General features: G+C 40.7%; 1 protein-coding gene across 1 annotated transcript; it reads right to left on the bottom strand.

Moving 5' to 3' along the window:
* Positions 1-20940: 20940 nt before the first annotated feature.
* Positions 20941-70412, bottom strand: EFNB2 (ephrin B2). The gene is made up of 5 exons (XM_037067668.1): positions 69642-70412; positions 47095-47378; positions 24499-24591; positions 23649-23762; positions 20941-22237 (listed from the first exon to the last, which is right to left on the bottom strand). The coding sequence occupies exons 1-5, from the start codon at positions 69761-69763 to the stop codon at positions 21849-21851; spliced, it is 1002 nt and encodes a 333-aa protein (XP_036923563.1). The 5' UTR covers positions 69764-70412; the 3' UTR covers positions 20941-21848.
* Between the last annotated feature and the right edge of the window lie 1677 nt (positions 70413-72089).

The following is a 72089-nucleotide window of genomic DNA, read 5'->3' as shown; positions in this document are numbered from 1 at the left end:
AATATTTCTTCATTCTCTTGAATTATGGGCAAAAACAGTCCCCTCTGCTCTCTGATATTCACTGAGGCTTCTTCTTCAACAGCTCATTTTCTTCCTTCAACTTTCTCCCTGTTTCCTAAAGACCACTCATCCTTACTGGTGATCACATTATTAACACCATAGCATAGTGTTCAATTAAGTCTATTTATGTAGAACACCAACACAGAAATTTATAAGCAAATCATACACATTAGGTTCTTGCTGATTTGAGCCTGTGTAGTGTCTGAATAACAGAAAGTAAATTATAACGGGGTCCAGAGGGGTGAGGGGAGAGAATCATAGGGGAAAAGGGGATGGACTCACATGAACAAGTATAAAGGACACATGGACAATAACTAAGGTGGGGGGCGGAAATGGGAGGGAGGTGGGGAGCACTGGTGGGGCAGGGCTGGGAATATATGACAGAAAATTGTACTTGAACAAGGATTAAATTAAAAAATAATAAAAAAGAAAGTAAATTATAAGATGTATTAAGTGTGTAGCGTGTGCTCAGCTACATGCTAATTGCCTTGGAGCATGGCCTCTCCTGCTCCTTATAACAATTCTCTACAGGTGTAGTTATGGCAGGAGGGGAAACTGAGGCTAGTGAAGGCAAAGAAACTGCCTCTGGTGGCAGGATAGTTGACGAGTTAGAACTGCAGGAGCCAGTTTGACTGGAAAGCCCCAACTCTTAACCAAAACAATGTGTTCAAGCCATTTTTAATATTGTCATACAGCAGGTCTCCTCCTGTAGTTTTCAGTTTGAGAAATGGAATGTTTGACTCCACTCAGTGAATCAGCAGCATCCACGAATGTCACTTTTTAATGAAATCCTCCCTTTTTAATAAACTCCCTATAAGCCCCATGTTATTCCATGAGAAGCAGGGAAACACAGCATTCTTTCACTGACAGGAAATGCAGATGTTTTCATAGCACATTGAATTTTTGACAAATACCTTGAAATATCATTGCCACTCATCACTACTGGATTTCATGCAGGTCTTGCTAATTAATAAAGTAATAAAGAGCACTGGTACAATTATTCTAATATTTTGATAACTATATTTCAAGATATTTGGTTTCCAGTGATAGCTCCATTTCACTATAATTAGTTTCTTAGGTGTCCTATGGGTTTTATATTATTACGGTTCCTTAAATAATGTTCTTAGAAGGGGTCCATGGGTTCATCAGATTGCTAGGGGGGTCTTTGGCTCAAAAATTGGTTGAGAACTGTTTTACTGCCTCTTTGTGTACAGAAATCATTCCTCCTCAGCTGCGAAGCAATCTTCTTAGAAAAGGGCAACTAGCTTCTTCACTGAGAAAAGTGTGTGTCACCTAGATGAGGTGAACCACTGCAGATGGAGGGTGGGTCCTGGCCAGGTCTGGAATCAGGTAGGTCTCACCTGGGAGGGAAGTCCCACCAGGGCTGAGTTAGGTGGAGGCGAGTTTACCGTACACAAGGTCCTGGGAACACTAGGTAAGGAGCAGCCCCATTCTATTTACAGCCCCCAGGCTTCTCAGCATTTCCCCAGAGAAATGCTGACTTCTGTTTTTCCAGACTCTGTTGGACTTTCCCCAGTTTGTCTCTGTTTCTTTTATCTGGAGCTTCTGTCTCTGCTTTGAGTCATCTTCAGAGGCCTGACTACTGTGTGCCAAGGTTCCTCTTACCTGCCTGCTCCCTGACTAAATCGATTTCTCTAGAAATGCCTGGGCTAACCAAGGTTTCTCAAAGTCCTGATGTGACAGGGAGGGGTGGTAGAATAAAGTTCTACATGTCCAATCACAACAGTAGGAAATGCTAAATTTCTTCTCTTTTTTTGTTTTTTGGTCTCCATTCATTTTTTTCACCCCTGCCTCAAGCCCCTACATTTTGGTAAATACCAATCTGTCCTGTGTATCTAAGCTTGTTGGTATTTTTCTAGATTCCACACTTATGAGAGATGATACAGCACATATCTTTCTCTGACATTTCACAAAATGCTAAATTTTGATTAGAGATTGGTGCAAACAAAGATTCAGACACATTTGGTTGGGTTTGTTTTTCTGTCTGGGTTCACAGACCCCTGAAGAATATCCACTAAACTGCCCATGGGCCCAGGTCTCAAACCCCAGCTGTGGATGATCAGAAAGGTAGTTCGTGATTCTGGGATCAACCTAATCTAGAGTTAAATGGGCTCCTTATTGGGAACCACTCTGCCTGGTTTAGGGATTGTAACTACCTCCCATGGCCAGGGATGAGTGAGTGACCTCTGGAATGTGAGCCACAGGAGACAAACCTGTCTCTGGTAGCAAACCCTGCCTCAGTTTACTCCCCTGCCCCCAAAGCATGGTCGATGTCTGTGACAGGTAAGACTCCTCACACAGAGAGGGGCAACCTAAGCCAGACATGATCACTTGGGAGGCCATCATAGAAGTATTTGGGGGGCTGTGACAAAAAGGGAGTGATGGACCCTCACCACCCCCCCTTGGCTATTGTGACATAGCCTGAGTCCCCATTTCTGTCTGGGAGAAGTGCTTTCTGGTTCTAATCCACTTAAGCCTAAAAACATATGATGGGGAAAGCAGTGCAGCCCTGTGCTGGAAAGGGCAGATTCCCCAGGTGATTGGGCCTAAGAAAGAATATGTAAAAATCCTGTGAAACCTGCTTTGTTTAGAATGCTCTCATTTAAATGATAAGGGTCCAAGCAAGAAGTTTGTTCCTCAAAGTTATAGGGCTCTTTAGCTATCTGACCCTGACTGAGAATAAGCCCTCATAGTTCTTTGAATGCTATCTATTGTTTGATCCTTACATGTATTCTTGTGCAAATGAACCCAATAAAAGCCCCTTGAGGAAGGTTGCTCTTGGCCCTTCTCCTTTGAGGGATCGGCCACCTTTCTTCCCCAAGCAGATCGCGTCTTGGTAGTTTCACTTTCATCCGTGGTGGATGGGGGTACCTTGAGGGCAAAGTTGCTCCCACAGCTCCCTGTTCTGCTCATCACCCAGGATTTCTCTTGCATGTCCACCTCCCTTGTAAGCTTCTTTAAATTCCCCTCTGCACCCTGACCTGTGTAGCTCAGTTGAGCATCATTCTGCAAAGTGGAAGATCATCAGTTCAATTCCCCATCAGGGTACATGCCTAGGTTGTGGGTTTGGTCCCTAGTTGGGCAACAGGCAAGAAATGGATGCTTCTCTCTCTAAAAGCAATGGAAAAAAAAATGACCTCTGGTGAGGGTTAAAAAAAAAAGAAAATAAATTTCCCTTAGTGAGTGTAGGAGTTCTCAGGGAGCAGTTGATAATTCCTCTAGACTTCCAGGAGTTACAGTCATTGTTTTTCTCCCTCTGCTCCAGCTGACTGTGAAATGGCTGCCTGCTGTTGCTGAGTCCCAGTGGTGTCCAGTGAAGTCTCACCACATGACACTCTTTCTCAAGGCATTGCTGCTGTGCTTCCTGCACAAGATGGCCCTAGTGGTACTGTCACCAAGGAAAGCCAAGCTGTGCCTTCAGAAGAGAGCCTAACACAGTGCCTAGCTGGAGGTCAGCATGCTTAGGTGTTTTCTGCATTGAAGTGTGGTCTTGTGTTTTCACCAGGCAACAAAGATTTTGGCAAAATTGCTTTTCTAATCTGTACATTGCTTTCCTCTCAGTCTCTGGCCTAGGAATGAAATGTGAGCACGTGAGGGCAAGACTAGGGGCTATGGAGGCTGAATCAGGCTTTCCCTCAGACCTTGGCACATCGTGTTGAATCAAATTGATGAGGCCTGTCTCTTTCTGGTTTCCCAGTGATGCTTTCCTAGGAAACACTTCAGCTCCTACTTACTATGTGTAAATCTTGGGCAGGCACCACCCCCCACCCCCACCCCAGCCTTCTAGCAGCTCTAGATAAGAATGCATCCTGGGGTGACAGAGTTTAAGCACAGACCTAGATTGGGGATCACAGCTGAGTGACAAAGCCCAATCCTGGAACTGAACCTCTAGCTCTCCTAAAGCAACAAAGTTAGCTGAGCCTTTGGAGGAGGTCATCATAACAGAAAGAAAACTTGTGGTTTCTATAAAATAAAGGCTGGCCAATATTATTTTTATTGGCCTATTGTGGTAATAATAGATTAGTGGAAACAGTGTCAGTTGTAACTGAGTAAATAAAGATTATTAAGGCAAACCTCATGGGAAATAATAATTTGCAACTGTATGTTAATTACAATTTTTAATGGTCATCCTAAAATGAGAAGTGAAAGGAAGCAAAAGTTCCCATCCTCAGTTATGATTTTTTAAAAAATAAAAAATCATTTAAAAATTGTTTGTATCTTTACCCATTTACATACATATGCTGTATGTGACTAAAACAACAATAATAATAGCAATAAAAGTAATAACTTTACTATAGACAGTACTGTTTCAAGCCTTCTACGTTCATTCACTAACCCATCTAACCATTCACCCATCTAGCTACTGCATCAACACTATGATTTGGGTAGTGTTAGTTTCCCCACGTTACAAATGAGAAACTGAATGAGTACAATGAGTACACACTCAGAAAACTATACTCATGCCCTGGCTGGTGTAGCTCAGTGGATTGAGTGTGGGCCTGCGAACCACACGATCACGGTTCGATTCCCAATCAGGGCACATGCCTGGGTTGTAGGCCAGTTCCCAGCAGGGAACTCATGAGAGGCAACCATGTGTTGATGTTTCTCTCCTTCTCTCCTTCTCTTTCTCTCTAAAGATAAATAAATAAAATCTTTTTTAAAAAGAAAACTATACTCATTATGGGGCAAGATTTTAAAAACTAAGACCATGTGGATGTAAGAATATTTCTCACTTTGTCAACTGTTTTAATGACCTTAATGCAATGTCTATATTACCCTGAATTTCTTTTGAGAATCATGAAATTCCTCCAGCAGTGATTTTCAAAGTGTGGACTTTGACCTATAGGACATTGGGAAAAGTTGTGAAATAAATAGAGTTACATTGCTTTTATTAAAGAAAACCCGAAAATAGAACAAAATAGTATACAAAATATCAGATTATATCACATATGACAATGGCAAATGTTTGATGAAACTATTTTAGCTGTATGTTGTATGCATGTGTATATGATGTGTGTGTGTGTCTATGCTAGGTGACCATCACATATAACTGGGTTATAGTCAAAAGAACTTCACAAGCAATTTCTGCAGCCTGTGCTTGGCCAAGGGCAAGACTGAGGGTTTGAGCTCATGCTGAGTTAACTGGACCTGCCCGAAAATGCTTAGCTGGTTCCTTGTCCTAGTGAGAGCTAAGGTATTATATCCCCTGGCCTTGGGAACAAAATGACAGCTATCTGTCTGTTTCTTTCATGGTGAGAGCAAAAGTAGCATATTATCTTCATGGCATGAGTTAAACACAGAGCCCCAAGAAATAGAGCTGCACACACAGTATGAGTCACTTATGATGAAAGTCACAAGAGAGCTATGGCAATAAGGCTTCTTGCCCTTGTACATCGCATAGCCAGTCCTGAACAGATCTGCACAGTCGCTCCATCTCTGGTAACTTGAACTAACCTGGAAACAAGAGAGCCACTGTGTAGGAGCCTCTGTATGAATAATGTCCTGCTGGATGTTACTCGAGAGCAACAGCCCTAATAGAAGACTTACCTCACGCTCCCTTGGATTGAAATAAGAAGCATCCTTGCCTACCTTCTCCAAAGTTTGAAAGCTTCTTGATGATTGGCTAAGCCACCTCCATCCTGCAACCTTTGTGCATAGCTGCAGCTCAGTGCATATTTGGTAAATTCGAGGAAGTTTGTTTTGGATGTATGCACTCATTTTAAAATATAATTTGAACAGAACCATTACAAAATAAGGATTACTTCAAATAAATGCACAGAAAGTAAGTAACTGACAGACAACTTGTTTTGAGATTTGTCGCATTCATAGTCAGCATAGAGGTAAACCAGGAAATGAAAAGCAACCCTGAAGAAGACAAAAGTTCTGGCCTCTGAGGCTGTATGGCTTTAGCCCAATACTGCAATCTGGCCTCAGAAACTGAGGTCTCAGGTCAGAAACTGAGGTCAAACTTTTCTGGCTGTGCAGGCAAGGTCCAGTAACAGCAAAGCCTGTCCTTACCTCCAACCCTTTGTGGGAATAACTTTGGGACTGTGTATTTTTGTTGCCTACTTATCATAAAATTAGCAAGTACGAGTCATTGGCAGAAAATTTCTGACTATTGTCAGGTTGAGAGCCATGAAAAAGTTATACTCTCAGCACGGCTCCATTTTCAGCTTTGAGTCCTCTCAAAAAATGTGATACTGCCACCCAGGTAAAATTAAAGGTAGGGCAAAAATTTTCCCTTGCTTCGTTGCCTATCCCATCAAACTCTCTATGTGTCCTCATTCTTGCCTTCCTGATAATAATTGCCAGCATTTAATTATGTAATGTTATTTATAATACTTTTAGCATGTGCTGCACATCACGACAAATGTTTTCTATTCACTGTCTCATTTGATCCACACACCTCATGTGGTAGGTAGAACCCCTATGCCCATTTTATGGTGAGAAAACTTGACTGCAGAGCTTATCGAAGATTCTCAAGTTCATAAACAATAAATGAAGGCCAAGATCTGTTGAACTCCACACCCCTGCTCCAAGCGCTGTGCCACTCTGTTTGGCTGCCCAGGTTCTTGGTTGGCACTCTTCAGCTCAGGACCAAAGAATGTCCTGCTACATTAGAACTTTATTATTCACTACCTTATGCACTTGCACTTTCCAGTATTTTTGTAGGGCAGTACGGCCATCATTTTAATCTGCTTGAATGATGTAATCCCTTTACCCCAGGTTAAAGAATAATTTTCCAAAAATAGATAGAAGAGAAGAGAATCATGGTTCTCATTCTGATCTCAAAATAAGCACACATTAAAGATTTTACTGAATGCATTAATGAAGCGATTGGTTAGACGCAATAACCAGTTTAAAAAGAACAGAACCATTTTAGATCAGGAATATTAAAATGTATGTGATGATGAAGGCGAAACCAGTTTCTTCCACTGTGGGGCAAGCAAATGCATTGAACACCTACCTCTGGATAGAATTTATTTCTGTGTCTTTAGGAAACATTGCATTGCTATCAGTTATCTATAACCCATGGACTTATGCACCAGTTCGAAGGCACAGACAAGCATGCCCTGGATAGCCTGGTAGTGCACTCTGCTCCAGGGAACTGCAGATCCAACCCACCACCTCTTCCTGTAAAGTCTTACTGGGACATGGCATCTACCTTTGTTAACTTATGGTCTACAGCTGCCTCACACCACCACCACAAGATCGAATATTCACACAGACATCTCACGGCCCACAAAACCTACAGTGTTTATCATCTGGCCCCTCACCAAAAAACATTCACCAACTTCTGCTCCACATAATGTCTAGACTTCCAGTGAAACACCTTTTCCCCTCAAACTGGCTAAAGCAAAGTCTTTATAGGCAATGGAAGGCAGGGGACAAGGCACTAGGGATTTCTTTCAGACCAAAAACTAACTGAAGGAGCTATTTGATGTATTAGTTGGCTAGAGCTGATGTAACGAGTACCAGAGACTGGGAGACTTAAACAATATATATGTGTTTTCACACAATTCTGGAGCCTGAAAGTCTGAGGACAAGGTGTTGGCGTGATTGGTTCATTGTGAGGGTTCTAGGGAGATTCTTGTCCAGGTCACTCTTCTTGATGTCTACATGGCTGTCTTCCCCTTGTGTTTTCACAACTTCTTTCCTCTGTGACTGTGTCCTAACCACCCCCCTTTTAATACAAATTTGGGGGAGATAATTCTTTTTTAAAGGTTTTTTACTTATTTATTTTTAGAGAAAGGGGGAGGGAGGAATAAAGAGAGGCAGAAAATATTAATGTGTGGTTGCCCTCACATGGCCCCCATTGGGGACCTAGTCTGCAATCCAGACATGTGCTCTGACTGGGAATCGAACCAGAGACCCTTTGGTTCACAACCTGCACTCAATCCACTGAGCTACACCAGCCAGTGCCTAATCCCCATTTTTTTTATAAGGATGACAGTCATATTGGTTTGGGGCCCATCCAATTGGCCTTACTCTAAGTTGATTACTCCATAAAGACCCCGTCTTCAAATGTGGTCACAAACTGAGCAACTACAGATTCAACCTGTGGATCTGAGCTGAAGACACAAATTCAGCCCATTTGTACACCCATTAGACAGATGTACTATGAAGATGGTCAGATTCTGTACCAATTTGTGAGAACCACACTACTGTGGTCTGTCCAGATACAGAGCCTTCACCATTCCACTGATTCTGGAACTCAATATTAATGCTTTGCATATCCTTTAAAAGAAGTACTGCTTTTTAAAAAATCAGCAACATGGGGTTACTGGTGGTCAAGAGTAAAATCCATCACAAAGCCATGTCTTGAGATCAGCTATTTGAAATACAGAAACTCTGTCCAAAGATCATTATTGAGTGCCTATTATATTCTAGGCTCACTTATGTGTATTACTTACATTAATCCTCACAACAGCTCTTCAAAGTGGGGGTTAGTAGACCTCTTTTCATTGATGAAGGAACTGAGGTTTCAGGAGGTTAAGTAGCTTCCCCAAGGACTAACAGCAAATAAGCAGTAGGAACTAGATTCCCACCACCACTCATTGCCAGTGGACATGCACTTTCAGCTATGTTTCATGAAAGCAGTGACTATGATAACAATGTGTTTTTGAAAGAGCCCCTTTACATACCAAACACTGAATAACTTGGATTGAACAGGAAGGCCACCCCCTGCAGATTTTGCACAGGAAAGACATGGTGATGAGCAACACTGCCCTGGGTTGCAGACCACTAGATTCCAAACACAGAGGGAGGTATCACTGGCCGGTCCAGCTTGCTCTTCTTGGCAATATGATCTCTTTCTAATGTGTTTTTATAATGTTCTGATTAAACCTCCTGTCGCTCAGATCCACAGAGTGCAAGTCCCATGAGTTATTTCCCTGTGTGTCGAAACTGGCAAAAAGAAAAGGAGAGAGCCTGGAAGAAAACAAATGGATTCCATTTTCTCTCTCCTTGGTTATCACCATTAGGTATTGATTGCGTTTGCTGAAATAATTAAAAGCCTTGCCCAGGTTTTCAATACCTCTAAGAAAAAACTGAGAGTGTTCATGTTCAAAACCTTACTGTTTTGGGGAACTACAGCCAAAACCAATTCTACATCTGGACAGAGAATCTTTTGTTGCCAAAAAAACATTTCTATATCAACTTGCTATGAGCTGACGTTTTATTAGGAAAAACAAGAAAAACAGGCATTGTCTTCAGAAGGCCCACGTTAAATAAACCATGTGTTTCCTGAGCAGACCTTCTAACCTTTCAAAACCGTTCATCAGATTAGACAGTTGAAATTTGGGGGTGGAGGGATTGAGATACTAAACAGGGAGACTGCAGTGGGTGTGGTTCATACCAAAGCACACTTTGCAGTTTAGTGATGAGATGAAGAGGGCTGGCAGGAGGAGTGCAAGCCCGAGAGGGCACATGCAGGAGGCCCCGCAACATGTGGAGTGGATGGCTGGGAGGAAGAATGAACCAGAAGTGCAATAAACTCATGCAAAACCAACCTGGCCATTTTTCCTAAGGCCTGATCTTTTGCCAGCCCCTCTGTTTAAAGTCTCTGATCTGTTGGCTGAAACTCTATTTGAAACATCTGCAATACATGCAGAATAGTGAGGCCCAAATGTGCATTGAAGAGGCTTAAAGAGTAGGTGTCTCCCCATGAAGGGTGGCTTTTACAGATTAGGACAGCCTTACCCAAGACCAAGTGAACAACCGCTCATGTGGTGTGATCCAGGGAGGCAGAGGGCTGAGTTTCTGTTAGAGCTCTAAGGAGCTCCAAATCACTGTCCAGTGGTAAATACATGAACACACACACCTCCTCAACCCCATTCCTTCTACTTATCTGATCATTTGGATGATGTTAGAGAGTTTACACCCTTTAATTGAAGACACTGAGCACTGTTTAAAAAGGACCTACCTCCATAACAGAGAAAGCATCAAGCTGTCATCAGCCATTTACCTGTCAGCAATCTTCGGTTCTTGTTGGGGGGGGAAGGATTCTTAGGTCACACTCCACTCTTTATTGAATCTGAACATCTGGCTATGGATATAGGGAGCTCTATTTATTTCATTTTTCTGTTTTTCCCCAGCCTCATCAAGGTATAAATGTGAAAAACTGTAATATATTTAAAATGTAACCATAATGATTTGATATATATGCATTATGAAAAAATTCCCTCTGTTGAGTTAATTAACAAATTTGTCATTTCACATGTTTATCTTTTTTTCTTGGTAGCAATGGTTAAGTTCTGCTCTCTCAGTAAATTTCAGTTATACAATACAGTGTTATCCCCTGTGGTCATCACATTATACATTAGATCCTCAAGACTTACTCAACTTCCAGTTGAAAGTTTGAACCCTTTACCAACCTGTCCCTATTTTCCTACCCCCAGCCCCTGACAACTAATTTTTTACTCTCTGATTCTATGAGTTTGACTTTTTAAAAAAAGATTCCACATGTAAGTCATACCATGCAGAATTTGTTTTTCTCTGGCAGAAGCTCTGTTTTAAAATGGGCATCGAAGTTTACAGAACTAGCTTAGAAGAAATCCATAATTCTTAGAGCAATTCATTATTTTCCTAAAATTTTGTTTTTCTTAATAGACAAAATGTATTTACCTAAAAGAATATGTTCCTTCTGAAAACTAAGATTGAAGTGCCAGGCTGTGATTGCTACTTCAGCAGCAGCTTTATCTTAGCACTTTCTAGTTCTCCTGCAAAGCTTCCAGCTCAATTTTTGGCAAATTGAGGAGTCATTTTGGGAGACACTCAGTAAACATGAGGTGAACTAAAAAAAGCTCATGTCTCCTGATGTTTATAAAGAACAATTAACACAACCTGTTACTGTTTCCTGATCCCAGTCCCTACACATGTAACAGCAGAAGAAGTAACAAAGTATATGAAATTCATGAATTAGTGCCTAAATCTTACCAGATGAAACTTCTACTAGACCCTGGATACACACTGTGATCTGCATTAGCAAGGTAACTGACTGTAACTAAGTGGCTCATGCTTGAGTATCTTCTCTACTAGCAGCAAAAATATATGTCTCTACATTATGACGTCAGGTCCACAGGTAAAGAGAACAAGTTGTGGACACACTGGGTCCGGTATTGGAAGGGAATACTCTGATGAACATTGATCCATGTTTATGCCTGTGACTTACTCCTTCCCAGAACTTGGCACCAAAGTCGTACATAATGTCTTAATAATTGCTGCCTAAAAGTTACTACTTTAAATACAACACAGACAAAAAACAAAAGCTCCTGCTAGTATAATATTTTTTCATCCATTTGCTTCTTGTAGGTTTTATGGCCTATCACAGAGTGAAAATGTAAACAAACAGGAGAAAGAGGGCAATAGAACGGAGCAGAAGTTATAAATTTTTAAAATATATTTTATTGTTTATGCTATTACAGTTGTCCTATTTCCCCCCCTTAATTCCCCTAGAAGTTATCAATTTAAGCCATAAACAAAAGGAAATTGGAAGGCAATCTAGCAGTATCTACAAAAATTTCCAGTCTGCATTACCATTAGTACAGTAATTCTACCACTAGGAATTGCTCTTAAGGACATACTTGGAAAAGTAGCTCAAGAGGTTAATCATGCATGAGATAGGAGAGGCAGTACATGCTCTGGTAATAAACAATGCCCCAAATTTCTGCCTCAATATATCAATTTGATTTCTCATAATAACACAGTCTGCTGGCAGGAGGCTCTGCTCCACACAGTCACTCGAGGACCTAGGCTGACCAGACTTTGGAACCTGTGACGACACTCTCTGTCACAATAGCAGGAAAGGAGGCGAGCATGGGAAGCTTATATCTTTTCTTTTTCACTAAACACATCATTCCCATTCTAGCCCTTTGCACTTAATTGTGAGTGAGGCTAGGAGAACTAGAGGAGCATATAAATCATCTGAGGAGCCCTTCTCTCTCTGCCACTCACCATGACATGTCCATGATGTATTGTGTAGAGAAGCTTAAGAATAAAATTTTGCTAGTGGGTGATGATTTAAATAAACTGTATTATGTTATGTGTGTGTAGGGCTTTTTTTAAGTAGATCTGAATGTACCAATAAAGAAAGATTTCTAAGGCACATTATTTACTGAACTTCTGGCTTTGGATATAAAAAGCATGACATTGAACGATGCATATAATCTCTATAAAGATCATTTTAAAAGAAACATGCATTTATATGCATGTATGTGCATACAATATTTTCCTGAGCCAATAAATAAGATTCTATTTATGATGGTTATTTTGAGGGATCAAGTAGGGGCCGGGAAAAGAAATTTACAACTGTCTACTAGTGTAGCTATAGTACTATTTTATCCAAAATTTTAAAAGCTAAAAAGACACATTTAACAGACAAATTGATTACATTATAACATTATCATTAATTTTCTCTATTGATAATGGTATGATGCTTATTTAAGGGGGATTCTTTCTTCTTAGATGCTAAAATGGGGGCAGAAAGTTTCATAAGGTAAGCAACTACTTTCAAATGCTTCAGCCAAAGAAGTGCGTGTGTGCATGTGTGTACAAGCTCAGAGCATGCATGGATGTGCAAAATGTTAGTTGTTGAATCCACATTGTGTGTGCTTGGGAGTTCATTGTCCTGATCTTTAAACTCTTCTGTATAAGGGTTTAAAGGGTTTAAAGGGTTTAAACCCTTCTGAAATTTTTCAAAGTAAAAAGCTAAGGAAAATAAAATGAAACTAAATGATAAAAAGCATCCCACCATAAAACAGGAAGCTTCCCAGATCTCCTGTCTCTTTACTTCAGGGTTGATACAGATGGAGCTCAGCAGTAGCATTAAAATCTCAAAAACAGACATCAAAATCTGAATTCAAGACACATCAGAGAAAGGACTGGCGATGATGGTCTGTAGTAGAACGAGTTCTCTAAAAGCATTTCTATCCAGGCCTATAAAAGGTTAGGGCAACCTTATTAAGCGTAACCAGACTATTTAAACTGCTTAATCACTGTCCTAATCACAGTACCTGCTTGGCCGGTAATGCCGTTTAAAACATTCTGTAGTATATTTTAAACACGCTTCTGGAATCTGTTCTTCAAGTTAGCATAAACGAGACTCTTAAAAACAATGCACAGGGGGATGAAAAGCCAGATGACTTTAATTTATTCTTTCCACGTCCTTGAGGTGGTGGTGACTCAAGAAGAAAGTATGTCCCTCCAGGTCTTTCTTTAGGGGGCAAGATATGCTGCCATTCCACTTGACAGCTGCCTCTCCCTGTGTCCTTAATGATCTCTACACACACAAGTTAATGAGTCCTGCTGGTTGCATTACACACAAACCCTGATGGTTCCCGCATTTGGCAATTCTCTGTAGCCGAAACCCTGTCCCTGTGGCATGCGGCAAGGGAGCATGAGAGAAGGAACCACCAAGGTGTATTTTCATTGTTCGACAAAATAAGCCATGACTTCCTCTCTGGGAATGGGGAATAGTGCTTCTGCCACGTCCAGGAAACATTTTTTATAAACTCGTATGCTACACTCAAGCTCAGACTGCTACATCCAGTCTGAACTTCTGACACTCATGCTCCTGGAAAATGGTGTGTTCCAGGCTTTTCCTGACAGCCAGCAAATGGAGAAGTAAATTCATGTAAGTTAAAGTGAGATTAACACAGTCATTATTTTTATCTGAAATATTTAAGGGAGTTGGTAGCAGCCCCTTATCATTCCTCTCCCCTTTTACCCGGAGGGAAGTTAGAAGGCAGAAACCTGGGTTTCTGCAGGAGGAGCTCTGTGTCTGCTCTTCTGAAATGCTTGTGCTGCCTGTAATTTGCAGGTCACTCTGGCAAACATCCAGGCTCTCAGACTTTATTTTTTTTCCTGCTGTTTTTGAGCTCAGTGCTAACTACTGTTAGCAGACATAAAGCTCTCTGCAATTCTTTCCTCAGAACTAACTACAAGAAATCTACCAATTACAGCCAAGAAACAGTCTTTCAAATACACATACACGTTGTAATGTGGGCTGGAAACCAAATGGAAACATTTTGATTTGCCCTTTAAGGCCAGAGGCAGGCACTTAAGGCAAACTCCTAGGATGTTCTGAAGAATAGTCATACTAAATTTAGCATCTAACCAGCAGTTGGCATATATGTAATGAAAGATTTAAAAGGGAAAAAATTCAACCCACAGTAACAGAAGATACAGGTGGATGTAAACAGGACTCCTAGTAAATACCTTAAAAAAAGATACTACAGAAATATGAGTGGTTATGATCATTATTACTTCTTATAAATGTGTTTGAGTTGCCTAATTGTTCTTCGTGAAAGTTTTTAAATTGCTGACTGAACTGGGAAGTCCCTAATATGAGGAATTCTCTTTTTTATGTCGCTCCAATGCTTAGTACACTACACTGCCCTGCATGTGTGAAGTCCTAAATAGATGCCCGTTGGTTAAGTGAACAAATTAGTGTGTGTGTGTGTGTGTGTGTTCAGCATACAGAAGGTTCTAGACTTGTAGATAAGCAAGAGTCTGTCTGGGTGGGCTGGTTGTTAGCATTGTGGACCAGTCCAGTGGAAAAGCTTTAGCTGAGAATAGCTGAAACCATTATTTTTGCCTCTACATCATGGTTCTCTACTCATCTGTATGTGTTCGTGGCTGATAAACTACAGAGATAATATTTTTGGATATGTCGTGTTCCATAAGCTACACATCAAAATGAGATGCACGTAATCAAGTTAAGCCTTGGGAAATTTCCGTGAATGTCTCACAGAACCCATGCTGGGAAGGCTGGCCTCGGTGGAGGAACAGCTATGCAGTTTGCCTGAGGTCTAAGAAGGAGCCAGCCGTTCCAGACAGAGGTGTCCCGATGCCATGGGCTGTAAGCTTTTTCTCTGAGTCAAATGACACTTCACCCAAAGGGTGGACCGGAGTCCCAACTACGCTAACTTACACATGTAAAAAAAAGAAATTTGGACTTATGTTGACAGAAACCTCTCCCATCTGAGTAATATGCAGATTACCCAGTTAGTTAATAAAGGACAGAGAGGCCAAATACTTACAGGCTGGAATGAAAGATGAGCCTGCACAATTCCCACAGCTCTTTCTGCCCCCGTTTCTTCACTCGATGGATCCTAGAGTTAATCATTTCTACCACATTTTTTGTTTTTTGTTTCAAATGCTGTGTAAAGGAAGCCACTGTACAAAAATGACATATCTTTTTGTACAAAAAATGAGGGATCTTGTAGCTCTTGGTTTTGATTGATTATACACAATTTTCTTTGATGACATTTATCTCCCCTACTGTTTTTGGGCTTTCAGAGATAGTCACCATAGCTTTAAAAACAAAACACATATACAATCACTCATCTCATTATTAAGCATGCATGGCACTTGGGAAATAATAGCACTATTATCAACTAAAAGATGTTTTTCAGTTATATAGTTCTTTGCCACCAAATACATAACCAGAGATACAAATAACAAAGGAGGTATAAATAATAAGGATGCGTTCCACATACCAGCATAAGAATGAACTATTAAGTAAGCAAATTAAACTTAAGACTACAAGTAAGACAAAGTGAAGCTGAACTAAGTTAACTGGTGGAAGAGACCACCACCAATATCTAACATGGTTCCTGGCTCATGGTGAGCCCTTATGAAATATTTAAATAGAAGATGGCAGCACGCTTGCAGGGAACTGAGAATGTTTTTTAAGAAAAGAGAGCCACTTACTTGTGTACAAAAGGCTGGAAACACAAAAACACAAGTTTAGTCAGGCTCAGTAAGTTGTTGGTTATTGGATTTCCTGAACTTTGATGCTAGGAATGGCGGAGAACCAACAGCACAGCTCTGAGCCCTGACGTGGGTGTGTGATGGAGAAGCAGCAGGCAAATGGCCAAATGCAGCCAAAGGGGAGGAGGTCCACGGCAAACAACTCTAGTGGTCTTCAGAGGCTTGCCTGTGGGATGCCAGGATAAATAGAAGCTTGCATTAAGATACTTTTGTACAGCTGAAAATGCTGAGGGCTTTGCTTCAGATCCTGGAAAAAGCTAAAAGTGACCTTTATTAGAGTCCCACCCTCTCACTTTACAGGTGCATCTGAGGAGGCACAAAACATGAAAGGCTTTGCTAAAAGGCCGTGGAGCAATAGGCAGCAGAAATAGAGGTGAGAGCCGGGTCTCAGCTTCCATTCATTTAACACATTTTATCAACTAATGCTTTGTAGTTATGTATGCGGAGGTTTTTTTTTTATGAGAGGGTGGTTGTTTTTTAAAAATATAATTAACTTCAACAAAAAATTGTTTTTAGGAGATTCTATTAATCAATTTGTCACAGTATAAAAATCTTGCAGTGAATGAATGTATCTTTAGCTTTTGGCATACAATTTAGTCACTGAGAATGTTTCATGTACCTGATGTGCTATACTTTATCACAAATAAATAGAGCATTTTACTATCCCCAAATCAATGCTTCTATACTTAAATGAAGGGTAGAAAATAATCTTTTCCATTACAACACTGAAAATTTGCCTTCAAGTATGTCTAGAGTATAAACATCACAGACATAATGGCAAATCCTCTGAAAACAAAAACAAACGCAGAGCACGCAGGTTAGTGTCCTTGTACTCCATAGCACTTCTCCCTCCTTTGGAGCCATCAACAGGCCTATCTGCTTCCCAACGAAAAAAGTAGAGGTGTTCTTTTTCTATAGTCATGAACAAATTGAATGTTCTTCCTTTGCATTTCACTTTTTAGCTTTTCCTGATTTGGGGTTTGGTGCAAAAGACTGCCAGTAAGCTGCACAGTGCAGTGATTGATATTTTACTGATTTTTCCCCTCATGTCCATCGTGAATCTTTACCACTGTGTTTGAATGGACAACTGTTTTACCAAAAAGGGCACTGAAAACAGTGAGAGCTGTTCTGAAGAGCAGCCAGCTGGCTGGGATGGCACTCAGTGATGCAGTGCAGTGCTGTTGCAAGGGCAGGTTCACCTCTCAGACAGCACCGAGTGTCTGATTATACAACCTCTGCGAGAAGTGTCTCTATGTGAGACTCCTCACCAGATGAAAAGAAAAACACTGGGCCCATTTCGTCCTCTTTGTTGAGTTTGGCTTACTCAGTTTGGAAAATGTGGTTTCAAAAACAAAGTGGAAACAATGACATGGTGTATTTGGTCATTTAAATGATAGGAGAGGCTACGAAGTAAATGTTGAAAATGCAGTACTTCTTTTTCTTTCATTTTTTCCCAAACCAATCATCAGTGACCTAGTATATAGAGTGGAACATTCAACTTGGTGACTTGGCTATAAACTGTGCCTCTAAACTTGGATTTGCAATGGAGGCTAGTTAGATGCAGAATAAAATGCTGAAGATGAAACTACTATTCCAGCATCAACTAAAATTGTGGGCCTCTGGAGTTATTGTTTAAGGAAGGAGAGCATTTGACACGCATCTCTCTGATCCAAGTACTGTGCTAGGTAAATGCAGCAAGATCCCTGCTTCTAAAACCGGCCTTTCAGGAGAAGCCCCTGGGGAGGGCTTTCAAAACATAAATTCTACACTTACCAGCACTACGAGCTGGGGCAAGCCAGTTGGGCCTGGAGAATCTTCTGGACAGCTTCCTCACTTCAGCGGCCTTGCTCATCCTCCCTACCTGAAATACCTCCCTGCCAGTGGTAAGGATTAACCTGAAATAATGTCGATAAGAGATCTGAGTACTTGTCCCTCCCTACCGAGTATCCGCCTCTGCCAAAGCTCCAGTACCACTCTCAGATCCTGCAGGTGATGATCTCCCCTGAGGGAGGGGAGTCTGGTGACCAGTCTATATACCACAAGAGCAAGGGAAAACCCTCCCTACTATCGGAGTGCCGGGTCACCTTCCCCAAAAAGGCCAGCACTGAAAATGTGGTTGAATTCATTGCTGGCCTCTCATTTACCTCAATCCAGTATCACAAAGCAAAGCATGCTTTTATCAATGTTAACATTTTACCAAGAACATTTGAGTTTTTCCTTCCTCTGGGATTACTGAGAAAAAAAATGAAGCTGTCGATAGCAAATTGCTTTGTTTGAATGGAAACTAGAGCAATCTGGATTAAGCACTGAGATAACACAAAAGTGTGTTTCCCTCCCTTTCTTCTCACAACTCACTTTGTAGGTTTACTATTCAGACTGTGCAATCCAGGTGAAACGAGAGCCATTTTCTGTTCAGGATGATTAGGATTTTATAAAACTTTATGATAAAATGGCACTTGTGTGAGTGCAGTTGTGTTCTGGGGAAACCAGAGGGCTATCTGCAGGGTTAGCAATCCCACTGCGTGCACATCCTGCTTTGTTTGCAAAACGGGCACAGAAATGTCCACAGGCAGAAGGCCCCAGAGAACTATCATAATGAATGGGGTAGAAGGTAAATTAAACAAACAAACAAACAACAACAACAAAAAAAACCAAAAAAATGAAAAAAAGAAGAAAAAAAATACTTTGAAGGCACTTTTTCCATAGGAAAAAAATATTTTATTTTTTTAAGAACAAATTCAATTTGAAACAGACGTGGAATATGACTTCACGGATTTCATTTTCAGGGGGCTAACTGCAATGTGGAACTAAAGCAGATTGAAACCTATGACAGGCTATTAAAATAAAACAAAGAAAGAAAAAATATTTATAACTCAAGCATAATACTGTGTTACTTACAAATTGGACAACGAAATTTTAAATAAATATTCATGGTACATAATTACGGCACAAATATGCAGCAATTTGGCAACCTTTTATACCATTTTTTTCCTCATTACAGTGCAAAGGGGAATGACACTGCCGTTTAACAAGCTGTAGCTAAATACATTGCAAAATTCAGATTTTATACAAAACATCTTGCTTAGACTTTATAAAAAACCAACATTGCTCTATGTACACAATCTGGGTAAGAAAAGCCATTTCTGTCTTGTTTGCATGTGTATTTTTATTAAAAAGGTGAATAAGGCTACTGTAACACCCCAAATCCATATACAGTAAAATCTGAACCTATTTACAGCATCTTCACTTAAACATTACGGTGCAAATTCCAAAGTCAGGTGACTACGGATGATAATACAAGCAAGGCATTTACAGTAACTTTCCAAAGCTGAACCAACTTCAAATAAAGGGACAGTTGGTAGATTGTCATATTCTGCACCAGACACAAAACAGACGCACAGAACATTTTTCAATTGGTCGCAGGTAACGCTTCATCATCTGATTTTTCACAGTTTAGCATATAACCAAAATGTAGCCAACCAATGATACACACACTTGATTTCATTAAAATCAGACTATTTCCCATTTTTCCCCTTCTTGCCCCTCTCCCCCATCCTAAAGGTAATTTTAGATGGCTTACAAGAAATTCTTGTATGAATGCACATAAAGGAGAAGGTTGGGGTTATGGAAAGAATTACATATGTACTGTGGCTGGTCACCATGGCAACCTTCCACAGAAATATGATATAGATATATATAATATATATTGCAGATATATATTATACATATATGTACACATGTATAGCACATACCCATTCATACATACACACACACACACACTTTGGACCAACATCATTTTCAGGTTCAGGAAACAGAGAAGAATAATTTCTGTTGCAACTCATTTTTGCAGGTCTTCACTGGAGGTTCGAGAACCTTAAAATGCTGTTGCTACATTTTTTCCTCCCAATTCAGAAAGCAAAGTGTTACCATAGTAACAGGACTATGTTAAAGATGTCTATTTTGCATAGCACATAAAAAGTAGGTTTCCTGTTTACTCATTTTATTTCCCAAAAGAGAGGGGCTCCTGGAGGGAGGGGGTGGGAGGAGGGAGCTAAAGCCATACTTTAAGCTGAACCCCTCTCGATGTGACCCGGTGGATTCTAGTGAACACTTCAGCCATAAGGCAAGGGAAAACACAACGCAGAAAATAAATGCCGGAACATCTTGTCATTGTTAAATATACGATGCAGTAACATCGATTTCCTGGTATTTGGAGCTTGCATTTCCTAGTCTACACTTACGTGAGATGCCTTCAGAGGACTTGGTTATTTTTGTATTTGCTCTCATTATTGTTATTTTTGGAGCGATGTTGTTTTTCCCAGAAGAAGTTATCCAATTTTTTTTTAAAGCACTGAGCATTGGGACCACTTAATTGCCACAAATGAATTTTACATCTTCTGGTGTATACTGTGTGCAATCTTAAAATATATATTAGTAAAAATCTTTCACTTTATATCCCTTGTGTTCTATACACCTATTATAAATACGTCCTACCCTCCTTTTCCCCCTTGACATCATAATTTATTTCCGTCTTAAGGACTCTAAGAGGTTTGCCATATGTGCTTCACCTTGACACAGAGCACCTGTGTGCAGCCTTGCTAAGTACCTGCACTGCGGTCCCCGCAGCCTGGACAGCACCTCCATAAACCAAAGTGTCGTAAGGCTCAATTGAGGAGGAGGGGCGGGGAAGGGACATTAGGGGACAAGGGAATCTGACCTACCTTTAATATATGAGAACTATTTAATGATGTAGATGATGATGAAATTACAGCCTGTTTGACCTTTGGCTTTTAAACTTCTAGGTCAGATTTGGCTCTCTGCTATTCTCCTAAATGCTTTCCCTGTGTTTAATAAAATGTGATAAGTATAGCAGCTGAGTCTGCTTTAAACATCATCCAAAGCAGACTGACTTCCCTACAGCTTCGGAGCTGTACGTCTTATTGCCAGTACCACAACAGTCCTGCGGGACCTCCCATCAGCGGCCTGCTTTCTCCCTTCCCTCTCCAAGCCTGCTTCTCTACCATCAATGCCCCTTTGTTCCACCCAGTGAAGAGGGACTATTTTTTTCCTGCATGTTGCTATTTGATAAGAGTGAATCCTTTAAATGCACCCAAGCCGCTGTGTGTGTTGTTGTTGTGTCTCCTATTTGCCTCTTAAAATCTTAGTGAAACCAAAGTGCTGTGCTACCTAATTGTTGTTTTCCCCCCCGTTTCCCAGCTTTCTGTTTCAGAGGCAGCAGCGTTGACCTGTGTTTGCACGACAGCCCTTTTTCCTAGCCTACTCCCTTCCACCAACTCCTAGTCTTCCTCACTGACAGCCTAGCGTCTGATAGGAAGGCTCCTTCTTAGCAAACACAATTTCTATAAATGTATAATATTATTACCCAATCAATTGTAGCTGTTGTTGCAAGTGGTTGGAGCAGGAGACTCCAAACATTAATGTTCGATTAGTGATACAGAACGTGGTGTGAGAGGAAATCTCTTGTGAAGTATGGCAGAGCCCTGGATAACAGGAGTGTGCAACAGTGAGGACTAAAAGCGAGAGCTCTTTACAAGCCCCACTTAGCCAGAGGTCTGTGCGACAACTGAGGAGCACACCTGAGGCATTTCCAGGCGTGGCGTCCCCGGGCACCTACCCAGGATGCTCAAGGCTCTCTTGTCCACCAACCACTCTGTCTCTTCCCTTGGCTTCACATAGGCCTGAGTGACTGCGGCACATGGCTTCGAGGATCAGAGGTGTGAGGCAAGCACCACAGTCCTAATGGGTGTCTTCTACATAAGTCTTCCAGCTGTCGGTGAGCATCTGTATTCACCACGGCCGAAATGCTACTGACTAGGTAAGCTGTCCAACTCAACGGGGCTCTTCAGAGAAGGAGTGTTCCCTCCCCCCGCTGTGCTTCAGTCCACTGGAGACACAAGGGCATCCAACCCTCCATGGGCTGGTGGCAGCGGGACAGTAAGTTTCCTCCGGGAAAGCGAAGGCACCGCCAAGTCTCAGACCTTGTAGTAAATGTTTGCTGGACTCTGGGGAGGCATCTCCTGGACTATGTACACGGGGTGCCCATAATCCCCGCTGACCTTCTCATAGTGGGGGCAGAAGACACTGTCTGCAGTCCTCAATGGGATGATAATGTCACTGGGCTCCGACCCATTGTTGTTGCCACTGCGCTTGGGTGTGGCCAACGTGCTAAGGGACAGTGTGGCCGTGTGCTGCGGCGAGTGCTTCCTGTGTCTTCTCCGGTACTTCAGCAAGAGGACCACCAGTGTGATGATGATGATGATGAAGATGATGCATCCTGAAGCAATCCCTGCAAATAAGGCCACTTCGGAACCGAGGATATTGTTCCCAGAATGTCCAGCGCTGCTGCCGTCTGTGCTAGAACCTGCATGGGTTGAGAAAGACGCAGACCAGTTATCGCTGCCGCAAGTGCTAACAGGCTGCTTTTAGGACCCTTGAAAAATGTGAAATTTAAGCAGATTTAACTGGCAGGTAGACTTTCAAAACCAATTACCTTGTTTAATAGCTAAATGTAAAAGGTAGAAGTCAGCAATCAATGTGAAAGCAGATGTGACTCTAGATGTGATTTTCATGCTGGTCCCAAATCACACTGTTTCCTTTCCATAGCACGTGGATGGGCTGTGACAGTCAGCTCTCGATCTTACTTCATGCCTTAATCCACGTCAGCCAGCCCGTGGCCACGGCAGGGGTAAAAAAGGAAGTCGCCTGCACTGTCCTCTGCTTTCCTCTAGAAATGGGGGCTTCCTGGGAATCCAAACCCCTGCCTTCTCCAGAGAAGCCCTGCCTACCCGCAAAGCAGCACAGGAACACCAGGGAGTGATGGAGCCTGGGAGAGTGTTCAACTCGTAACTCGTTTGTATTGTTTGATTTACACTTAAAATATATTTGGAAGGCAGCAGAAACTCTTATGCTGAACAGACTGCCAACCCAAATGTTAAGCATTAAAAAATTGCCTGGCACCATTATATTATCCATTTATCAGTTTGTCATAAGAATTTGACACATCTTATCACTGAAAGTTAGAAATAACAGCTCCCTTCCTTGACACTTGGAAAGAGACAGAATATTGCTACAAATGCTAAATTCGCATGACTGCCAACCAGGCATACAGATTCCTAATACTAAACTGCTGATGTCTGCTCAACAACTACCATATAAAAAATCCATTAGCATGGTAACAAATGCATAGATATTTGTTCGAAAACTGTGAAGAAAATGAAGTTAAATGACAGCCAATTTTGTCTGGTATCTTCAACTTTTGCCAGGAATCTGCTTAATATTTTATATTACACTGAAAATGTAAAAAAAAAGTTTTCCTATAATAACTGCCTAAAAAACATGACATTGTGTAATATTTTAAGATGTTACCATCTAAAATGTAGAAGAGGATCAGTCAGGCACTTTGTGGATTAGATATAATTAGATGAGGGATTAGAACATTAATTATATATACATTAACATCGGCTTTAAGCTAGTGTTGCAAGCAGCATGAAAAAGTGTCAGCCAATGGAAATAACTTTGTTCTGAGAAAGCAGTGCTAATAATTGGCACTTACATCTGATGAATTCCACTCTTTTGAATGTAGGACTTTTGTGGGAATGAATTACTTGTTCTTACTTAATAATTAATAACAGCTAACTGAGAGCAAAGATTACTGATTTCAGTAACTACAATCTAACCCTACTGGTGTGCATGCACTTCGACTTTGTTCCACCTCTTGAGATACTAAGGGTATGGTATACACAGACCTACACACACAGGTCACACTGCTATACCTGGATTTGGCTTGACAAAGGGACTTGTTGTTGAACTTCTTCCATTTGTACCAGCTTCTAGTTCTGGACGTCTTGTTGGATCATTATGCCTGGTTGACCCAGCAGAACTCGCATCTATATGGAAAACAAATGATTACTTACAGCACAAACGTCTGATAAAATCTAGCTTTAGGATCTGGATATATATATCTCAAGAGGCATGGACAGCAGTGACCATAAGATTCTCTACGCAAACTACTATGAGATATGAGAATATCATGTTCCTTTTAAAACAAAACAGTTATACTAGTTATTTCGGAGTTTTAGATTGTGAGGCCATCTGTGGAAACTATAGGGATTCTTGCATTTGGCAGGCAGAGCATTGCAGATGACATTTCAATTTAACTGAGCAAGTTGATTGACTACTATCCCAATTTCTAATTAGAAGGTTAATTTTTTTCTGCACAATAGGTTATCTATAAATGAAAAGGCTCAACAAACAAAAGTCTCTGTAGTCAAAACGCAGAAATGGGAAAAATGCAAAAACTGTGTTTTTATTCTGGATATTTTAATTTTGAACCACAGAGGTGTCTTGCTTTTAAGAAGAAAAAAAAATATATATATATACACACATATATACACATATGTGGTAATAGACATTCTACCTGGCTGACCTCAACTTTAATCTCCAAAAAAAGAAGTCTGTTACAATGACTTGAGGAAATCTCAGTGGCTCAAGGTGCAGAGAAAGGTTTGCTTTCAAAACTAAACTGAAGAACAACTGAAGGTGAGTGTTAGCAATACTGGTGCCACACTAGCTGGGGGCTCAACCAGATTACAGTGGCTTCATGAAGCAGCAGATGGTCTTTACCTTGTCCAACTTTCATGAGGATCTTCATGGCTCTTGTCTGGCACACCCCTCCCTCCTGGTTATCCAGGCCCTCCAAAGACCCATTTGATGTAGCTGATTAAAAATAAAATGGACAAAACAAAAAATAAAGAAAAATCAGGAAATCAATAAGCCAACTTTACATGAACATGAAATGTCTGAAAACAATTTGAAAAATAAGAATCACTCTTAGTTACAGGTTTTCTGAAAGTATGGGATGCTGAAAGTCAAAAATAAAATAAAAAAAAAGAAAGAAAAATGGATATTGTCAATACTGCCACATGTATGCCATCTAGTTTCAAATTTACTGAAGCACTTTCTTCTTCCATCACAATCGACTGATTTAGCAAGAGTATATATAGAGAGAGATAAAAGGGACAGCATCTTCCAGAAAGCTTACTGACTATTTTGGGGTCAAACTCAGAAGAGCAAAGAGTTAATACGGTAATTTCAAATGTGGTAATCATCACACAACACCTGCTTCCTCTACTACAGATTTCCTGCTTCAAGAACAATTAGCTTGATGTGCCCTGTTTGTCAAGCATCCAAGTTCTGTAAACACTAAAAAAGACTCCCACACCCCCTTTCTTCTTTCCCAGCCTTACTCGCGCTTAAGAAGTATATTGAAATTTAGTTTTTCAAATTCCAAAGTGTGTCCCCTCATTTTGTAGTCAACCAGAAAGAAGGTGTGTTCTTATTACCAACATCCACCAAGCTCTTCAAACTCTTCTACCAAGTCCCTGCTTTAGGATAACTCCGGATAGGTAGAGGGGGCCACACACACCCCACTGCTCCGTTAGGGTCCTGTGGCAAACCAGGATACACGGCAAAGATTCTAGCAGCCACTTGCCTCATTCCCTTTTCACTTCAAGAGGGAACAGAAAAAAGAAGGACAGAACGTTTGACCACTTTCAGCATTTCTTTTTTAAACAGTCTATGCTCTAACTCCATTTAAACACATTATTGTTCTGTCTTTTTAGGACAGTGAGTTCTGAGTTGCTTTGTAACTAAAGCTGTAAAAAGATAGGCTGGCAGGTACTTCTCTGAGGAACAGTATCTAAATTACAGGTCAAGTTCCAGAAGAGAAAAGAAGGTGCTAGACATTTTTATTCCTCCTAAGTTCAAGGGGCAAGGGACAGAAGTGTTTCATAATACCTTTCTGCAATGTAAATTGTTCTCTACTTTGATTATCAAATTCTTGTCTACTAATATTGCACTTTTAAAAGCATTGAAAAAGGGACCGACTTTCTGGTAAAAATAAACCCCGAAGACATTATTTAATGGGCTGTTTGTTTTTGTGGGCCAGCAAACAAATCCTGGATATGTGCATAGAAATATGCATATCATGGATAAGTAAATTAGCTGGAAAATAAGACAGTTACTTACTTGTCTTTGTATTCTTGAGTTATTGACTTTTACTTTCACTATTTTCCTTGAAAACAATGGCTACTTCTTCTGTGTATAAATATCTTTTCGCTTATCTGAGTGTTTCCTTAACGTTCTTAGCCTCACAATCATATCTCACTCTCCTGCTATTGCTGACACTGAGTTTCTCCTGGGAAACTGGGCAAAAGTTGCCATAATAATTTTGGGCGGTAGAAAGTAGACAGTAGTCTCTTGCAGATTGTTGACAAAATGTTTGGCAGATAAGCTAAAACAAATACTTAAAAAGTAAAAAACGTGAATCTAAATAAATCATCCCCCCTCCATTTTTTTTTATTCTACTCTTTCCCTTTTCCCTTCTTCCTCTATATATGTGCCTAAATTTCAAAGTGCCCTTTTCTCTTAAAGAGTTAGAACAGTATGGATATCTATGAGTAGACACTATTTCTAGATAATTACAGGGCAGCACTATAATCTTTACTTAATTATTTAGTGTTCTCTCATTTGATCTTTCTCAAAAATTAAAATATGTTTTCATACAGAAGAAAACTACAAGATTTATATCTTTTTTGGCTGCTGGTTTCAAAGCTTTAGTTTACTTAGATCAAGCGAAATCTTAATGTTTTCAATTTATATGCACATAAATTCACCCATATGGAAAAGCACCCAAACTCAAAGTTAAAAGTACCCAAACTCAAAGTTAACCCAAAGTTAAAAGACTACTGGGGATGGCTGGGGTGGGGAGAGTGGTGTCGGAGGAGGGAAATGGAGACAACTGTACTTGAACAACAATAAAAAAAATAAAATAAAAGTTAAATGACTGTCTTTTTCCTGCTTAACACTAAGCTGGCAAATGATAGTAATAGTAGCTGAAGGGTAATGCACAGAAAAAAGAATAAGGGAAAATATAGATTTATTTTAATCTTGAGAAGAAATGGTCAAAGATTTAGGTCTTGAAAAGTAAGTGAAGAGCAGAGAGTCTGACAAGGCAAGGAAGAGAAGAATCACTGACAAATGTAATTAAAAATGGCATCTGCAGAGACAGAAACTACTAACTACTACTACTTTGTCAATCTGGAAGGACAAGACATGCCCAGAATTTGAATGACTTTTTCTTTTGATTTTATTTGTAAGTCAATGCTTTTTCTCAAAGCTCTCCTTGGTTTACCCAAAATGATGTGTGACTAACCCCCCAATACACAGAACTCTATAAGTATTCAAATGAAGTTGAAATCTGTAATTTCTCATCCACTGACTGTAAGATAGAAGGAGGAAAGCTGTGAGAATGAAAATGCATTCATCTTTAAAAGGTTAAATTTTATTTATTCCTTGGGGGGAATAAAAGCCTTTCAGCCCTTATAATGCAGCAGGTTGAGTCCAGGGACCTTAACTGTTCATTCAGATAAACCAAAAAAAGCCCAAGGAGGACTGGATGGAACAGACATAGATAGCCTTTACTACTCACATTATGGGAGCACCGGTGGCAGCAGATCGGCGAAGCTGACCACATCTGCCTAAGTCGCAGACTTGTTTTAAGGGGTCCCAAAGGGGGCACATGTCTTGCATGTGACTTTAAACTACATTATCTCAGTTTGTACAAGCAGAGGGAAAAGGTCAAGAAGCAATCACATAGGACAAGAAGCTGCTCCCAAAAGGAGATAAGGCGGCAATTACAATCCATTTCCAAAGCAATATACACACGTGATCTGGCCAGGGGCCTTCCGGCCAGCCTTCCATTATTGGGGTGGGAGGAGCCATGCCCAGCACGGCACCACACTCCACCCCAACACTGCTCTTCCACCTCACATTCTTTGTGTTACATTCTTCTGATAGGGGACCTGTGAAGTGAGCATATTGGCACACTGTATCCATATACCACAAATACAGTAAATATTACACACCAAGACCGACAATGCAAGACAAAACCCAAAGAGATCTAGGAGAAAGGGATGTCCCCAGGAACCTAGAAAATCCCACCAAGTTGTAAAGAGGTCAGAGGCTATGGCCAATATATGATTAATCTCAGCTCCTAGGGCAGTTAAGGCCTGGGATATGCTGCGAGAATTATCAGGTATATATACGCAACACTCGGTGTGCAGAATGGCACAGGTGCCCTCTTGGGTAGCAGTGAGTAAGTCTAATGCCATTTTATTCTTCAATACAACTTCCCTCATTTGAGTTACCTCATCAGAATCCAGGGCTGTATTATACCTGGTGTGGTTAAGGGCTATGCCAGAGTGATTTGCTAGGGCCTTAGTGGCTTCATGGGTTAGAATAATACCAGCAGGGGGCACAAAAATGGCTAGGGTGTAGAACCACCAGTCAGAGCACTTGACTCAGTAGCATGCCCAAAATGAGTCCCAATTTCAAGGGACACTTGGAAAAGTGTTTAACACTCACCTTGAGATATATGGTTCTCTCCAGGTGCAACACCCAGTCCCAATTAAATGGGAGGTAAGGCCTACCATATTGGCCACAGGCCCACAGGGCTCCCCAAGGGAGAGGATGGGCCTATGCCCCACTAGTAGACTGCCCCCAGAGGTCTATAGCAGTCATTACTGTTATCTTCTTGCATAGAGCTCCCAGCATCCTCCCCATGAGCTGAAGTTTCGTTTATAGTACCAGTTCTGCATTCAATACACATGGGCACAGGTTGTTGCACCTCTACCTGTGATACTGACAGCCACTCCACACCGCCCCAAACTGCATACGAAAGCCATGGCTTGGTGCAGTTGGCCTGTTTCCTCATGATGGAAAACACTTTTTCATGCATGTGCTCAAAGAACAGGTGAGGAGCTTTCCAGTCTTGCAGCCAGTCCCCAACATGTCTGGTTCGCAGGGTGGATCCACCATGCCAAGTAGGCTGGCAGAGGCAGCAATGGGAAATTTAGTGCAGACCCAATAATCAGAATGGTTGCTGATGGCTGGTAGCATATGGCCCCACCCTAGAAAGGAGTTTCCAGAGAAGAGTCTAAGGGTGACATTTTGTCCCAGTCCAGGGCTCCTGTGTACTTAACTGTAGGTGTATGGGTACCACCCAAGGTCTAGTGAGGAGGTTGTTAGGAGATACTTGTCCTACCCTAGGCCATTAGTTCAAGGCTTGTGGGCAGTCAGAAAGGTGGGTTGTCCATCCCAGAAACGAGCTAGAGTCAGTCTTCAGGGCATCTTTCAAAAGGCCATTGTACGTTTCTACGAGGCCAGTTCCAGTGGGCTTGTATGGTAGACACAATCTCCAATTTATATCGAGGGTGTCTGCCTATTCTTGTACTTGATGTCCCATGAAATGGGTACCTTGGTCGCTTCCAATGACATCTAGTTTTCCATAGGCAGCACAAGCTACTTTAGGCCTCAGATGGTGGCTCACTGTGTGGCCTGTTTGCCTGGGTCAGCAAGTCAGTAGTTGTGTCCACGTACATCAAGGCATAGCATGAGACTCTGGATAGGGGAAGGGGACCAATGTAGTCAACCTGTCAGTGAGGTGTCCCCTGTCACAGGCCACCCATATCCTGGGGCAGCTGGCAAGGTGCTTCTCTGCACAGATGGTGCATTGCTGACAGGCTGTGACTATATCAGAATAACAGAGCGGTAGGCTCTAAGCTTTTACCACTTCATAAAAGGCTTCTGTCTTGCATGGTGCATCTTTCAGTGGAGGAACTCAGTCATATCTTCTGTTGGAGCCTCGTCCAACCAGTGGATGTGTGCCAGGTCGTTGGTCTTGGTATTGGCAGGCTTGTAGAGAGGTCAGTGTCTACTGACATGGTAAAGCATTATTGCCTTTTCCAGACTATATTCATAAATATAGGACATTCATAAATGTCCTTCCATAAATCCTGACCCCACAGGGGTTTTCGAGCCACCTGGCAATCATCTTGCTGCCAATGGGGCAGCTACAGGGTCAGTCCTCTGTATACTCTTCAGCTATCTGACACTGGTCCAGGTTCTCAGGCTATGACTATCCACATTGCTCTCAACTCGGCCCATCAACTTCTTTGTCCTATGCCATCTTTCATCCATATGCTGTCCATGCTAGGGTGGTAGGCCACTGGCCTCCGGGCGGGGGGGGGGGGGTGGCTGGCCCTGGCAGGAGCCATCACTGTACCAGGCATTCTCAGGTGCAGGGGCTCGTCCCCCTTTAATAGCAGGCCCAGGCTTGGGAAGAGGAGCAGGGACCTCCGTGTCCAGGTCTTGGTAAGTAACTGGGCCTGGGAGTTGCTGCAACTCTTGGTCCAGAGGGCCAGTCACTAGTTTGCTTCTCTGTTGGAGTTACACACACTATTGAGTCAGAGTGGCTGTCTGTGCTGCTGAGCCCTTGGGTTGATTTACAATGTCCTGTACCCATCCACCAATGGAATAGGTAGTATGTATTCAAACCTCAGTCCAGCAATGTTTACCAGGAAAGCTTGGTAAACAGCACTCACTTGTTGCTCTACTGGATTGTATTAAGCCTGCACCCTCTTCCAGAGCTGGGACCAGAAGCAAGTTGGCACCTTGATGCACCCTTGCTATTGCCAGAGGCCCCAGCCATAGTCCTCAGGGGTGACAGGGACATCTATATCACCCACGTGAGATTGATCTATGACACCCAGGGCTGTCTTCATTGTTTGGTTAGCAGCCTTAAAGCTTTTGTCATGCTCTTCCTCCCAATCCCAGGTGGCACACCTTTGTGTGTGAGGCGATAAAGATAAAGAGGGTGCACTAGCTAAGCTAAGCATGGCATAAAAACCAGCCAGTACTCTAACAATCCTAAAAATTCTTGCAATTGCTTTGGCTTTTGCGGGATGAAAAAAGCCTGAATCTAATCTATCATGGTGGCAGGCATCACTTTGTCTCACCCAACCAAACAACACCCAAGAATTTGGCAGACAATCTAGGTCCCTGGATTTTGTTGGAATTGACTGCCCATCCTTGACCCTGAAGGTGAGCCAAGAACTGAGGAGCAGTGCACTCTTAACTGGATCAGAGAATCAGAGTTCAGCATAATATCAGAGTTCAGCATAATATCATCAATATAGTGGTACAATTTCGCAGAAAATAGTACAGTCCATGCAGCTAAGTCATCAGCCACAAGGCCATAGCAAACAGTAGGGCTGTGTAGGAAACCCTGAGGCAAAACAGTAAATATGTCCACCGGCAGCCTTCTCCGGTGATAGCAAACTGGTTTGGGCTTTTGGGATTAGTATCAATAGAGAAAAAGGCATTAGCTAAACCTAATACATAATGGTATGTGCCCAGCGCATGGCTAAGCTGGTCTAGGAGGCTAGTTATGGCAGGCACGGCTGCAAAGAAAGGCAGAATTGCCTTATTTACTTCTCTATAATCTACATCATGCTACACGTTCCATCCTGCTTTTGGACTGGCCGCACTGGTGAGGTATAGGGGCTGTGATGTTCACTGCCCTAGGATGATGTTCACCCTAGCAAGTTCTTCTATGGTCTCTCCAGTCTCCTTATAGCCACCTGGAAGGTGGCCTGGTTTGGTGGGCACTATTCTACAAGGAGTGGAAAGTGACATGGGGATGTCTGGCATGCCCCCTCAAAACAACCTTCATAACCCACATTCGGGGGCAAAACTCCCCCATGGTGGTCTGCAGGTATGCATGCCAGCTAGAATATCAATTCCTAAGATACACTCAGGGGTAGGGGAAACATACACCTTATAGGGGTGTGGTGGTAAACACCCTATTCCAAGAGTCACTGTTACAGCCCGTACTCAAATGGACTCTCCTCCTTAGCCATCAATGGCAGTTGGACCACCGTAAATCTCTCTGGGTTACCATAAATAAGAGAACATTCTATACCAATATCAACTAAAGCCAACACTCTTTGTACATTCTTTGGGGACCAGTAAATAGCTGCTTCTACATGTGGCCTCTGGTCCCCACTGGGTCCACATAAGCAGGTCCCCTGGTCATCTCTCCCTATGCAAAAACCTCTCCCCAGGGATTGTCCTCTGGATGGGCCAGAGGCAACTCCACAAGTGGGGCAGCCATGAAGCCAGCCAAGCAGGGTGTCAGCTTTGGGGGCACTGATGGGACCGTATCAGTTGACAGTGTCCATTCTGATGTTCAGGCAGTGGATGTTGTTACGGGCTGAACTGTTGCTGAGGTTTCGTTTCCTGCCACAGACTTACAAGAATGCAGTTAGGCTTCTTGTCTATCTTATCTTTATCTACCCTAGTCTCTACCAGATCATTCCATAGTTGTTTGCAGGTTACTTTCACTGAACCTTTCTGCTTGTTTCACAGATTCTCTCCATTTTTCCCTTCTTTGTCCGTCTTTCCTACCTGTCTTATCCTTTCTTTTGTCTCAGTAGCTCTACTTCCCCTAGGTTGGCAGCTGCCTCTGCCACTTCTTACACAAAATTGCCCACGTTTGCGGACAAAACAGGTACCAGGGTGCCGATGTAAGCCAGGGGTGCTGTTTGCACAACCTGGTCACTCATACCTACAGTAACTTTCCCTACCTGGCCCCTTGAACTGTGAGTTATAGACGGTGTGGTGCATGTCCAGCTCTAGGGTGAACTGTTGGAGTTCTAGTGAACTGGTTTGGCACGGGTTAGAGGAGGGCAGATCCTCCTCATCAGGCCACGCTGCCCTAGAGCCAGCCATTAGCCATATAAGGAGGGTAGTTCTGTGACAGGCTTGGGCTCTGGCACCATGAATTCTCTGTCTCAAAGAGGGCTGGATGGTGACAGAAGACATGTTTTAATTCATCCCCCAGGAGCAAAATGCCATCAGCATTTTGGCACAGCCAAAATGGCACAGCCAAAGCAGCCACCCGATGATGGCTCTGGGTCCTTTCTGTCTGAACCCAGCAGCCAGCTCTACTAGCCTGGCAAGGGTATAGGGGCGCACCGCAGCATGAAGAGTCTGCTGGCAGAGGCAGCACTGTAGTGCCCTGCGGTGCCTGTGGCTGTTGGGTCTTGATATTAAGTCACAATCCATTGATGGGCCGTAAGTTTCCCTTCTGACTCTGTGGCCTCCCCACTGTCATCTATTATGATATCTTCACCTGAGACACTTTCATTTTCAGTTGTGGGACCCCACCTGCAAGGATTCTAGTCACGTTGTGTCACGATCATTACTATACTGGTGGGTGCCATCCCTGTAACCTGGCAAAGTGGCATGCTAGGTCCTGTGACTGCACACGGGTCTGTTCTAATTGTCACCCCAGGGCACCCTTATTGTCCATTGGCCATTACAGGAGACAGGTTTCTGTCTAGTTTCAGCTCCTCTTCTAAATGCAAAGCACACACCTCTGCCTTTATCTGTCTCTCAGTCACCCTCTGTAGCACTGCAAACATTAACCAGCCCAGAGTGGTGGCAACATGCAGAGGTCTTTCTTTTTTTCTAGGGTGTACCGCTCTCCCACACACTGCAAGGTTTGTAGGAGGCCACAGGTAGTTTCAGGGGCACCACCCCAACCCCGTGGCAGTCCCCATGTATCAAGAAAGCTTGCCACCTTCTATGACATAGAATTTGCTGGCCAGCCTGGGATTCCTCCTGGCATCCCCCAACTCAGCATAACATCACCACAGTCAGCTCAGCTTAGGGGGTTTTGCAGGTAACCAAATCCTGCCAACGACTGAGTCAATTGTAACACAGAAGGTCCAGCCTGGGGAGGCCTTGACTGCTCATCCAGATAAGCTGAAAAAACCCTAAGGAGGAATGGATGGAGCAGACATAGACAGCTTTTATTACTCACATTACAGGGAGCACCTGTGGCAGCAGATCAGCCAAGCAGGCCGGTATCTCCCTGAGTCACAGACTTGTTTTAAGGGGTCCCAGACAAAGGGGGCACATGTCTTGCATGTGACTTTAAACTACATTATCTCAGTTTGTACAAGCAGAGGGAAAAGGTCAAGAAGCAATCACACAGGACAAGTAGCCGCTCCCAAAAGGAGATAAGAAGGGAATTAAAATCCATTTCCAAAGCAATATACACATGCGTTCTGGCCAGGGGCTTTCCGGCCAGCCTTCCATTGTGGGGGTTGGAAGAGCCATGCCCAGCAGGACTCACAGCCCTGGTGTTGCAGAGAGAGAAATCCATAGAAGCTACCTATGCGGAGGTTTTAGACAATTGAAGCTATTGCTGATTTGGCAGAGGGTGTGAAGAAAGGGGAAGGTAGGAGTGAATGGGGAGATCTGGCTAAGAGGCAGAACATTTTGAGTGAGGACGTTTTTTTCTCCTACATTCCTGGACTCTGCTTCTTTCCTCTTTAAGTCAACCTGGAGTTGCAAAGGTTACTGGAAGATATTAAAAATGTATTATTAGTGTTAAAACAGTACCCAAATACTTGGCTATTTAAAAGGTGGTTAAAATTTTAAAATACCATTCAGTATTATGTCATAAAGGGATTTTTATCCTAAGCTAGAAATGATCTAAATTGTCATGGAAAACGCTGTCTTAAGATATTACTATCAACTGAAACTTCATCAGGTAAACTTTATAGCAAGCATAAAATAATTCAGAGTAACTTCAGCTTATTTTATATTGGATCCCACAGTAAAAATTAACCTCTCTCTTCCTTACTACCACCTTATCTGGGAGTGTAGGGTGTGTGAGGTTTTGATTCTAGAGGGCTCCCAGCCGGGAAACTGCAAAGCTAAGTGTCCTGTCCTGACTGTGCCTTTTTACTGGCAGAAAATGGTGAAATAAAGCCACAAGACTAAGATTCTGATTTCTGCTGCAATAGTCAGTCACCAGGAAGCTTTAAAAGGTTTAGTGGGTGATTTTGAAAAACAACAAGAAATTGCTAATGCTTGGGAATACTATCTATTTCCATTCAGAGGACAATTTTGCAATTATTTTTATTGTTGATTGGAATGTCCTGGGAATTTTTAATGTAAAAAAAGAGTGAATATAAATGTTACCTCATTATGTTATTTATACATCGTTTTTCTTTGTATCTCTCTATCAGCATTATCTAATCTTAATATAGTCAGCATTACTAAATAGATGAAATTGCATTTAATCATTTAGGGACAGAAAAATAACATTGTTATACCTAAGTACTTTTAGTGCCCAGACTTTTTTTCTTGGCCTAGGGAAAAAGACTATATAAAATTAAAAATTACTAGAAAACTTTCTCCATCTAGTTAGAAAATAGGTTTAATAAAAACACATGGGCATTTTATAGCCTGCTTTTAAAAGCTTTTGCTTTGGGGATCTAATTGCATGTAGTGAGTATAGTGAAATCACTATATTGTTCCCCCAGGGTCTGATTTTCAGTGAGTGGAGATCATTGCTCAGCAAAAAGATACCCTGAGTTCACACTGCTTAAAAGTCCTCTTCACATTTTAAAACTACACAGCCAGCATCTGTGGTTTCCCGTTAATTTGCACATGAATTTATCTTCAGTTCTTACTCTCTGGGAATAGTATCCTAGTTATCTGAGCAGAAAATAGAGAACGAGTGAGTAAAACACTAAAAGGGAAAGAATGTTTCTGGTTGTGCTTTTTAGACTGTGCCCAAGGAGAGGAAGTAATATGCCTTCATTTAATTGTTATTTTTTATTTTTATTTTTATTTTAGTTTTTGTTCAAGTACAGTTTTCTGCCTTTTACCCCCATCACATTCAACTGTTACTGCTCTGCACCCCAGAGGCCCAAGCTGCTGCACTGGCTCTTGGCTGTTCTCAGGCTATTGTATCAGTAACGTTGCCCTAATCAGATGGAGAAGTCAACTGCTGGGTTGGTAATGATATATGGGCCACATTCACAAAAAGGGCAGGGATGGGGGCAGCCCCCCAAAATTCTGAAGAATAATAGTTTCACTGTGGAGGAACATTCTTAGGTTATAATGGAAAGAATGAATCATCAACATATACTAATAATTTGGAGGATATTTCAAATGATTTAAAAATGTAGCTTACTGGGATGGGGCTGGTGTGTGTGTCGGGGGGGGGTGGTGGTGGTTAACGGACACTCAAAAGCAAATATTTTTATCAAATTCAACCAAATAAGTCCACCAAAGAAAGACACAATCATACAAGGTCAGGAAAGTCAGAGTTTAGTTTCTAGCAAGAGTGACAACCTTGTATTTATATAAAGCTGTGATTGACATATTCCCTGTTATCTGATTATGAAAGAAACAGCATTTTATGAATATTTTCATGCCATTTGTACTATCCTTTTCTACCACGTCTTGTCATGCTGTGCTGGTCCTGCTAAACTTCTTCGGCCACTTTCCCACACATCATTCTCCTTAAGCTCGACAACAGTCTTCTGAGGAACCAGAAGTCTATTATTACCTGGCAAACTTAGGAACTAAAAAACCAGAATCAAGTGAGAAATATGGAAAGCAAAGCAAGGACATTAAAATAAACATGATGCACAAACTAGGCTACTGTTTTCCTTTACCTGGGGCTAAAAACCCTTTGAGTGTCTAAAGGAAAAAAAGTGGAAATGAGATATATAAATTGAAAATAAGGAGGCTGATAAAAATATAATTACTTGATGCAAACACACAACCCAAGACAATAAGCTCCATCCACTTAACACCCGACATCAGTTCGAATTCAAATGTGTAATGCAAATTCAAATTATGTACTATAGAAACAGAGATTCAATGTCAGTAATTCAAATTAATGCAGTGTAATGCCTTGGGTGTCTTGGTTCTCCTTTCAAATACCTACTTAAAGGGAAAAAATCAACATGGAAATAATGTTCATTGAATGTCAAAAAACAAATACCTTTTTTTAAATTAATAAAATCCTCTGAAACAGAATCATCTGTACGATGTGCCAAAGGGGAGAAGAAAAAATTCACTAACTTCTTCCTCTTTATGTGTTTTCTTTGTGGATTTACAGTGAAAGAAGGGAGGGCTACACCATCATGACCTTCTGAGGGCCCTGTTATTTTTGCTTGGCATAATATAAAAAAAAAGTTCAGCATTCCTTCAAATAACATGACATTTCATCCTACAATGCCTGATCTTAAAGTAAAAGTTTGATAAATACTTCTTAAATGGTCTCACAGAAGAAAAATACAAGGAAAGATATTTTCAAAAAGAAATACATATCCACAAAAAGCTTTTTAAAAAATTCTCTACTTCATGAGATAGCTCTTACTGGCATTTGGTGAACTGATTTTAGCATGTGGGAAATCATTCACAGTTCAAACACTGGAGAAGCTACTAGTGACGTAGGAGTGTGTGTGTTTCTCACTCAAGGGATCAATGTTACAGTAGGAAAGAATGATTTTAATTAAAACCATATCACTATGGTTGTGTTTTGAAATTTTAAAGCAGTAAATCAGGCATTAGGAAGTAAGATCTGGCTTAGCCCCAGTGACCTCCATACAACACAATTAATTATGCTTTCCTGCTAGACAGACTGGAAAAATGAATTTAAAAATGAAGTCACAACTTAGACCTTGCCTCTTATAACATTTAAGTATGAATAAATGTACCAGGTCTCTAGTATAAATGGATGTTCTTAATAAAAAGATACAATTTTATTTCCACAATTTCAAATGTTCGTCATTCAAAAAAAAGGAGTTCTAAAAAATATAAAAACCTTAAAAGAGTTTAGTAAACTGTCTTTGTGTATTAACTGAATGATTTAATGACACTACTACTTCACCATTTTACACTTTACTTTTTTGGGAAGACAAGAGGTAAAATACAATGCACATAAAAGATAAAATACTATGTAGAACTGACTATTATACTTCATATTTCATACATCATATGAGACTTGGACATTGAGGATCAACTACTGAGAGAATAGTAATAATAAGAAGTAATACATACCACATCTAGAAGAAATTCTGCCATAGCTTACTCATAAAATCTTTTAACCATTAAAAACTATATACAAAAATTCAAGTAATCACTGCAGATGCTAAGAGCCATAGTTATTTTTGATAAACTAGTCCCAAAAAGTCACTGATTACATACAATCCAAATGAAAAAGATGAGAAGTAGTGAAGAAGTAGTAGACAAAAGATGAGTAGTAGTGAATGAATGTAAGTGTGTGCACATCTAAGTGGTATGTATCACCGAAAAAAAAATACACACTAAGCTCAACTCAGGGCACTAACGCTGTTCTGACAAAGATCAAACAGTCCTGACAATAATCACCTGCCCTCCATACCCCACCCCCTTCTTTTACTAGAGGCATGATTAAACACACACTGAGTGGTTTATGGTTTACTTAGTTTCTCCTCAAAATATTGCTTGCAATACCTTGTTGTCTTTATTTCAAATAAATTCTGTTAAAAAAAATCCCTTGTTAAGCCTAAGATTTTATTGCTAAAAATTATAATGATTTTATACAGGTGGAATCTCTCATTAAGTTAAAAAAAAACAACTCAACATGAATCCATAAAAACAGTTTTTATGGATTAGTTAGTTAGTTTTCTTCTAACTGCTTTAAGGGAGTTTATCTTACCATTACAGTGATTTAGACAAAACTAACATCATGAGCATGTGATAATCAATAGTAAAAGATTAATTACCTTTATATATGAGGGTTAACCTTATCATAGGCCAAAACCTACTAATAAAAAGGAATTGTGTTTTAAAAATAGGTGCCCAGGTGATCATTTTAATATAAGAACCACACTCACATTAAAAAAAACAAACCAACAAAAAAAGAATAATGTGAGAATTCTAAAAATAAAGCATAATTCCCTATTGTCTATATTAGCTTAATTTAAGTATTCAGATTTTTAAAAATGAGACATACTGGTCAAAAGATAGTGATAATATCTAATGAAAATATTCTGAAAAAATGAAGACAGGAAGAAGCATGTGTTTGAGTGAATGATTATTTCTAGCCCACAATCCACTGCTCACTCCTGAGTTTCTAACAGTCTTAATCATTAAAATATCTTTGTGGAGATACAGAAATATCTAGATAGCAAAGGGTCAGAGTAAAATGTTCATGGTGGAGAGGGGGTGCACATCCCACAAACCTCTTGTTCATTCTACTGTCACTAATCACATGCAATGATATTAATGACCCAGTAATTGTGAGACCGCAGCACTGAAGTGGAAAACATCCATCTGAGGCAGAGTTCAGCTCTGGGTGGCAGAACTTCACCAGTGACTGAATTAATGTTTGCTGACAGTTTAGAATACAACACTGCAAATGAGAAAATACGCCACTCGCATGGCATAATAATTTAGATGGACATGGTGATATTTGTTTTGACCATCCAGACACCAGTGGTAACCTTAATAAAAGGCCCTGTCTGCATTTGCCCTACACATGAACCTGATTTCATTCAGGGGACATGTCCTCTCCTCTAAGAATCCAGAGCAATTTTCCACATGTTTGCTTCAATAAAAGAATACCTTCATCTCCTGGTTTAATATCAGGAACAATGAAACCAGGCTACCTCACTAGCGCAAAAGCCATTTGCTAAGCACATCTGTCTTTTAGCAACACACAGCTGGGCTCCTCTGTGAAGTGATCAATTATGTGACTTCCAGGTTTTGCCAATCAACCGACCCACCCATCCATCTATTCAACCATCCATCCTTCCAGTCATCCATCCATTCATCCAAACTGCAGCACCTGTATTTTGCTAACAAAATTTTTAGTTTCTTAATCCCTCTACTTGAGAGATGTTTATTCTTATAATTTTTCTATTTAGCAACTTTTTATTGAAAGTGCTTGGTAAGATTTTTTTTAAAAAGGAGCATAGTGTTATGGAAGACATGGAAATAGACCGATCTAAAAAATTCAGAATATCTGACAAATTGCTACTAGAATCATCTTATCCTGGTGGCCTGCTGCTCTGTTGGAGGTTCTTCATTCAACTTCGGGGCATATGATTGAAGTTCGTTATCACTGAATTTACTCACACAATATAGGGCAAGGCATCAGACAGAACACGTTTGATACACGCATAGAGTTCATTAGGTATCCCTCCCTATCACATGGGGGTCTTTGCTATTGATATATATGGATGAGTTACAAATGTATATACATATACTCTTCCTTGTAACTGTGGGTGTGATGTGATATATACAAACACTATCTTTCCTTTCACTGTGTATGCATTTATATGCTTAGTCACTCAAGATATACTGTAATAAACTAATGGCATTAGTCTAAGGGTCTGACAGCCCTGGTTTGAGTTTGACTCTGACATTTCATGGCCGTGTGAACTGTTCTAAAACCACTTACACTTTCAAAGTTCAGTTTTCTCTCAGTGATAAAAGTGTCTCTATCACCTGTGTTTCAAGACTCCAAGGTGAAACAGAATATGTGAGGCCACAACGCTTCCCCCAGAAGATCTAACACCCAGCCCAGCCTGAGACTTCACAAGGTTAGGAACAAATGTGTGACTCTTAAGAACAACATAAATAAGTTTTTCCAAAGTAACCTTTTGTGTCTGCCTATGCTTCTTGGCTATTTCCTAAAGTGTAATATTTTGCTTTAAATTTTGATCTTCATGATGAATATTTAAAAGCTATTAAGAAAGAAACTTGTTCTCTCTCAAGCTTCTATCAAGTCTCCAGTATTCAATTATTTAGAAGTTTCAGTGAACTTTTAAAAAGCTATCAATATAGGTGTTAGAGATATTAAGGTGTATTTTATGAAATAGTAAAGGTGGTTTTATTCTGAGCAATTCCCAAATAGTTTCTTTTTTCTTAAGTAACTTATTTAATTTCTCACCTATTCTTGCTTTGCTCTTATTTTGCGTATGAAATATTGGTTTCTTCCATCATTTTGAGAATCAGAGTCATCTTATTCTTTCATTGGTTATTTTGGGAATTAGGAATAGTGCTCATAGGACTCTGTCTACCTCTAAATGAAATAAGCTATCACTACTGCCCATGTGACGCCATGGTATATGAACAATCTCACTATACAATAGCCTTCTCCTCTTAAACGCTGAGTGGTCTGAAATAAGTATTGCAGCAGCCATGACTCCATCAGACAAGTGAGCCAGAAGCTTCTCAGCACAATCTCCAGTGAAGCAGAAGCCAAGGCTTTACTCCTTAAATGCAAAGAACTGAAGCTCTATTCATCTTAAATTTAACAACGAGTCTTACTGATAATACCCTGGGAGAGCCTTCAATACAGTCAAAAAAGGATTTCACATTATGTTAAAAAAATTAGGAATGACACATCTAATTATCAGATTAATGACACGGCACACTTTCCCAGCTAGTCTTGGTGACAAGGCAACTCTGATACATTTTTCTCCTCTAGAAGAATATTTATATTACATTAGGATGCTGCTAAAATTATCAGTAGAAACACAGCACTTTATTTGTATATTAGGGGACTGAGAAAAAAGCCTGGCAAAATTGGTTAAATGGCAAGTGGGTTAAATGCATTTGGAAGGTTCCTACGGGTCCATGTCCTTTGGGTCTTTCAGAGGACATGCTAGCGTGCTTGGGCAATTCCACCAACCAAAAGGTACATAAATGCATGTTTCCTGGTAAGGGAAGCCCAAGGACAAAAGAACTTTTATAACATTCCAAGAAGACAAAGAAAGAAGATCTTATATTTAAGTTATGCAGTATTACTGAAACTTGTAAATTTCTGGAGTCTCTTTTTATAGATAGTTTTCAAATAAATGATACTTTCCTCTAAAGATTTTATTTATTTGTTTTTAAAGACAGGGAAAGGGAGGGAGAAAGAGAGGGAGAAAAACATCTATGTGCGAGAGAAACACCGACCAGTTGCCTCCTGTACACACCCCTTATCCAGTGCCTTAGCGGGAACTGACTGGTGACTCTGCGTTGCACATGATGCCCAACCCACTGAGCCACAGGGGTCAGGGCTAAATGATACCTTCTGAGCCCATCTTCCCCACCCCTAGCTTAGAGGAAAGCACAGGTTTGTCTTACATTCTATCTTATCCTCCCCTACTCCAAAGAGATCCAAGGTTGTATTCATTTGGTACCACAGAGGTAAGCACGTTACACATATTTCTGCATTTAAGCACACATCACCCCAAGAATGCAGGCACTGTCATCATCCTCAGTTTACAAACAAAGAGTCAAGGCAGAGGCTGGTTAGGTTACTTGTTCAGGGGCATTCAAGACCCACGTCTGTCTGCCTCCAGACTCTCAACTACTATGTTAATCTGTAGTTTTAAGTGGTGTGTGGTGTGTTCCCCAAACACCATGTTTCTGATGAACATTCTATCACAAAGGTGACAGTTGTAGGTTGAAAATAAAAAAATGTGTACAAATGCTTGAATTCAGTAATTACATGCAAGGTATCAAACATAAATCCTTACCCCAAAGTCAGAGGACATAAGTGACAGGTTGATACAGCCATACCACTAAACTTGATGGAAATGTAGCTTTTGCTACATTTATCATATAAATAATTCATAAAGTAAAGCATATAATCACTTCACAGAGGCCATACATTGTCATGTATTTTAAAAGATATCCAAATGTAAAAGGGTATTTGAAAGCTCCCCTATTTTGCTAGGAAAAATACAGTACATTCGAAAATTTTAGTGCCACTTTCCATACTGCTCCCCAGATATGAGTAAAGCAAAAACAAAAAAAGAAAAACAAACAAATATATAGCCACATTCAACAAAAATACAGGAGTGAAATCTCTTCTGTTTTGATTTTTTAAAAATAGTGTTTCATTATATTTGTGTCAAGTGTCTTAATTTATTTTGCAATTTTGTTCAGCAGTGGAGTCTATACCTAAAAATAGCAAAGCTGACTGTGGAGCCTTCCAATTTTATATGCTCTGATTTAAAAAAAAAAATTGCTTTGGAGAACTAAACCAGTGAAGGGCCAGAAGAACGATGAGTCTTCTAACTCATTCAGTGTTTCTCAAGGACGAGTTTCCCAAGGCATGGAAAGTGAGGAGTGGCTTTGGAAGGATGGCTGTGAACATGGCAGGGTGTACCTTATAGAACAACTTTTAATAAAAACAATAATTAGAACTGCCACCCTCTAGGTTGTTTTCCACAGCCTACAGGGCTGGCTACAGATTTGAAGTAAAATAACATAAAAGCCACGTAGGTTAAACTGGGAGGTGCTCTGAGCATGTGGTGTTCTTTGTCTAACAACTGGGTCACGACCACTGTTCCCCGAAAAAGTATTAACACAATGACATTCATTCTCATCTATCTGACTCAATTTTTACAGTGTGATGAAAATCTCCGTGTAGCTATTTTGCAAGAACTTATGTTAAGGTTGGTCAATCAACCCACAGAACCTTCATAAAGTTGGATGTTGCAAAGGACCCACACACCAAAATTGTTGACTCATTCAACTGTATTAACTCTAAAAAGAAGTTGTAAACCAAAACACAGAAGTGTCTACAGAAAACTTTATGGCACAAATATGGATGAAGGCTGAGAACATAGTTAAGAATGCTTTCCTAATAGTAACTGAAGTGTTTACTAAGACAGAACTTCCCTTGCCAACAGGCAACTTTAGAACAGTTATTCCATTAACTCTTTTTAAATGTTAAGGACCTAATAAAAATAGCTATAGATTATGTAAAATGCTTACTATATTTTTAAGGAAATTAAGAACCTGAATGTAACATAAAACAGGACTTTTTTACACCAAATGATCTCAACATTCCCACCTTTGGATCATCTAAGATTAGGAGATTTCATTCTGCAAGCTTGGCCTGTGGCTAATCACTGAAATAGGTCACTTGAAAATGTCAATTCTTTTTTTTTTTAATTTCATTTATTTATTTATTTATTTATTTTTAGAGGGGAAAGGAAGGAGAGAAGGAGAGAAATATCAATGTATGGTTGCCTCTCATGAGTCCCCTGCTGGGAACTGGCCTGCAACCCAGGCATGTGCCCTGACTGGGAATCAAACCGTGATTGTGTGGTTCGCAGGCTTGCACTCAGTCCACTGAGCTACACCAGCCAGGGCTCAATTCTGAACATTAAGAAAAAAATTATGTATGTATATAAAATTTTGCCACATGTCAAAGCAAATAACCAGCTATAAGAATTAATGAGGATTCATAGCATTTTGTCATATCATGAGTGGATATACTTCCAATTAAAAATTTTATATTTACTTCTGAAATTCAAAAGTACGATGCCTGTTTTAAATCTGTTAACACTACAAATCAAATTAAATTTCTTTAAAGAATTTATAGCAGCTCCTGACCATTTCAATTGGAATAAAGCCACACTATAACAAGAGACCCTATATTAGATGTACATATCCAATCATAAAATGGTTAGGACCTGGACACCTCCGTCATTAGCTAGAACAACTGTAGTTTCTAGAGAAGAAATTAAAATTCAAAGGAATAAAGTGAATTTCTTATTAAGCTCAGAGAGCAGGACTGGAATCTAGTGCTCTTGGAATCAGCACATCTAGGGAATTACCCTACACCAATCCAGTCCATTAGCAGTTTGAACTGTTCCCCTCGGAGGAAATGGAGCACTACCTTAAAGTATCAATTTTCTTCTTTCTCCCCATGGGAAGAAACCAGCACACAATAATATGATTTTCATACTAATACTCTTAATTATGAAGGTACTTACTTACTAGACATTAAGATTTATAATAAGCCCATGTGAGACATATGTATGTATATATGCAACTCAAAACACCAGTAGTATTAACTGTCTCAGAATGAATTGATGATTTGAAGTATTAAAAATATACTTATAAATTTTAGTACTTTTCATCATGCTACCCAGTCTAGTACTATTTTAAGTAGAATGTGATTGTGGGGGGCGGAGGTAGGGGAGGGGAGGGAAGACAAGGAATAGAAAGATTGTTCGATGTGGAAAGTAGTCACTTCTTAAAATCTCTTAATTGTTTTGGTGCCTTGGGATTCTTGAAGAAGCAAAGAAAGTCAACATTAACTTTTTAAACTATTTTAAACCATTCATTTCCCTTTCAGGGAAAGCTGTATATCAATGAGCTTTCCTATAGGCTGGGTGAGAAATTGGCTTCTGCATTTTCCCAACTTCTGAGACATCTTCCTATGTCTGTGACCTGGTAGCAGTCTTTAACTCATTGTGGAAAGTCTGCATGGACTTCCCTGCACACTTCTGTGCATTAGGCCCTTTACCCAGCCGTGTGACAGTCACCCAACCAGCAGTATTCAAGTAGCCTCTCATTGATTCAAACTTGATACCCTCAACACTATTTTAACGACAATTCTTTTACACTGGGCTACCACATGCCTTTGTACTGTAAACTATAACTCTGAGGAGAGTTCTGTAGGGCCAGCAGAGCTCAGCTACCTGCTAATGAACCTAATATGAGTTTTCAGGGGAAGAAAAATAAGAGACGTCATTATTGTGTACATTACTATCATAATGAATTACAAATTAAGCTGTGCTTCTAAACACAAACCTATCATGTGTTGATAATAAGTCATTCACTATTAAATTCTCACTATATTAAACAAAAAGATGGTACCAAAGAATGTGTTTAGTTGTATTTCCTGCATATTACTTCAGACTAAAGGCGAACCCCATAATGTTTGCTGAAACCCCACTTGTACTCAGTGGGAACTTACAGAATTTACAAAGTCGTCCTTATGAAGTCATAAACTGAAGTATGTAGAGGAGAATCTGGGTCTGTTGGCTGATCAGCACGGAAGAGCCAATCGGTGGACTCGGGGCGCAGGTACAGTCCTAGTGACTTATGTTTAACACCAAAAGGACATCTGATACCCTGGGGCGTCTGCTTTTCAGGTGCCCCAAGTTCTTTACGTCTTCCATCCTAGGGGGGAATTAAGCTTCTTACTAAGGTCACTTTGAGTTCCCAATAAATGGTAAGCTAAATAGGAATGTCCCTTGGTAAACAGTCGTACTTAAAATGTCTTTTGAAAAACACTGCCAGGCTTCCAAAAGTTTAAGGTTTCCATTTATTTTGCCTAACAACTATAATGTATTTTTAAAGATTTTTCTATTATTGTGTACACTTTACTACTCCATCTACTTGTTTCATCCCTCAGAATGCTTTTATTTTCATTTTATAGTAATTATTTCTTTAACTATATAATTTAAAATTCTCCCTTTTTCTTTGTTACTTATTCTTGCTCAGCCACTCTCTATGTATCAATCTGATTTAAAAATAGATTCTCAGTCTCTGTGGCATTTCAGGTTTGCAGCAAAGAACAAGATAATTAGACGGCTATGACCACTTTTGTTTCAATTACTAATGCAGTAAAAAGTAGTATGTTATTGAGCACCAAATCACTATTCAGTGAATTACTGATTCTGAGCTTAAAAAAAGAGCAGCTAGTAGGTTGAGAAAGCAGAGTTCTAACCTCGTCACCAAGAGATGGGTGGGTGCAGCCCATGTACAGCAGTTCACTGTTCCCTAAGGAACTGAAGTGTATGGTAACAGATAAGAAAAGACTAACCCAGAAATGTGCAAAATTTTAAACCGAAGAAATGAAGAAAAAATTACTTCTTTGTCTCAGTGATGCAAACAGCAATCTCCGTCACTGAGACTGCAGTGATAAAACCCTGGCCCTGGACCACCCGTGGTTCTGTGCTACCATGTGATTTGCACTTAGCATGTGTTCCAGGGGGTGCATCATATGACTACACAACCTCATAAGTGGACAGCAGTTCAGATATAACTCAAAGAATACATAGTATCTGTTCTTGAAGCAATGTATCAAATTACTGATAGATTTTTAAAAAGTAATTGGTTGAGCAACACCAAGTTGTGTCATGTTCTTCAAATTTGACTGCGGCCTGTGTATAATTGTGGTTTGCATGTAATGTCCATCCTCCAAACCTATGAGCTCCACCTCTCCAGTGCCTTCATGAGGAAAGGGTACATTATACCATCTTGTTACTGTCAAACCCCTAATGCGTAGGCACAGTTTCTGGCACAGAGTAAATACTAAATGAATGAGTGAATGACAGATGGACGAATGAATGGAAAGAGAAGTCACAGTACAAGATTTACCCATTAAATTTCACCAATCGTTCTTAAATATAGTCTTGTCAGTAGAGATGCTGAGTGTGTATGTGTATGTGTGTATATATATATATATATATATATACACACATTTATTTCAATACTCTAAAAACTGTAGATTATTTTCTCTTTAGGTATTTATACTTAATGAGTAGTATTAGTACAGGGTCCCACATTCAATTAAGGTTTCTTAAAAAAAGTAGACAATTTTCAAAGATACATCAAATGTTTGCTACAATAATAATTTTAAGGAAACAAAAAATGATACAAACCTATTTAGCTTATCCTAATTTCTATAAAATAAATAAATAGAATTATACTTACATATAATGTAATAATCTTTGTTCTTCTGAAATTCTAGACCCCAGAGGTTAGGGCTGAACTCTTGAAACTTGATAGTGAATTTTACATCTTGGTCTGGTCTGGCACAGTTGAGGAGAGGCGTGTTTTCCTTCTTAATAGTGCATCTGTCTGCTTGGTCTTTATCAACCATATAAACTTTATAATATTCATACTGGCCAACAGTTTTAGAGTCCACTTTGGGGCAAATAATATCCAATTTGTCTCCTATCTGTGGGTATAGTACCAGTCCTTGTCCAGGTAGAAATCTAAAAGCATTAAAAAACAAAACAAAACAAAACACTGAGTTGATAAAAGTTGACAGTATTAATAATCTCAATATAGCCAGATGACATCAATAATCCCAAACTACAATTTGATAAATCCACACTTTTATTTACCAGAGTATCTTAGTTCAGATCAGCATGGGATGAGTGCTTTTAGGAATTAAACTTTAAAGAAAAGAAAGAAGAAAGAACCGCTCTCCTTACCCTATGCAATAAGACCAGTCAACCTGCTGGCATTTCTTCACTATTCTCTCACTTATAACAGTTCAGTGCTCCTTTGTGTAACTTCATAATGACTTTGCTCCTGGTGAGTCAGACCTCCTCACCTGTTTGTTATTTTTTAACCATTGGCAGCTTTTGTTTATTGGGCATGCCACAGAAAGATGGCATTAGTGCCAGGGAACAGTGGGTGCACTAACACTCTGTTGTCTTGTTAGTTTCCATTGGCTGTTGATGTTAATTAACAGACAAGTTCCATCAAGAATGTTTCAAATTACTTATCATAATTAGTCAGTCACTGATCAAACAATGGGTTTTTTTATTACACTGAACAAAAGAAATGTCTTACAAACCCATAAAAGATATCTAGAAATAATTAGTTGTAGTATTGATTCAGCTGCAAGGTGGAGAGTCCCTGACTGGCAAGGGCAGCAACTACTGTCCTTGCTCCACCAACCCTTTCCCCCTTCCCTTGAGATGTATTTGCTCCAATTAATTCTTAGGAGCAAATCTTTAGAACTATGACAACTGATACAATATCCCCTTAATGCTTACAGCTAAAAGCTTTCCCCCTCCCCTTCCTCCTTGCTAGCCATGCTGCTGAAAGATCTTTCTTAATGGGGAGTTTCTCTGAGAAACTGAAACAAGAGCTTTCTAATGAACATCCTTCCACAAATGCTAACACTTAGAAATCCCAGCTCTTTCCTCTGTAAGCAGCCAAGCCTTCAAGCTCATTAAAATATTAAAGCCTGAGAACAAAGCATCATGCCTGAATCCTTCCAATCCAACCCTTTATTTAATCGGGAAGCCCACCAGCCATGACAATTAATGGATTGTAATTCACCAAGAGAAAGCCAGGACGATGAGGCACTCCCCATTTTTAAATATGCACAGTGGAAACAGGTTATGATTTATGCTAATGAATGGTATTAATTTTCTGGAAATGGCATGAGGTTGGTTATGAGGCATCACAGAGCATAACAGAAATTACATTACAGAATACTCTTCACAGCAGAAAAAATTCATGTTGCAGACAGCGGTTTGTCAACTTCCTTGGGACACTGTTTTACAATCCCAAAGAGTGAGTAGTATCCCTCCCTCCTTTTCACTGAGCTTTTTAAGCCAGGACATATGACATCTATTCATTAACAAAAAGAAAGAGAAAGAATGAAAGGAAGGACCGGAGGGAGAGAGGGGAGGAGAGAGGGAAGGATGAAGAAAGGAAAAAAATCACCTAACAAAATTTCAAAATGACTTTTTTATAACAATGATGAATTTCATACAAACGTGTGCATACTTGAATTTCTCTACAACTTTTAACAAATGAAGACCACCACTTAGTAAGAGCCATAAGAATCTCTCTTTGACCTTCTTGACCATTTCTATAGTTTTCTGGGGAGAAAACTTTGAAAATTCAACTCCTGGAAGCGGCAAGACTCCCTGGGTATTCCCTCCGCCTCCTGAGTGTCAGGTGGTCTAAGTAATTCCATCTTCTTTGTGAATAAAACAAAAACTCTGGGTTCCGGTGGAGGTACTGGAGAACTGAATCAGGATGTCTGTGGATGAGGCTTTTTAGCCTTTACCCTGGCCCCCCACAGTGATTCTGATGTGTCTCTGTGGTTAAGCAGTGGGGGCAGGTTGCCCAGCAGTCAGTACATACAAATGACATACGGGGAGCATGACCTCACTCACCTGCCTGACACATCTTTTTTTTCCAGTTTCATTCCCTAACCTTCTTAAGAAAATCTTCAGTGCATCCAAGAACCAGAAGCCAGTTCCTGCTTGGTCCAAATATTCCAGTCCAAATATTTTCTACCCTAAATCTCCTCTTTTAGTAGCTGGCACAGAGCGGTCTCCACATGTAAGTTGTTGTTAGAAGTATTCCTAAATCACAACCAAGGTCTGCAGCCTGGATGCCTGTACCTGCTTCCTCTCAGTTCTGATCTTTACACTCATTAACTTTTACATGGACCACAGGGGACTTGCCCTTGCTTTGATATCAGGATACTTAGCAGCCAGAGGGACATATTCTCTTGTCCCTCCAGTCAATTATTTTTTAAATGCATCAGATCTACCCCCACCCCACCACACACACAAATTGTCTATCATCTCTGCATATCTTAGAACTCTCCGACATCACACTCTATGTCTGAAGTTTGGCTCACTAAGCTCTTTTTCCATTCAAAATGCTCCCAAGATCCTGTTCTTTCATGAGATAAAGTTTATTCCTGTTTAACCAAAGACTCATCAGGTTTCCTCCCACTCATGGAAGTAATTCCTCATGACTCTCTCTTCACTCACCAACTCTGAGTTACAGCGTTTACCAGCGCTGATGGGTGGGGTCAAGAATTTATAACAACATGGGCTGGTATGCTACACAAATCTCCACATTCTTGACCATATTTTCAAAAGGCGCAAATCACACGAGAAGTGGTAACAGTAGTGATGGGGGGTGATATATGGGGAGGGTAACCCATGGGATAGCTTATCAAAATGGAAGGGAATGGGAGGAGCCTCAAATTTCAGTAAGGTTATTTAATATTGCTCATGGAAAGTAAATCTCAATAAAACTTACTGTTTCCAATGCTTTGAAAAGAGTCAGTTCACATTTCAGAAAATACTGTGGCAAAAAGTAAAGCAAGAATTTTATCCTTTTCCCTGAAAAAGTAATTGCTTCAAGAGTTCCGTGAAAAAAATTATTGCTTCTGCCCTGGCTGAATTGAGTGCCAGTGGATTGAGTGCCAGCCTGTGACCTGAAAGGTTGCAGGTTCGATTCCCAGTCAGGCACATGCCTGGATTGTGGGCCAATTCACCAGGTGGGTAGTATAAGAGGCAACCAATCCATGTAACTCTCATACATCGATATTTCTCACCCTCTCTTCCCCTCTCTCTAAAAATAAAAAAAAAATGTTTTAAAAAAAGTGAGAAACTGAAAAAACAATTCCATTTACTATATAAAAATTATTGCTTCTTAAATCCATACAAAAAGACCCAATACTTGACTGCTTTACAGGCTTACTTTTTAAGCATGTACAGATATACACATAAACTGGTTAGCATACCAGAGACTTTAATTGATGAAATTACAGTTTCTCAGCAGAAAAAGGGTGTGGCTGAGCACTGAGCCTGAATGAATCACAGGTCTCTGGCACACGTCATCACTATGTGCAGTGGGGCCCCGGAATCTACCTTCTTCCCTCCCAGGAACCTCACAGTTTCTAAGGCAACATGGGAACAAACAAGAGTAATGTGAGTATAACAACTAAAGCAATTTATTTCATGCCAGAGCCTGAGAAGATCTCTATTTTCAGAGATTCACAATCTAGCTCCCTAAGGACAAGCAGGTCCCCATGCATGTCTGAGTCAATACTGAATGCCCAAGGGACTGATGTATGGTAAATGCTGTGTTAGTTGAAAAAATGTGCAAGAACAAATGGAAACCAAAATATACACAAATAAAATTAAGTCAAATTAGGTGCCACAAACTATTTGCAATTATAGGCATAGGAGGAATTCTCAAGATAGGACCACCTAGAACTGGGACAGGGCTGTGCTGACAGCAGAGATGAGATTTCCAGAAGGCACCATCCCAGGCATGATGGTGTTTCTGGATAACAAGGAGCCGTGCAGATAGAATTTCAGACCTGTTCTCTCTGAAAGGATTTATGAGTATCAGAGGTCTTCTACAATCCCTTTGTATTAAAAATACAAGGCAATTAACCACCTCCAGAACCACTAATAACAAAAACACAGCTGTTTTGGAGCACTTACTCTTTGCTACACACTCATCAAAGCACCTTACATCTCATTATCTTCATTTAGTCATTGTACACATACCTAATACACAAAACAGATGAGGACACATGTGTGCCAAACATGAGGCAAAATAGGAAAAGCCCCCTTTTTTCTGCACACTTTTCAGTTCTCACTGCATTACATTAAAGTATAAATATGGTTTGTGAAATGCATTTTTCCTAAGCTGAACTTTTTATAGCTAAACCATAAAGACATGGAAAATCAAGAAAAAATCAATATACACAAGCTTACAAGCATCACATAAAGTCTAGCTCTATGCCAATCACCTAGGTTGTGCCCAAAGCTGAGGACGTTTCTGAGGTAAGAGAACCTGATACTGTGGCTCACAAAGGCAGCAATCTGGTATCCCTGCCTTTCTTCCAAGGAGGCCAACCAGAAGGTGAACCCCAGGAGGCCAAGAACCAAAAGGAACTCCCCAACTATGTGGAATTGGTGTTTGAAATGTAGTATTACAGATGGACTCTAGAAAATTATGAGAATCACTGGATGTAACTTAAAAAATGGGGTGAATTTCCTAATAATACCATTTTTGAATGGAAAACAACGTATTCCATAATGTCAAAAATCAAGTCAGTAAACATAGAGTTCTATTTCTGAAGCTAGGTTATTATATTTAGGTTTTGTTATCTGAAGACTGTTTAGAGATTTAATACTTCTGACAATATAGTACATCTATGCCCCAAATATTTTGTAATATACAATAACATACTTATCCTATGTTGACCTAGAGAGTGTCGAAAACAAAAGGGTAACTATGGTGATGACAACTGACTAATTTTAAATTACTAAACAGACTATCCATAGCGGATATACAGATTTCTTTCTTTGTGATGAAAAAATGTCCATCCTGTAACCAAAAGAAGCATAGAGGGAAAGCCCCGTAGTTTCAACTCATACCACACAGGTAAGGTTGCTTTTACTGAACTACATCACAAACAGAAAGTGGTTAGAGGTGTCATTTAATAAAATGTGGTGGTTTTAATTCAAAACAAAAAACAAAGAAGACCAACAGTGCTATACATCCTACACAGGAAAGAAAACATTGCCAGGCCAGTTTCTTTTCTGTGCCAGGCTACCCAAGGTCAGAGCAGACACCTTGCTGTTTTTCTGAGAAGGGGAAGCTGAATTTTCCTCCCCATTGGGAGAACCTGGGGCTCAGGACTGCCCACAATTGATGCTGTGGCTTCATGTTTCTTCCTGGATTGGACGGCTTCCTTGGACCGCTACAGGAGTGGGGCAGACTGAGCAGACATAGGCGGCTCCTATGGTTTTTCCCAATGAATCATTCCCAAGCAAGACAATATATGTGATGACTTTGAATCAAATATAGAGCCAGCATAATGTAGAGTAAAACAGAAACCTGAAGAAGGGTTCCAAAGTTAACCTGCCTGAAATGAACTGATTTGATGTAAGATACGTTTTTATCTTCTGATTACTTATTGAACCTAATCCAAGTTTTTAAAAGTCTGAAAACTCGACTGTAATACTTCCATGGGGAATACTTTGAATCAATCTAATAACCTAAATTAGACATTAATATTTAATAATCTAAATCAGATCTCTAATTATCTAAATCACACATTTCAACTTCATATTAATCATTGTAGAAACTATTTTGATAATATAGGAATCGTGTGATACAGTATTCTTTAATGTTTTAATCCACACTAGGAACCCATGCTTGTTTAAAAAGCTTAGCGTAATGCTTTTAAACGCATAAACCAGAGGCTAAGAGTTGAGGGATCATGACACCAAATTTTCTTTGATAGAACAGAACATCACATGTTGTGATCTCAAGTCTGGATTCTTCTATTGCCCAGTATTGCACTATCAAGTCGCCCCAGACAAATCAGATGGAGGCCATGATTACCAGACTGACTCAGAAGTAGTCTGAAACTCGCCCAACGGAACGAGGATTCCTGGGAAGCCAGAGCTGAGATGCTTATGAATAGCTGTGTAGTGGAATGACAACTATACTTCCCAACCCTCTATAGACCCCCATTCCCCTGGCTTCTCTTTTCTCTTTTACCCACTCCTGAATTGCCTGAGACCATGACACACACATGTCAGGGCAAACGTGCAATGACTTCTTTTACTTTTCTTAAGATTGCCTAAAGTATGGGGGTAACCTAGGACAGCCAAATCACTGGTAATAGTCTGTGAAAATACACACAAAATACAAAAGACCAGTATCTTCTAAAAAAAGCAATACAAGGAGGTAAATGATTGAAGAGTATCTTGAACATATAAACAAGGGCAAGTCAGTATGTTGTTAACTCAATAAATAAATATGAAGCTGACACAAAATGAAAGAGACCAGGATAAAAACATTGACGAGAATGACCAGTTTCTATGTCTAAACAAATTCTGGGTCAGGCAAAGCCCCTTCAGCCAGATATGACAATGGTGTTTCTAATTCAGAAAGTGTCAACTCAAACCCTGAACAATTTCTATTTACTGCTATGAACATAAAAATCTATTTAAGTATCTGAAATTTCTGCATACTTATGAATGGCATTATCCACCTGAAAACAGAATCTTGGTACTCACATAAACAGGACCAATGCAAACCCTGTCAATACGCAAACTGGGGGGACAGGAGATCCACACAGGATGGTCTATCTTTGGAGCAAATTGCCAGGCAAAATGAGATTCCTAAGTAAACCAAGATTACCTTTTGCAGGAAAAATTATTTTTATTTTTCCTTTCATTTCAAAATTAAATCTTTAGAGTATATAATGTATATTCTGATTTTTAGCTTTCAGTGTTTTTCAGAATTTTCTGCAATAAACACTACATAATTTGTGATCAGATTGGTACATTATTTTTGTACAGTTGCAATAATAAGTTATGTCATATTCTTAACCAATCTTTCATAACTCTAGTTTTTAAAATAAGCATTTAATATATTTAAAGCCTACAGACTTTTTAACTTTTTGGACACAATTCCTTAGAAAGCTTAACTAAAAAAAGTTAATACTCTGAATTGTGATCTATTTACCTAGTCAATCTTTGGACACACAAAAGCTGTAGTAACAGCTAGTATGCAATGTACAACTAGTTCATCCAAATACATAAAAAGTATGGGATAGATACAATCTATGCTTAGTCACCGAACTGCACAAATCTGGGCACTGGCTAACATTTTAAGGACTAAATGGCAGCTTTAGGAACAGGTTTACCTAAGCAGTGGGGACACCAAAAACTGTATCACATCACAACATAGGTTTTTTCACAAATCAAAGTTCTGTAGTAAGTACACTTTGAGTTTATCACATTTTAGAGAACAGGCAGGTTCCCATAAAATACTTCAATTTTTATTTTAATTAAATGTCAAAGACTGCAGAGAAGAAGGGCAGTCAGTTTATAAAATGAGTGAGTCTGCTATTCTGAATGAGGAAAGCATTCTGCTGCTTTGTTGTAACTGACTGCTCTTCCCAGTTACCTCCTGACAAAAGATGCTGGTTGCTCTAGATAAGCCCAAGCACTTGACCCATAACTTCACCATGTACTTGGACCTTGCATGTCTATATGGAATTAGAATGACATTAACACGAAAGCCCAAGATTCCATTCAGAAATACTCTATGCACTTGGGAATATAAATACTCCGGAAGAACAACAAATTCACGAGTGTGAATTGAGTAGCACATTTCATATGCATGGAAGAATATTTAGTCTTGCATTACTTTCATTCAATGATAGAATGCTGCTAACACTCAGTGAGACATTTTCTATATGGCCCCAAAAGGAGAGATTTTTATAAAATTAATAAATAAAAGCAGGGCCCTAAAAAGACACAGGCAATATCAGCCATGAGAAATAGTCAGAGAAAAAAATTTCCTTTTTTTTTTTTGTGGATAGCACTTTACTGCCCCCTTTTGCACTTTAACATCAGAACAACTTTCTGTTCCAACTTACTCTGAAACCAGAGAGATAATGGAGTGTCGCTATAGGATGTCAGGTTTATACAGAATTAGGTTACCAGATCCCACTGCTTGGACTAACAAGTAATTACTTTAAAACTTCCAGCAAGTGCACCAGCACCACTATCTTTCTGAGAGTGGCTTTAAACTTCCAAGAAATAAAGTAGTAATTGGAGGCTGTAATGGGCATTTTCAGCTTTAATTTGAATGTGTATGTGTCCTGGAACAACTGCCTGTTTTCACAGGTGCCCCTTCTTTCACATTTTTCTGAAATAAATATTATCTGCAACATGAACCTGATTTATTCAAGGAAAAGAAAAGGGGCATAAAAGCAGGCTCTACAATTTGGGACTATTAAAGTGTTATAAGTCTGAAAACTAATAGGAGGGGTGTGTATTTCAAACTTCACACCAATGACAAGCAAAATCTTTTCAAGAAAAGGAAAGATGAGAAGCATAGGAATTCAAACGCACTGTGAGCCTACAGGCACACAAACCAGTTTAGCAACTCTTCCAAGTGAGATGCTACAGTATTTGTGCCTCTCCATCTATGCATATACTTGAAAAAAGTACTAAAGTAGTCTAAAGAAAAGTCTTATTTATAACATTCTAATCTACAATACAGAGCTTGAGGACCTCATTCTTGGCCCAGTGACGACAGACAATTTGCACTTAACAGTATGTGTGTGCTGTTGTGTATAATTTTATTTAAACTTAATCCATTTCCCTCTGTCATTCCACAATCACCATACAAATCTAAGTAATATTAAATTTCGCAGCCTGCAATGCTGCACAACTGAATGAAAATGGAGTTCTTTTGATGTTAATCTTGTCTTTTATTTGTGATACAGTGCTCAAAGCACTGGTGGCTAACGCAGATTTTATTTTTAAATGCTCAAAGGTAATATTTTCAACTCAAATTTTCTTTCATGAATATAACACAAGAATTTAATTAACGTTTATCTATACAATGATTTTCACTGGAATAAAAATATGCATTTCACAGAAGGATAGCCTACAATGAACTGAGGTTGAAAAGATGTCTTCATAAGTCAAACTTCAAGTGTGTGATACACAAATATCATTGTTTTCTTTTCACAGATTCACAGAGACCAGTTAACGTAAAACAACCCTTACCCTAAAACTTTCACACACAAGAAGAAAGCCGTGCCATGAATTTTGTAGTTAGGTAAGACAAAACTGAGGGACTTGAGCAGTAAGTCTGGGATGCTATGCTGTACAGTGGGAAAGTGAACAAGAGAGTGAATCACTAAGGCCAACCTTTGTCGTGCTGGCTTGACCACGCTGGCTCCATTATCGAAACAAGTATTTCACAACCTTCAGTGCTCAGCTTCTTTCCCAACTGTAATTTATTTGCACCTGTATAGTCTTGTTCCAAACCATGCTTTTAGCAAGAGTCTATAAAGGAAGGTGGAACTCTCATTATTTACAGGTGAGGCTACAGAAAGAAAAATGGCTTTCATATAGAAAGAAATTTAAAGTGCATTTCCAGAGTGTTCTCCATTGTTTTAGATATAAGTATGGAGATCTATTTGATCATCTACCCGAGTGGGAAAAATCACAGAGATGAAAGGCACGTGTAAATCACACAGGCAATGGGCTGGAATTTTAACAACGCAAAGAAATGGAATTGAGCTCTCGGCACACAGCAGTGTCAGAACCTGGAATTTGATTGTATCTTTTCTATGACCCCTCTCACCCCTTTCATTCCCGTCACCACATTTAAAACATTGTTTTTTCAATTTGGCCCTTTCAGAAAAACAATTCACCCATGTTTAACGGGTGCATAAAACTTTGGTGGAGCAAACAGCTCTGAAGGAAAGGGTGTACACATATAGCAAGGGGGTCCAGTGCTTGCTGTTCGAGCTGAACTGTGACTCTGAGACTGAGCCTGTCACGTTTACCCTGGGCCACGGTCCCCTATCCTCCCAATATGTTGCATAGAATGAGTGGTCAATAGGTGTCTATGTAAAGAAAGAATAAATACTTTAATAAGTAAGGTTTAAGAAGAGACAAATTCTTCCAGAGATTTTTCTTGCCAGCCAAGCATAACAAGTGTAGCCACACAATTTATAGGGCTGTTGTAATCACTTTACAACCAACTAAATGGCTGCCTCCTGGATGTTTCCTCCTTCCCAGGCTCCAGAGCAGGGTCAGGGCTAGGTCTGTGCTGGGCATAAGACAGGGAACATTTTCTTGTACCTTTCACAGCTGGGGACACCCCAGAGAGTAGAGGGAAGAGAAACAAAGCAGGCTGCACAACAGCCAGGGCGGCACTGATAATGTGTGAAAAGAATAAAGCCAATTGGGTTACTGACTTCTATACAGATCACCCCAAAACTGTGAAGGGCGTGACAATGTAACTTTGTGGACAATATATTTCCTGTTCAGTCATCATAAGCAGCCTGGAATTACCTTGACCAAAAAAACAAAAACACCCCATAAATTAAATACTCTTAAGTTATTCAAACAAGCTGCACTGAACTAAAATGAAGGAAACTGGACAGGAGGAGGTAAGAGGATACCCTGGAGCCCTCTAAAAAGAATAAAGATCTGGTTGTTTGAGACCTCCAGCTGGTTGCTTGGTCTACAGGTAGAAGCAGATGATGAGTCTCGGGGAAATGCCATCCAGGGAAATGCCATCCAGGGAGGCTCACTCCGGAGTCAAGAGAACCCCAGGCCCACCAATATTTGTCGCCTGGTTTCCCAAAATAAACTGCTCCAAACTTGCAGAACATCAAAAGCCAGATGGGCTATACTGAATGAATCCACAGGCAAGCAGCCAGAATCCCAGTTTGCTGTAGAAATAGGCCTGGACTTGATTTGAGTCTTCTCAGCTCTGACAAGCTGGAAGCTGGCACAGCTCCCAAATCCAAAATAAAATGGCATTTAATTGTGACTAGACTCTAAAAAAGATGTCATACTATCTCCTTAGCTTGACACACGCTCTGCAACTAACCAAATGCAACTCCCCTCAAAAATCTGACTTTTTCTCCCAGCAAAGAAACAATCAAATATTTAAATTTAAAAAATGAAGATGTTAGTAACCAGAGGAATAATACTCAGTAAGTATCTTAATATTATACACTTATTTTTAAAGATTTTATTTATTTTTAGAGCTAGAGGAAGGGAGAGAGGGAGAGAAAAGTCAACATGTAGTTGCCTCTCACACGCCCCCTCTTGGGGACCTGGTCTGAAACACAGGTATGTGCCCTGACTGGAAATCGAACCAGAGATCCTTTGGTTTATAGACTAGCACAGGGAGTGCTAGTTAGCAGCATTCTATCACTGAATGAAAGTAATGCAAGACTAAATATTCTTCCATGTATATGAAGTGTGCTACTCAATTCACACTCGTGAATTTGTTGTTCTTCCGGAGTATTTATATTCCCAAGTGCATAGAGTATTTCTGAATGGAATCTTGGGCTTCTGTGTTAATGCCATTCTAATTCCATATAGACATGCAAGGTCCAAGTACATGGTGAAGTTATGGGTCAAGTGCTTGGGCTTATCTAGAGCAACCAGCATCTTTTGTCAGGAGGTAACTGGGAAGAGCAGTCAGTTACAACAAAGCAGCAGAATGCTTTCCTCATTCAGAATAGCAGACTCACTCATTTTATAAACTGACTGCCCTTCTTCCCCACAGATCCACTGAGCCACAACAGCGAGGGCAATATTATATACTTTTATAACTATCTAGTCTCCACTGGGTACAACCTTGTTACAGCAAAGATTTAGAGGATCCATTTAGAATGGCATGCCCATCAGAGGAAAGACTGTTAAGACAAGGGAAGAATTATACTCCAAACTTTCTTGTTATCCACCTTGTATGTGCTGCTTTGAGCAAACACATGCTTAATTTAGTACACAAATTCTGCTTATTCCATGCAACAGCATGACAGAGGCAGGAAATCACGAGGGATTCTGGAACCAGAGTAATAAGGTTCAAATCCAGACTGTACCACTTACTAGCTAGAGGGCTTTGGGCAAGATAATTAACCAATCTGTGCCTCAGTTTCCCCATTGGTATTATAGAGATCATAAAATTCCACTCTCAGATGGTTACTTTGAAGGCTGAATGCATCAGTACCTGTCAAGCAGTTAGAACAGCAGCTGGCATATAGTAAGTGCTATATACAATTTTGTTGAATAAAATATACCATGTCTACCAAGTAAGTAGCTTTTTAAATAAGAAATATCATTTAATATTAATGCAAAAAATGCTACATTGCCCATGCTTACAAGTTATATTTATGTTTTCATTCAACAACCCAATCTCTTACTATACCTGAGTAGAACGCACAAGTGAATTCTGCCCAGGCCTTCCTCCACCCATGGTGGAGAAGCTGTAAGGGCAGGTTCAGAATTTAAAATGTCACTACATTAGGGGTAGAAAGTACAAAAAGAATATCTGATTTGGTGGTAGAAGGGAAATAAAAAGGTGCCTCGTATAGTAGAAAAGTCTTACTAAATAACTACAATGTAACATCAGAGACTTTAAAAGGTGAAAGTGCCATGTTATAATTTTTATTATCATTTTACTTTTATTTATTTTGCACTTGTATGTCAAAGGCAAACTGAACCAGAGCTAGGCACACAATAGATAGTCAAATGATTTTAATTAACAATAGCTGACATTAATTGACCCATTGTGCCAAGCACAGAACTAAATAAACTCTCTCAATCTTTACCACAATTCTATTACTCTTTTATTCAGTACTATTATATTATTGTCCCCATTTTAGAGACCAGACAACTGAGATATAGAGGATAAATGCTCCCGAAGTTACACAGCTAAAAAAATAACTGAATTGGTCCTGGCGTACACAGCCAGATTCCAAAGCATGTACTCTCAACTAAACTGAAATGGCACTTGCCCAGCTGTCTGCTTAATTGAATCACCTGACCTTTCCATGATCAACACAGGGCTTTTCAAATAAGGTACTGATAATTCTCACATTAATAAGGTAGCTGAAAAATCACTACTGGGTTCGCTATACCACCGCACCAATTTGTTTTCATTTGTGAGTTCTGTCTTTGAGCTACGCTCAGATGGAATAATGTAGTAGATGTTTGCAGATGTACACTTTCTAGACACACAGCACCCTCAGCTAAAATATTATTACTTTGAGTTGCTTATTTCAGACACCTACTGTGACTTTGCTTACAAATGCCTGCTGTCTCTTTGGGCTGCTTTTCTAGACACCCCTCCAGAATGAACACCATTCCCTTCTTCCGTGTTCCAAGTGCACACAGTTCCCATGTACCACAGCACAAACTGCTTTTGCTTCTACCATGATTCCTTCTACTCTTCTTAGGATTTAAATCTCTTGAAGGTAGAGACTGTTTTTTGTTTTCTCAGAGCCTAGTAATAAGACCTCACAGTTCATAAATGATTGTTGAATAGATCAGTGAATTAGCCACCATCAATGATCCCTATGGCCTCCAAAGGGGCAAGTATGGGAGCACAGAGCAGTGAAGCAGGACCAGATTTCTTCAGAGATCCCCAAACAGCCTTTAAGAGGATGATGACCTAATGCTGAGTTGTTTTCCAAAAAAGCTTATCTATGGCAATGGTTCTCAACTGAGAACTAGTTGGAAATGTAAATTTCAAGTCCCACCTAGACCTTAGGAACCCGGAAATCTGGGTGCAGGGCCACAGTCCTGTTTTAACAAGCCCTCCAGGTGATTCTGATGCACTACAGTTCCAGAGCGGCTGGTCTCTAAAAGTAGCAGGTGATATGTTAACACAGAGTAGGCAACCATAAGCATACATTTCCGTTGTGTCTGTTCATTCAACTAATGCAGCATGGTAATGCTAGCTTCTAGATAATGATGAAATAAAACAATTCTTGTCCCTGCCTTTTAGGGACACTGAAGATTCAGACTTGAATATGAACCATGACCGCAATGTATAATGATCTTCCTATGCCCTAGGTATTTAACCAAAGTGCCGTGGGATTACAGAGAAAACATTTGAAGAGATTATGTTTGCTCTACTACATCACAAAGAGAGCGCACTCACTTAGGGAAACTGTGAACTTTATTGATTGTCCACTATAATAAAAGATCCACTTTTCTATAGGTACAGGGGGATTTGGGATTGATGAATGCTTGTTTTTATCCAAAATGCACCCCAAATACAGTTCTTGTAGTTAAACAAAAACTGTCATTTTAAAATATCTTCTGCAGGTTGATATATTCTGAGCTAGACTTGAACATAACTGGCCCAGCTCCACTCACTTATTGGGCAGTTCCTGTCCAGGCAAATGTTTTCTGGCTGGATTCAGAAGCATTACATCTGGTGTTGGAACCACAATGGGCCTCACTGGGTTTCTAGGCTGGAACATGAGAGGCTGAAGAGAAGACGGAAGAAGACATTTCAGACACTCTGGTTCTCTAGGTCAGAGATTCTGATATGTACAGGGGTAAGGTATCCTGCAGGGAGTGTAGCCTGGGGAGCTACAGTAGGGTCGGCAGAAGGCAGGGAGTTGCACCCCCTCATCCCGCAATGCACACCCCTGCCAAGGAAACCGAAGCCTAGGACATTTCCCTCCAACACAAACAAGTGGACATACTGGTTTCAAAATTGTGGGTAGCACTCATAATTATTCTATGTGATACAGGAATAATCGGTACATGAAAAATAGTAATGCCTCGGGTACAATAGGTACTTAACTAGCAAGTATTGGACAAATGGTCCAGGGACTGTAGTCAAAACTATATGCAACCAAACTTAAATGGAGAAATTGAACTAGAGTGTTTAATAATTTTGTATAGAAACTATGAAGAATCTATAGTACTTGCAAAGCTTTCAAAGCAAGGCAGAACACCGGTGGTTCACTCCCAGCATCAGAATGTCTGCCCACTACTGGGAATAGTCAGAACATTTATCTATCTATGCTTTAAAGAAAGAAAACAGCAAACTATTAATACTTCACCATAGCCCATTTTCTGTATATTCTGTTTAGAGTTACTAAGAGCAGAAATAACAACGTGTTTTTCTTTAATGGAGCATTCTCCTACTATGCTTTTTATTTGAAGTCAGCAAGCATGCACTCACCTGTCACAAAATGCTTTGGGCTAGAATTACATGTTTGAATTTATACATGAAAAAGGAAATAAAGAGCCACTGCTGATTTGCTGCAGGAGCAACAGAAATAGGTTTACCTGGCATTCAGTGAGCACAGAAAACATTTCATAATTGATTACCTATTCTTAGATTAGGTGATCAAATCTGAATCTGGTTAGCTAGATTCAACCATCCTTACCTTTAACACTTCTGAAATATGCTCACAGCAGGCAGAACAAGCCTAAATGTTGGATGATGGTTAGTAAGCAAGTGGCAGGGTTTCCAGCCTTATTTCTTTAATCACTTTAACCCTGTTCCTAATAGAAAGCTAGAGGCCAGGGCAATCCAGCTTCTTCTTTTTGTCATCTGCCTGCCATAAATATGCACCAGTTTGCAACTGAAAAGCTGAAGGAGGCCGCAAGCTTGCTGGACATTTATCATGCTCTGTTCCCTGTTAACAAGCCAATACTTTAGCTGAATGGGCTATTAGCAATCATTGTCAAATGTAGAATGCAAGGTGCTTGGATGTGACCAGCTTGTAAATTAGGGGGTGTCCCTTCTGTCTGGTGAATCTAGACAAGCGCAATGGATCTTCTGATGTAGATTATTGGATTAAGTTAGAAAGGAAGATAAAGAAGTAGGCACTTGGTATAGCAGATCTATGTGCAATCATTTAAAAAATATTTTTTTAATCTATGACAGCCACATAATAAAGACCAGAAAAACAGGGAACAGATGCAATAAATCTACAGGCCAAAACAGATGATCAAGTCAGCTGTCTCTGAACTAGGAATAATCAATGAAATGGGTCTGAAATAGAATACTTAGGACTACTGAAGACTTTCAGACACTCACAGAATTAGTCCCCATGTTTCTACTAAGAAAACGGCACTGAATCCCCCTGAGCCAGCCACTCCATCACAAAAAACACTGGGGTGTTTGTAGTTTTCAGTATTGTCAATGTCTTAAGAGTTGAGGCTCTTCTAAAGAACTAAAACTTTTCTTCAATGCCAAATAGGAGGCAATAAAGCAAATATTTCCTTTTTGGTTTGACCCAATTACGGATGTCACTCTGCATGTAACTCAATCATGGCTTCAATGGTTTATTTTGTTTAATGACTAAAATGGAAAGTGTGCAAGGCAAAAACAAAAGTACAGCTTATTTACAAGGTTGTTCAGTACAAGGGGCAGTAAGATTCAACAGCACGATGATTTGGTTGTTGTATTTAACTTTAAACTGGGGGGCACTAACACTTTTGTAAGCATTTTGTTTACCTGAAGAGCACACCTATCCCATTCAACTCAAAGGTTAAGATACATTTATGAGTAAAATATCACCTAGAGAGAGCCCATTGGTTTGGGCATATTGGATTACTAATGATTGGAATAAAGACTCAGTTCCTCCTTTTACTTATTTTATTGTATATTTTTGCCAGTGTGGGAATGAAAAACTCAGAGAAGAGCTTTCTGGCTGAGAGAGAGGGAGAATAACGTTTACCTTTTCTCCTCCCACTCTGTGCGAGATGGCTCAGGGACTGAGAGATGGCTGAAATCAAAAGGTCTCTGTTTTCTTTTCAGATAACTCCAGCCCTACCTATCCCCTCTGGTCTCTGTTCCTTCCCAGCATGTCCCTGCCTGAAGCCCAAATAGATTAAGGCAGGGACCGCCAAGTGCAGTTAATCCTACAGAATGGCTGCCGCTGTTAGGCCAGGAGTTAAAAAGAAAAATCTTGCAGGTCTTAACAACTGCAGTGATGTGAAATTTTAATCAGCCCCAATCTCAATCTCTAAAAAAGGCAGTCAATGAAATCTACCTTTGCCGTATTATCCGCCACCAATGAGCAAGAACTGAACAGCTTTTCTTTCCTGCTTTAACCATCCCAGGCCACAAGTAGGGCTTTCATACTTTCTAATCCGAGTTTCCAAGTCTGTGTGGTTCTCACACAATAGCCAACAGCCTGGAGCAAGGGCCTCCGCTTCTACACCCTTTTCAGAGACGTGTCATTTCTAACATCAAGCTAATCTATATGTTGCCATGGCTTCACCCTTTATCTGCCTTTACATCTTATGAACTGCATGGATTTACCACATTATTTTTATCTGAAAGACAGAAAATGGTGGTTTTATTGCCATACAATCAGATTACTGCTGCTAGTTTCTCTATGCCTTTTTACCATACTTCAATCAAAAGGGATCAGTTTCTTTATACTCTGCCCTTGATTTACATTACATCTGTAAAGACCTAGTCTGAGTTGTAATCCCCTTATTAACTATGACCAGGGTTGATTTGCCTAAAAATAAAAGCAAATTGTGTCAGACCCTTTTACTTTGTTTTTGATTCGGAACTACAAAATGGATTACTAAAGAAATCTTCAGAGTTCACACGGCTAGTATAGTACTGAATTTAAAATGAGAATTAAACAAGTTAAACAGGGGAGCCATGTCAACGGTTTACATTTTCCATCATGGGAGATGGGCTGAATTGCTTATGTCTTTGTATTATTTGGCTTTAGAGAGACAATGAAGCCACAGGAATTTTTCCAAGCTGTTCGGAACAGTGTCCCATTTGCTACCCTTCCTTCTTTGCTTTTCTTGTATTCCTCTCCCAGCCTCATTCTATTTTCTCCCCTAAAAAGTGGTTGGGAGGTGTGAAGCTCTTCCCTGAAAGATCTAATTCCTAACTAGAAGCTTATAGTTCTATGGGTTCTGCATATTTTAATCAAAATATTTTAAACAGTTGAACACTCCCATTTAAGGCTCTACCCCTCTACACAAAGGGTGAGCTCATAAGCAAATCTATGTAGATGTATGATAAGTGACCTGAAAAACAGGCTCTTTCTGTCAGCAGCAAATGAAGGCAGAGATTAGGTAGAGAGGAGTACCATTTTAATCATTATTCTTCTTAGAAGAGCGCTTCTTTTTGTCTAATTTGCAATGCAAGAGTTTAAAAATACAGTTTTCGTAAAATTATAAAGGATATTCCTTTTTTATTTTTTTTCTTTCTTGATGAGGGTCTACAGTATTTCCTTCCCCCTCCACTCCCATTCCTATGATGCATCACGGCAGTCATGCTGGGATCTCAGATTTCTAATAAGAGAACACACGGGGAAACGTTGCTCTAAGGTAGATGTTTATACTCAACCTCCTGGGAGCTACCTGAAGCATTTCAGGGGAAGGCCAAATAGCAAAGATTTAGTCTCTCCTTTTGCAGTATCAATTTGAAGGTAATCACTGTGGTATTGGGGTGATCCACCAATTAAAGAACTTATCTCAGTACACTTACAGATAAGAGGCTTTATAATATTTAATCAAACATACACATTATTATTTCAGCTGACTCTGTATGAGAAATCCATACCCATCTGTAGTGTGTGTGTGTGTGTGTGTGTGTGTGTGTGTGAGAGAGAGAGAGAGAGAGAGAGAGAAACTGACCTGGAAATGATGCCTGATTCACCTGTCCTCATACTTTTTTTTTAGCCTAGGAGTCAGAAACATTTAAGAATGTTGAAATCATTTACATTTCTTTGTATTAGTTGGACAAGTGTCAACAGTTAAGCTTTGTGAAAGATTTAGAACCAAGGGTTTAACAAATCACCTTAACCTCCAGCTCCCATTTCTGAGGCTTGAAGCTGTAATTGCTGAGGTTAAAATGTGCAGTCCCTAGACAAATGATTCCCAAATAAATTCTCTTCTGGTCTGAATGAAGGCTACCGAGCATATTGTGAGATATTGCTTGAGCTCCATCTTTGTGCTCTCTCTTGCTCAGTTGTCCTGGGGAACAACGACAGTCCATTACCTACAGTTTATCATCCTGACAAAACGTGAGGAATGTGGATGTGAAAGCACTAACAATTCCACCCCTGGTGCTTTGTGCTTTTTCCTCTCTATATTAAAACCGACAAGATTAACCCAAACGCAAACTGTGGAGCATAGTTCAAGGGGCTATTCAATCAGTGTTGAATGTGCATTTGTTTACCTACAAAAATAAGAATTTCAGACACAATGGAAGGCAGGCTAGCTTATATATGGTATTGAATGGACTGTTTAAACAGCACTATCCATTGTAGTTTATTTTATCAATCTCTGACAGGTCCGTATTTATTCTGGGCCCAACTGTGGTGAAGCCCATGTATTATAGGTTATCTGGATATTATCCGGCCATTCTTTTCTATAAAGTCAATCAATATCAGGAATTCAGTATTATGTGGGAAAGAATGACATGGGAAAAGCAAAATGCTTTGTTAAGTAACTAGTATGTGGTACATAGGAAATAGCACCCATGGACATAAGAAATGAATGCTCAACTAAAATTTTCAACACTGACTAGCGTAATTCATTGTAGAATACCATACCAATACAAACTTGCTCACTCTACAGTGAAATCAATATACTTTTTAAAAAGAGAACTATTTTATTTGGCAAAAACATCATGCTTGGAAAAAACTGTTCTACTGAAATGTTAATTAGAAATGCATGAAAACCAGGTTTGCTATTCTCTCTGAGGTTAAAAAAAAACTTAAACAACCTAAATGGCTTTAACTGACCCACCTCTATCAGAGCCTATGGATGCAATGTTAATAATCTAACAGAGCTACTGTTTCAATGTATAGCACTTCTTCCAACTACTCTCAAAACTCTCAGGATGGGACCAGCGGACAATGTGATTAAAGTGGTGTTGGAGACAGTGAATTTAGAAATGATTTTCTGGATGCTGTATCTAAACAGCTGCTGCATGCCCCCTATGTCCACCACCTGCTAAAAAAGCTGAACCCTGAATAAAACAAATTTAATTACTGATGGTTGCTTCATTACAAATGAATTGTTCCTCAGTTCATAAGAACTGATTTGAAACTTCAATGCATTTGATTACCTTCCCGCCACATGACATTGACTGATGAACTTTTCCCTGGAAATATATACGCAACTTCCCCCAAATAAAGTGACCCCTTAACAAGAGAGGTTTTTAGTCATTCCTCCCTGATCTCTCAGGGTAGCATTCACAGCTACATACTTTGGTAAGTAGACCTTTTCCAGGAACAAATTACCCAGTCCTCCAAGCAAGCCATTATCTCAAGAACTATAAAAAAAATTCTATTCTTAAGGACTGGAGCAATCACACCAACAGCAACATCAGCAGTGCAAGGAGGCAGGTTTCTTTCTCTAAAATGCAGGCCTCCAGCAGGTCTTTAAATCTGTGGCCACAGCTGGGAAAAACAGACTTATGCTAATCATCAGGACAATCTGTAAATAGTCACCCCTACACATAGGAAAAGAAATATTAATGTCTAAACTTAACATTGAAGTAATTATTGTTCTACTTTTTCTCAAAGTATGTATTTTCTAACGTTCCTCCCAGAAATACAAACTAGTGGTTAACAAAGCAAAAATACACATAGAGCAGTGGAGGGGTGAATGGGGGTTTCTTCAAAGTATATTTAAATAAAAACATTAAGTCCTGATGGGAAAAAAATAAACTCCAAAAGACAGTCCGTCAGTGAAAGTTGCTAAGTGGAGCTGAGCGGGGCAGCCTGGGGAAAGAGGTGAGGGGCTGGCACCGCGCGAGCATTGCGCATGGAAGAGTGACCTCTGTAGGCACAAAGCGAGCACTGGCTGGCTTCATCCCGGCTCCCGAAGCCCGGCTCCCCGCCCGCCTAGCCCAGTCACCGGCTACTGCGAGCAGGTCCGAGCCCGGCCCTTTTGGGCACAACCTGGAGCCTCTAGATTCGGTATCAATGTAAAGATGTTACTATCACTAACTTTTCAGCAAATAAAGTATCTTACACTAACAAAATAAACAAAATAAAGTCGTCCATACTAGATCAGGCCAAATGAAAAGAGATTGCATTAAGTAATTTTCGAAATATGGACAGTGTTGTTAAGTGCCATCTAGTATTATGCATAAATTTATCCGATTTACAGCTGGGGTGCTTCTGACCCTTGTAATGGGGAATTCTTGGTTAGCTTGTTGGTGAATTTGAAATTGATCACTTTTAGAGGAGTGGATATAATTTTTAAAATTAAGATGTGAATTCTAAACCAATCCTTCATTTCTTTACTCCTAAAATTCACGGCCAACTTGCTCAATTAGGCCATTGCTTTTGCTTCTTATCTCAAACGCTTGCTCCAGGATACAGCCAACGTCTCCATCGTTTTCCCAAAATTTCATGATTCTGTAAAATATTTTTGGCTGTGATTCAAAATATATCCCAAGAATGAGGTGATACGCAATACCGAGTGCACAGATGACTAATTACGAGTTATTTAGGGATGGATCGCCTTTCCTAAATTCTAAATGTAACTAGGGTGCTCATACTTGAAAGTTAATCTCCACGAGGCCTGGCTTTCTCCCAGGCTGCGCTTTTTGATAAAAGCAAGCCGGATCTAAGGATCCCATTCTCGTCCAGCTTCCCCAAGCTTGAAGGCTTTACTTAGGGCCTTAAGCTTTCTCAGAAAGCTTCCTTACAATCAAGTCAGCTACCCGGACCGCACAGAGTTCGGGGTCATTGGTTTAAAAACCAAGGAAGAGACCGACGTGCAGAGGGTTCTCCAGGAAAAGGCCAACCAAAGCCCGACCGACTCCCGGGCGGAGAGCAGAGAGAGGGCTCGCCTCCAGAGTTCTCCCGCGGAGCTGAAGAGCTCTCCGAGCACTGTTTGGCCGGCGCGACACCCCGGAGACGCGCGTGCTCCGGGGTGGTACAGACGGCCCTGGGATACAGACTCTCTTCTCTGGGGTACGCCCCACTGCCCTGAGCCCCGTCTCCGCCCGCTCCGGGACCCGGACTGTGCTCCTTGGGACCGCAGCATCCCCTCCCCTCTCCAGAGCCCGCCAGCTCCTACGCGCCTGCCAGCCCTGTTCGTGGCCTGGTTCTCCATTCTCCAGAAATAAGGGTCAGGTATTGCCGTCAGATACGCACGCGGACGTGGCACCGGAGCCTCCTGGGGCTTTTTAGCGCCGGTGAGCCCAAAGGGGAAGGAAGGTGGGTTCGGGCTGGCGCTCCGGCTGGAAGGCCGAGCCAGAAGACTCTACCAAGTGTAATGTGGCGTGGATCGGGGACGGGGATCTAGAGAGGGAGCGGGAAATACCGAGGTTCCAGAAACAGGCTCTGAGGTTCCACGGCCCGACCCTTCCTCCCGTACAAACGGCGCGGCACAGCATACCCCGGGGTTGTGAGGATGATTGCGGATACCACTTACTTGGAGTTCGAGGAATTCCAGTAGATGGGCTCTAAAACTATCGATCTGGAAATCGCACTTCTGCATAAAACCATCAAAACTCCCCAACAGTACTTCCACACGGAGTCCCTCCTCGCAGCCATGGCCAAACGGCTTCCAGCCCCGCGCACTCGAGGCGGCGGAGGGACAGGGCGCGGGCCGAAAGCCCCAATCCTCCAGGCAGAAAAGGGGGAGACCGCAGGCAGCTCCGGGGCGCGCCGAGCAGCTCCAGTGATCGCGGAAGCCAAGGGAGCTCTCCTTGGACCTCTCAGGGAGAGAGGCAGGAGCACACACGCGGGGCGCGGCGGCTCGGCGGGCTCCGGGCTCCAGGTCGCCGCGCCGGACCCAGCTCGAACCACCCACTCCCGTGCGGCTCCAGGGTGCCGGGCGCGGGTCTGCAAAGAGGGCGCGCGTCCGAGACACAAAAGCGGAGAGACGACTAGGCACAGGCGGCGAGCGCTGCGTCCCGAGCGGGGCCGTCCCGCACTATAGATCCTGGAGGGTGGGCAGCGGCCCGAGCGCAGAGTCGCCGAGTCCACACGGTTCCATGTCCAGGAGCTCGGAGCAGTGAAAGGTGACTCTGGGACCGCGGGAGCTTCCTTAGTGCTCGCGGCTCCCAGCCTGCAGAGCAGGCCGGCGTGTCTCGGTCCTAGCCACGGGCGCCGGACGCACGCGAGCCTTTGTGCGCGGAAGGGGCACCAAGACCCGCTCTGCGAGCTGCTACTCAAACAAGCCGGCACCGCTGTCCCTGCAGAGGAGAGTCAGCGCTACCAGCCCGCTGTCAGAGCACTATAAACGCAGGACCCCGCCCCGCACAGCTCAGCCCATTGGTCCTCCGTACAGCAACCGCGCGTTGGTTGGGCAACTGCACCGTCCGTCATTCGCCCGTGTCAGACATTGGGCGCCGCGAGGAGGGGCGCCGGCTGACAGGTGAGCCACGCCCTTAGCCCTCCGGCGGCGGCTCGAGCTGAGCGGAGGAGTCGGTAAAGAAGTGGGGTGTTTGTGTGGCGTTAGGTCTCTGAGTGGCGGGGCAGGGATGCTGAGAGGGACCGCCGAGTGGTAAAGGGGACAGCACGATGCCACCTGTCCTCGCTCTCTGAACCCGACTTTATTGCCCAGAAAGTGTCCTAACTCTGAAAGAGGGGCAACGTCGAGGGCGAAACTTTCCTTCCGGAGTGTAATGCACTGCATTTCCCGGTGCGTCTTCCTCCTTTGAATAAAATGTCTCCTTTGCAGGGTTAAACTCACAACCCGCACGTGCATTCCTTCGCTAACGCCTACCAGGTCTCTTAAGTGATGCGTTTGAGACCTGATTTCGGTACCAAACATCCGCTGGGGACCAACCTAAGTCAACGGGGCCGGGAGATTTAATGTAAAGACTCCAGGGGACGAGGCGCTGGCAGGACAGTAAATACTGGGGCGCGTAGACATCCGGGTCCCCTCATCCTTCGTGCCTTGCTTAGCTCGAAGTTCTTGCAAGTGCCGCCGGCACGCCCGAGACTGCCGCGGGACCTTATCCTAAATTAGCCTCCTAGACACACACGCTATCAAATAGTGCCCAAACGAAGAGGTGGCAGGATTTTCTGTGTTCTTGGCTAAGTGCTTTTGCTAAGAACTTGGATGAGCGCCACCTTGTCGACTGCTTCCACGGACCCATAGCGCCCACTAGCGGCCAGCTTGACATCTCTGCATGCGAGAGCACATGGTCTCCCCCTCCCCCAATCTAATCACGCAGAAAAAGTCCAAAGCAGACTCTTAAGTGACCAGGAGCAGAGCACAGCTGAACTAAGACACAGTACAAATGTACAATTCAATTTGAAAAAAGTAATTATGCCGTGCATCTACAACATGCTTAAAAAAAACCCAAACCCTACTACAGGACTTAATGATTCAGACGCAAAGAACCGGGCTGTATTCCTTGTATTCCTGCAATTGGATTTCTTTACCCAAATTATCCGCTAAGCTAAATTTAAGAGAAATTTCTTCGTTTAGGTTTTTTTCACTCTTGTTTTTAACAACTTTTGGAGATTTGGGTGTATTAAGTATTCGGTTTTTGAAACAATCAAATTGACGTACATTATGTAAAAACTTGCGGACTATTTTAAGATCGAAAAACGTTTAGGATACACGAGGTTGTGAATACATTTACATTATTCCAAGCTAATCTTTATAAGATAAAACTTTATATTCCTCAGTTGCAAGTTTTAAATAAGCCTCCAACTTGAGGAAATAATTTTTTACGAAGCCTCAAAGGCAGTAAACGATTCCAAGCCATCGGCGGATTGCCGGAGGACCAAAAAACTAGGATGGGGCAGGCAATATTAATCATAATTTCGTAAGGGTTAAAAAAAGTCTTAAACGTTAACCATTTAAAGAATTCACTTAAAATTTACTATAGAGCCCGCTTAGGGAACTTTTAAAAGAACTAAA

The sequence above is a fragment of the Sturnira hondurensis genome, unplaced genomic scaffold, assembly GCF_014824575.4.
Source record: "Sturnira hondurensis isolate 20B ecotype Veracruz unplaced genomic scaffold, ASM1482457v3 Scaffold0017394, whole genome shotgun sequence".
Lineage (NCBI taxonomy): Eukaryota > Metazoa > Chordata > Mammalia > Chiroptera > Phyllostomidae > Sturnira > Sturnira hondurensis.
The sequence above is the reverse complement of the archived record's forward strand: the minus strand, read 5'-3'. Positions and strand labels throughout refer to the sequence as shown.

Excerpts from the sequence above, each read along its gene's own strand:
- EFNB2 (XM_037067668.1), bottom strand. The coding sequence starts at position 69,763 with ATGGCTGCGAGGAGGGACTCCGTGTGGAAGTACTGTTGGGGAGTTTTG. Across the intron at positions 47,379-69,641 it reads TGGAATTCCTCGAACTCCAA|ATTTCTACCTGGACAAGGAC; the intron begins GTAAGTGGTATC and ends TAATGCTTTTAG. Across the intron at positions 22,238-23,648 it reads CTTTGTCAAGCCAAATCCAG|GTTCTAGCACAGACGGCAGC; the intron begins GTATAGCAGTGT and ends CAACCCATGCAG.